Here is a 72,089-nt window from a genome sequence, read left to right on the forward strand (position 1 = left end):
CCTAATCAAACCTCCTAAAACCCAACTGTTCCAGAAACTAAAATGGAAAAAAGAAAGAAAGTCTTTTCCTGCTGTGTCTTCAAAGGAAGAAAATGCACTTTTCCCAAAAAACATTTCCCTAAATCTTGTGTGTCAACTACAGATTTACTCTATCATACCAATCCATCACCACAAAAATGTAACATTCCTATATAAAAACAAAAAAATGTATCATTAGTGGTTTTCAACAGATTTCATGTCCAGCAACATCTGCAGAGCAATAGATTTCACTTAACCAGACCAGGATCTTTTCTAACCACAAATCCAAGCAACAGATTAATTTCAAAATAGCACAGGTCAGACGTACCGCTTTTCCACACGGATAAAGCGGTAAGTGCACTTGACCAAAGACTGCCAAACTAGACCATATGCCATCCCCTAAACCAAACTACTATTTCAGATTTAAGACCAAATATTATATGAAAGATAATGTTTAAATTAGCGTTGATAACTTGCACCTGTATAATACCTTTGCTAAGAACAACTTGTGGACAAACCCATGTTAAATTCATGGTGAAATTTTATATGAAGTTTGCTAATTACCAAAGCTATTTTGTAATAACTTGTCTAAAACTGTACGATACTTATTCCTCTTTGGACCCGAAATGAGGTCAAATTGCTGAATTTGACAGCACAATCTGCTGCCCTGGAAATTATGGCAATGCTTGGACAAAGAAGTTTATTATGAGATCTAATAGGATTGCTCAAGAGAAAATGTTTTCATTCTCTTCCTGAAAGCAACACAAGACAGACAGAAAGACTGGAGGCTCCTTGAGTAAGGACTCTTCCAATATTTTAATACGGAACCAAGCGTATTCCCAATAACACTATACGTACTCTTTTTTTTGTTCTAATAATCGGCATTTCCTTCCAGCACCCCATACAGTTTTCATCAGCATGGAAGTCTCTTAAGAAAAAACAAGCCACAGAACTAAAAGTCTAGTTACACTTATATTAATTTAAGAAATTTCATTTTTTAGTTAAGCTACCCTGCTCTTCTACACATAAACTTCAGCAACTTCTCTTCAAAACTAGCTAAAACAGAAGTGCAGTTTCTAATACTACCAAAACCTTAACCTTGCCTGTATCATAACTTATCTACACTGGTAGAAAGACCAGTTTATTGGTACTCCACTATGAGTTAGTAAAGCACACCCAGATTGCTCTCTGTAGGTGAAGAACGTACAAGTATCTACTCAAACCTCTGCTGTCCTGCCGACAACAGCGGCAACCTGACAGTCTTGGAAGATTTCATTTGCAGTACTCAGAACTGAACTCAGTAACCTTCACTTGACAAATGTAGTTTCTTCTGAGCATTTGGAGATGATGAACTCATTCTACATTGAAGTTCCCCTGCAAGATGCACGCAGATCTGGAAGAATGAAATTTTTAGGTAGCCTCTTCTGCCTTCTACATAATACCACCTGGTGCAAGACTTGCAAATAGCATTCTGAGAAAAATTTTGAAATACTCAACAGAAAGAGATTATGTTCCTCCAATCTTTTGAAGTGTGGCATAGAATTATGTTTACCCAAAGTGATCTTTCCCCTGTGATACTCAGTCTTTTACTCAATCTGCGAGGATGCAGACACAAAGAAAAGTCTTTCAGCAACAAGAAGGGTGTTTCTGTGTCTGTCCTTTCTAGTCACTACAGCTTTCACTGTTTTCCAGCATTTCTGTTATATGCTGGGCCACATAAAAAGAATGCCCAGCTTCTTCAGGATGAGATTGCCAGCCTCAAGTATTTTTAAGGAACTTTTAAAAATATTACCTTGTACTTAGACTCTTAGGAATCAACACTTAAAAGATCTCCAGATTTTTCTGGAATGCATTCTGTAGACATTCAGGTGCTTTATCTTTCTCCAGGGAAGCTCTTGTGCTTGGACTCAACCTGTTCTTCTAAGGCACAATCAGCCAAGTTCTGTAATCAGTGCAGAAGAGCAGGAAGTTCAACTTTCATAAATGAAAAAAATACCTAGGGACATTGCTTTGAATATCCTGGTATCACACAGACCATGTGGGCATGCTTCAAAGGATCTAATTTTACCCCAGTAAATCCAGAGGAATTCCCAATACCATCCAGAAACTCACAAACATACCAAGTTATCACAGTGAGGTAATCTACTTGGGAAACTAAAAACACTCAGTTATGGACAGGATTAAAGATATATTTCATTGCTAGATAACTCTCATATGAATGAATCACACTAGGGATGCCTGTGGAGAACTAAGCGGAGAAAAGATCCATCACAGTCCTTTCTTCCTACTCTTCTCCTACCCTCTCCTCTACAACACATTCTATATACGGCTTTAAAACTCCCAAAATACAGCACGTTAGAATAAAGCATTAAATATTGTTATTTCTACCAAGGTAAACAAACTTTCCCTTACAGTCAGAAACTGTTCAAGTTGAGGAGTTTTGTTCCCTTCCCGGATTGCAGAGTACGCTGCACAGAGAGCCTGTGAGGAATTTTCTGTAATTGGACAGCACCATTTAAATGTCAACTTTGAGTACACAACTAAACAGGAACCACACCTAAAATACTGTTCTTAAACAACCAGTTGACATACTCCCTTTTAACTTTCTAACCAACACACGTGTAGTGTCAGGAAAGAACAAAAATAGAATATCCAAACTTGAGAAGGGGTGACTGACAAGGAGGCGGAGGGATCTGTTGAAATTTTCCAAATAATCTGTCTTTTGCGATGCCATTGTACAGAACAACTTACCAGAAAACTTTAGCATCTGACAAGTACCCCACTGAAACACAACTAGATAAAACAAAACATAAAGAGTCACATTGACCAAAAAACCCTAATCACTTGAAAGAAGCAGAAAACTGTTAGAAAAGCAAGAAACAAAAGACCACAAAGAAGGAACATGGCTATGTTGCAAGACAATGAAAATCTAGTTTTTTTTTAAACACAGCTAGCTTCTTTACAGCAAAAACTTTTTAAAGTTTTTGTTTTGTTTTTTAGCTAATACAGCGAAAATCCTACCTACTAGAGCTAGTGCTACCATGTTCTCCTACGTGGAATTTCCTTAGAAGGGAGAATATTTCCTTCATGAAAACAGTTCTTCAAAGCGAAGCCCTAGAATATCCCACTTCAAACTTGAATTGTTTTAATAAAAAGTTGTCATAGGTGTTTGCCCTGATAAGCTGCCGTATGTTATCATTAGACTGAAGCCAACGTACCACCGATGGTATGTAATATCACAGCTGGAAAAACGTCTGACTTGCTCTGAAGGCTCTTGAACATGCCCAAAAGCCTCACAGAGCCTCAGTTACTCCCACCTCAGATACACCCATACTGATCTGCACTTACAGACGTCTCCGGATTCCCCCAGCCACACCTGGAGTACTTCACATTCCCCTTCTCAACCCTTTTCTTTCGTTCCTCAAAGTTTAACCAGCATCTCTAGACCCTCTATTCTGCCTTTTCCCACCCACCCCCGCTTTCTCTTGTACTCCAAGGCTGCTCCGACCCCGGTCCCTGGAAATCAGTTGACCTTAATAGAACCACACAGATTGATCACCCCAAATTTATCTTAAGTAATCAACACACTAATCTTCATTAGCCACAGCAGAGCATGATAAGATTGACATTTCAAGACCACAGTTCTCAAAATAATTTGTCTTGTCACAGTAGAGCGCTTCAAAATGAAACACACCTCATTAACACCAACGTCATCTTTTTGAAGTTTCATAGAAAAAAAAATACGTAACTTACTTTCTTTTTTTAGCTACCATTTTGGCAAAATTCAAGGACTGGACCAAAATGGTTTATTCACAGGATACTAGAAAAGTAGGATCATATCAGACCAAATCAGCAATTAACCTGCAAAGCAGTATTTGTGAAACAAATGCCCCCTACTCCCCACACACACACCCTACTAGTATCTTTGGGGGCAGAAGGAGTCAACGTCTAAACCCCTCCTGCCATAAAATTATCTTGAGGTACGTCAACAGCAGAAGAGAAGAAACACGCGCAAAGCCAGAGGCACAACAAAACACAACTACTATTAGCTTCTCAGTGAGTTTGGAACCCATCTTTAACAAATTCTACTTAACTTCCAAAATATTTTGTCATCCTACCAGGCAGAAGTTCAGTTTTTATAGATATCAAGAAACAGCACCTTCTATGGTTTAGATCTGCAGTCCCCATATAAGCCTCCAGCATTGCTTTCAGCCACAATACATACAAAATCTAAACAGAGCCTGGAATATGATATCGCCTGGAGAGCACAAGATTGCCTGCAGCACGTTACTAATAAACTGTTGTTACCCAAAGGCCAATGAAGGTTAAGAAACAGTAATCCAGACATATCACCGAGCTCTAGGAGGACCGGTGTGGTTATACCATCGATTTTGCCAAGCCTAGCAGAGCCAGTTGCCCTCTAAGCCGGCCCCAGCACGATGTTTTGTGATGGGGTTACCCATGCTGCTGGAAATGTCATCTTTCATGTGTGATATAAAACCCCTTCTATAGCTACTAACAATATCCCGGCATTGTTTGCAACGTGTAGGGTGTTGCTCTGGCTAACATCCAATTCCAGTAATAATATTCTATCTACCTACAGTAACCACAAGAAGATATTCTTCATTTTCAGCCCCAAGTGGTTTTGCAGTGCAGCAGCAAGCTCTTAAAGAATTGCCACACTTCACTGCAAGTTCCACATTTCACTGTGCATTTATCTGTCTGCACAGATCAGGCGTTTATCTAGAACTGTAGAAACACCTTGACATTACTGGGAATAAAGGAGCTCTTTTCATATGGCACAATTAGTCATATCAGCAGTGATACCTATTTTGAGCAGCACCCATTAATCACTATCATTAACAGGATTTCTGGTGTACCAGCATCCATTGTACCAAGAACAAGTCTTTTCCTATTACAGTACTACTATATAAACAAAAGCAGCAGCATGATTTCTCCTGACACAATCCTGTTTTGAGTAACGAGACGCAAGTGGCAGGACTTAAAACTAGTCAATTCAGAGTATAAAGGGAAGCTTACTTACACCTTATAGGACAGCAAAAATACAGTTGTTTTGCTGAAAAGAAAAACTGGCCGCCATTTGTATGCTGGGGAAGAAGAGGTGTTGAAAAGTAATAAATAGTGGGAAGAAGTGGGGATAAAAAGCTCTCAGGTTGGAGATAGCAGGAAAAAAAACCCACAGGAAAAATAAGACTCAAGTCAAAAAAGATTCAAGTGATCAAATACAAGCTGATACCTAAGAAGTGGAAGAAGCCTAGACTTCTCTTTTAAACATCTGTAGCAGATATTTTCATATTACTTTGTATAAAGAATTATTTACCTGTTAATCAAATTTCAGAGTCCCCGAAGAGACTTTGACTAGAGAAATTTTCCCTGTATGCATTATTTCTAGTTTCCTAACAGCCCTGAGTAACTCCCAATCCAGAATGAAAAACACCAACAGAAGGATTTATGCCTTACACTGAGCTCAGAAGCAGCAGCACAAGGCGCATGGGAAGCAGTAGCTCCGTGCTGCTTCCAGCCCAGTTCCTCACACCCCAAAGGTTCCACAAAGCACCAGAAACGCGTATGTTGGCCTGAAACACACCTTCTTCACAACCACAGACTAAATACTTAGAAAGTCCTTCCTTCTAGAAGGGAAAGTACAGAACAGAAAATAAAGGAAGAAAATAAAACCTTGTGCAAGTCTTGAACGTAGAAAATTAGCAATTCTTTATAGAAGAAGTGTCCATCTTATTTTCTGTAGAAACATCGCCTCGTAGAAGACTCCAGCCATGTGCAAAATTGCGTCGATACCCATGATACACAAATAGCACCTGTGCACATACCAAGATCGGCCAACATGCCCGATTCCCATGAGCTGCATACCAAAAAACTTCATGTGGCTGGGAGCTACAAGACACCTACTGCATACCTCAGAGAGGTGAGGGAAGGGGAGCGTACCGCAGGAGCTTCAGCCGCCCATCGCCCACAGAAAACACCAGTTCCTCAAGAGCACCACTGTCCCTTTGCAAGATGGCACTGGGCTAAGACAACAGACACATCAAGCAACAGCCGCCTTAAAATCCACAGCGACCTTCTCCCCAACCTCTAGATCCGAGGTCATCCAACAGGCACACTGGCGGTTACAAGACGCAGTGCCATTTTGGGAACCAAACCTCAACCTTTTGCCGGCTGCGTGTGCCTCGGCAGCCACAGGCTGACCGACTCGGAAAAGCCAAGTGGTTTATTGCAGCGACACACAACTGACGTACACCACTACTCTTCAAGACACCCAGACATCTGTTCCTCTATAAAACCAATAAAGATAATAACAATAATGGCAATTTTCTACCTGCGACTGGGTTTATAACCACACATAAAGCAAACAAACTAGACCTTTTGACTTCTTTCAAATTTCTAAGCCAACGTCCCCCTGACAAATATATACCTGCACCATTTCCTCTCCATTCAAGTGGTAAAACCCCTCAAAGCAGGGAGAAGCGAAGGCGTATTCGTAAAGTTTTAAGCTACAGCCCAAAATGAGAGTTACCCTCTCCTGCTCGCCACACACGGGTAGACAACAACAAAAACAGCACTTTCACCCAGCATCAGGTAGGAAAAAAAAAAAAAAACAAAAAACAAAAAAAACAAACCAAAACACACACAACCGTAACCAGCACGGCCCGCTGCAGCGGCCCGCCAAGAAGAACACCCCCTGCCCGCAGGCCTTCGGGCCCGGAGAGGTGGGGGAGCCGCTACGAAAACCCACCGCCGGCACCGTGAGGCGATGTGCTTTGGGGACCCCCACGGTATAACCCACCCCCCACGGTGGGGGGAAGCCCACAGGGCCAAGCGGGGCCGCCTCAGCGCCCGGCCGGGTCGGGGCAGCGCCGCGCCGCCCTGAGGCGAGGCCCCCACGGGGGCCTCGCCTCAGGGCGGCGCGGCGCTGCCCCGACCCGGCCGGGGGTAGACTGGCGCCCCGGGCGGCCGCGGGTCACTATTGAGCAGGAAGGTACGCAGGAATTCCCGCAGGCGCAGTCTAAGCCCCCACCGGGCTGCCCGCACACGGGTCACAGCGGCGGGAGGAGGAGGAGGAGGAGGAGGAGGAGGAGGAGGAGGAGGTGGGGGGGAAGCCGTGCCGAGGCTGTCCCCGCCGCCACAGGGCCGGCGCGGCCTCCCTGCGGGCCGGGGTTCCTCACAGGCGCGGCCGGCGCCACCGCCACCCCCGCGGCCCGGGGGGGCTCCCCCGAGGACGCTGTGGCCGCCCTCTGCCTCAGCGCCCTCCCGGGGAAGGAGGAGCGGCGGTAAACGCCGTCCGTGGTGGCAGCCCCGGTGAGCTTCGGGCTGGTGGACGGGCCCCCCCCTCACCGCGGCCGGGGGAAGGCCGAACGGGCGGCGGAGCTCACTCACCTGCCCGCGACGAGCCCCCGCCGCGCCGCGCGGTCAGCCCCGCTCTGTGTACTCCGGAAACGGCGGCTCCTCCGCCGGGCGCCGGGGAGGGGCCGGGCCGGGCCGGGGGGCGGGCGGAGCCGCGAGTGACAGCGGGAAGGGGAAGGCGGGAGAGGGCGGGCCGGGGGGCGGCCGCCGGCGGGGGGGGGGGGACGGCGGTGGCACTGGGGGTCCCCTGAGGCGGCGGTCTGAGGGAAGAGGGGGGGGGCGGCGGCGGGGCCGTCCCGTCCCGGTGAGGGGGTGACAGGAGCGGGCCGCGGCTGCCCGGGGTGCGGGAGAAGGAGGGTGAGGGACGACCAGGCAGAGGGAGAAGGGGACAAAAATTAACCAGTGATTTTTTAATATAAATATTTATATGAAATAAGGAGTTTTCTCCTTGTGTTGTTTTGTGGTCAGGTGCGGCGTCCTTCCCCAGTAGAGCCATTGGCGATGGAGGCGGCCGGCGGCACCTGCAAAGCGCCGGATTCCTCTTCCGACCAAAATGGCCAGCTGGAGAAACCAGAATTCAGCGCTGCCGGCCCATGGATTTACTTGGGAATTAGGTAAAACGCGCAAAAATTATCTCAAAGTGGACATAATTGCCAGGGTGCCACCAGCTTTAGGAATTATCGGAAACAGGCCCGGTCTGTGAAGGCTTTGCTGTGTGAGCTCAAACTGGTTTGTTATTTCTCTGGCTTAATGCAGATTTTATACAGAAAAGTTTGCCGTGCGTCACGATGTATTTTCAAATCCTATTTCCGTAGAAACAGCCTTCTGTTAATCCTGTCTTACTTAGTCGAAACTAATTATTTTTTATTTCCAAGGCCTGTTTAGAATCTTACATTTTAAATGGAACAAGCATTTAATTACGTATAGAAAGGCCTGGTAGAAGTTAGAAAATAAGGTAACGTGTAATAGTGGGAGAGCAGTTAAAAGTTGTCGGAATATATGTAAGCAAAAATTTTGTCTACAGGGCTAAGCATCTGATCATCTGGCTCTAATTCCTCCCCAAAAAGAACCCAAACCCACACACTTGGATATGATAGTAATAAAGTGAAAATAACAGTAATTTCCACTAGTTTCAGTGCTGCTAATCAGAAAACTCTGTGGGAAGAAGTGAAATTGTCAATTTATTGGACACCTTCTGGCCACAAGCTAGAAATAGTCCTCAAGCAGTGTCTGTGGGGAGCTGCCTAGGAGCAATCTGTGGCTTTGTTTCCTTCTCCTAACAGATGGTTGCTGGCAGACTGGGCTCCTCATCAGCGCGTTCCCTCCGAACTTTCCTGATTCTTGCATGTCTACTAAGCGTGTCTCTTCCTAGTAAATTTAGCCCTCAAATTAAGAAATACCTGGGAAATACTTGGAAAGCACGCAAGGGAACAGAAGGCTGTCATATTGTTGGCTCCTTCAAGAGGGAGGGGTGTTGGAGTATTCTTTGTACTGGAAGAGTGCAATAAAGGGCTGGAGAAAGTACCTTTTTTCTTTTTTTTTTTTTTTCTGCTTTAAACTAAATGGTAGATGAAACATTCATGTAAAAAAAAAAGATAAAAAAGACTGATGGGGTTTCAACAAGTTTTTAATTGGACAGAAGTATAGGTATGAAGTGGAAAAACTGAGTCTAAAGGAAGTCAGAAGGAGCTGAAGAGGAAGGGAAAGAGAAAAGAAAATACTGGGATGTATTTCCTTCCTCCCAGGCTGCATACTGAGGCTACACCTTAAAAGTAATCAAAAAAAAGACCCACAAAATATCTTCTATTTTTTGTTTTTATGTTGTTTGGGGTTTTTTAAAGAATGAAGAGAGAGCATTTAACAGACACAAACAGACATGTACTTTTAACGATAATTACATTTCCTGTCCTTGGGAAGCAGCGTGGTCAGGCTGGAGCTTTTCAGCTCTCCAGGAGCTCAGATGTTGCTCTTGTGCTGAGGTTGTGTCACGTAGCCAGTGCAGAGCAGTGCCAGGGACCGTTGTAGAATGATGCAGACCATCAGGAGTTAGGAAGGCAAACGTTACCACTCGCACTTGAGTCTTGTTGTGTGTCCAGTCCGGGCCTTTCCAAAAAGAAATCTAGAACCCCTGCTGAGCTATGCCATTTCCCACCTGCAAACCTTTCTGCTCTCCAGGCCACGTACCTTGCAGTTCTTGGTTTTACGAAGAGCGTGATACAGTGCTTACAGGATCACAACCATCTCCTGCCCTGATGAATAGCTGGCAAATTCTATTGCAGTAGCTGATGGCCGTCCACCAGAACTTATTCAATCGTGCTATGTGTTTTACCAACGTGCAGCTTTACCAGTAGATCCCCAAACCACATAAGCCACGCTGACTAAAGCAAACTGTATTCACAGGTTTTACAGACCTAGTCTTACAGTTCGATACGATGCACGAACATGTTCTTTCACACTGTCAGGAGGTGTCCAAATCTGCTCCGTATTTTGTTATCCTAGTGATTTAAATGAATTCGGTGGATCTGTGCAGAATTTTGTTGTCAATGCTAACAGTGGAGTTACACACAATAAGTGTATTTTTTATTTCAATTTGCCGGATTTATTTACGTAGTATTATCATTTTTTTTACAGTGCTATATAACAACTTTTAACACATAAGCGTCTCTAAAGATCAGCATTTCATTTGAAATTTATTACAGCTTAAGTTTATAGATTAAGAGCATAAAGGCACAGAAGACTGGTAATAATCCTAGCCCTAAAGCTAATATGCCTTAACCAGATGGTAGGAATTCGAGACAGACTGAGAAATAAATAGGAAGTTCACACTTCTTAATACGAACAGAGTATGAAAACATTCCATTCAGCACAAATGCATAATAACCAATGCAGAATAAAGAGGAAACTCTTAAGGACTAGAAAATATGTAGTGTAGATATCTATTGTGACATTGAACATTAAAATTATTTTCCTGAATGCTTACAAGACTATTTTTATACTGAATATTCTATTTTTTTTATTCTATGAATTCTAAATATTTTGAAAGATGGTGGCATGATTAACTATTTAGTGAAGTGATATGTATATTAGCATGGAATAGATGTATTCGGTTATATTTATGGTTTTCCTATCAGCATTACCTATCTGTGAAAAGTGCTTTCCAAGACCCTCAATGAGGAGGAAGGGAAGGAAACGGGTGCACTGTTTAAACAAAAGCTGTAACAATGTTGTTTAGAGAGAGAGGAAACCAGCTTTGGAATGTATTACGAGTACAACTTGATGTGGTGGGCTGCAGGAGGAAGAAATCGTTAGCTTGGGAAAAAAAGCAGCACTGGCACAATAGCCATGTGGGAATGTTAATAAGGATATGTGTATCAGCAAGGTGTGGGATAAGATTAGGAGGATGAATGTTACTAATAAAATCCCTCAAGAGTGGGTTGTCTTGTTAAAGGAAAAAGCTAATTTACCAGAGGTTGTTGTTTCTGTTAATCAGATAGAGATATGTTTAGGAAAAGGAAATGTGGGGAAAACCAGAGTGATTTTGGAAAACAGACTTGACCACTAACGTCCTATTGTATCAGCAGTGATTTTCCCTTTGTGGTCACTAATTACTGTGAATGCTGTAGTGATAGTATGTTTAAGTACAGGAAGAACAGCAGTAGTATTGCATTAATATTTGGACTGTGTATTTGCAGTTGGAGGGTGAGAGGCAATGAAAACACAGGTTTAGATTGAGGTATGTTATACGGTTTGTACAATATGTCACAGTCCTCGTGGCTCATAGCCTAACTTGCTCTTGCTGTCTGAATGTTTGACAATGCAGGCATACACGTAGGCAAATAAGACTTCTAAAAATACATTTCACAAATCATCCATTCCAGCTGTCAGGGTGAGAACAGTCCTTTTGTCCTGCAGCCCTGGACAACTAAAATCCTATTTCAGACAAGTGAAATGTAGTTATTTGCTGCCTGACAGGAAAGCTGCTGACCTATGCTTTATACCCCTCAGTACATTGACCAACCATTGTGTCCAACCTGAGGCTTAAAATGAGAATTGGCCTCTTGCCCAGCCTCTTTGTAAACACTACCAAATGGCAAAAGAAGTGCGTGGTTAGAGCCCCCGGCCTGCTGTTTGGAAAAATTCTTGCCCATTACCTCTGCAGGGCAAGTCCCACTTTGGAAAGAGTGAACATGACTGACTATATATGGCCACCTAAAAATAAAAATAGGGACAATCACCTTTTCTTGCCAGACAAATCAAAGATCCAGGTCACCTTAAAAAATCCTAGGCTGCAAGCCAATGATACCGGCTATAGGGAAAAAAGAAAAAAAAAAAAAAAAAAAAATCTCTTAATCCTACATGGATCAGTCCAGTTTTGATCGAAGTGAATGGAGGCCATTGACTTCAATTGACATTGGATGTGTCCCATGACCTTCTAGTTCATATATTTAGACTCCCCATACTAATCTTCTCTTCTGCAGGTCTGATGTCATCACCATTATTATAAGCAGAACTTGTCACTTGATTGACAGCAAATAACCTTTCCAAAAAGTAGCCAACGAGTAAGAATGTCTTGTAAGAGTGACATATGATCATGACTGCCTGCAGTCCATTTTTGTTTATAGGCAGTGGAAGAATTTCAGATATGTCTAAGGTCAGTGTCCCTACTCCAGAAATGAAGAAGTGTTTGTTTTTAAATTGCTGTTCTGCTTAAAAAGCTGTCTTCTAGTTGTGCAGAAATGGAGGACTAGACCCTGAAATAAATTCTTTGCCTGTTGTGACCAGCTAGGTGGGCACAGGGATGGAGTACTCCCAACTGGCTGCACAAAATGGTCATTGGCATTTCATATTTTTGCTTCAGAGAGTCAACTGCTTAAACATATGTACAATATTTTTTTTTTAATGTCTGGTGATTCAGATGTCTGGGATCTCATTTTGCTTGTTTTCTTGAAAACTTTCACAAAAAGGAATCAGCTTGCAAAACCACAAAAATGTGCTTCTCAGCCAGCTGGGGTAAAATAGTCTGCACGGCCATCTAAATCCTGGAGAAGTTTTTATATTTAAAAAAATTATTCTGGTGAGTAGCAAATGATTATGAATTCATCATTAGTTAGCCGTTAGCGGTTGGCTTAGAACTGTGCAAAGTATGCAGCAAATATGGAGGTGTTGAGAGAATATTTGTGAGACACAAAGAACTGTTGACATTTTGTAATACTAGATCTTAGAAGACTGTTATAAAACAGATATGTTGTAAATGTGTGAATGAGAACTAGACTGATTTTCTTTTTTTTAAACTTAGAGATGAATATAACATTTAATTATATTCCATTCTAAGGTGGTGACTAAGAGTAAAATATAATTGTATTCAATTGACCTAACTTATTAATAGGGTATTTAGGGCTTCTAATATAATAGAGTCTAAACACTCTAAGTGTTTAGAAGTGGTGAAACAAAATTTAGAATTAATTCTAGAACATTTATAAACAGGTATCAAAAAATAGTATCGTTTCTACTAAATGTTTGAAATTAGAGGATACCTGCCAAATTATGTTTTTTTGTTTGACCTTGTACAACTGATTGCAATGAGGTGTTATGTATGTTTCAGATAACAGAATTTTACTTTTTCAGTAAGTGTTTTATATTGGACATATAATTCTTATTTTAATAGTCTATACTAAACATGGTACCATATGAATGGTGAATTTTAGATTATTTGGTTTAAGTTATGTTTATATAAATACACCAAAAATATATATGTTTATAAATATATATAAATATTTAAAGTGGTATAGAAAGAAGCCTAAATGGTAGTTTTAAAGAATTTCCATGTGGTAGGATTGTTGCAGGGGGACTGAACAGGGCACCAAATGCAATTGCATTGCCTTAGTTTCTGTTGGGTCACTGTAACAAAGGCACCTTTATTTCAACTGCCTTAGCGGTACTGTTATTACCTTTTGCCTATACAGATTATTTTATATCGTGGAAAACTGCCAAATAAGGAGTAATTTTGTAATGGAGAACATGGAATTATGAAAGGAGGTTGAACAGAAGGATAACAGAGAAACATGTAAGCCAGTTATCTCATGGTTGAAACTTTGCTAAATTACTTGATAACATACAGAAAAGTGTAGTAGATAAAGCTGTGATCTGGTGCAGGCATGACATGTGAATGAACTAGTCTTTTCTCTAGAGTTTCTTCATTAATTACAGAAATACTCAAAGGCCCCAACTGGGATTGGGATTTAAGTAATCCACTTACAGGAAGACATTTCTCACGAACAACAAAATACGAGACTGACAAAGCCTCCTTCAGAAATGACTCTTGCTAAGCTCCTCTGCAGAGCCTCTTTTGGGTGTCCTGTCCAAACCGCTCCAGGTCTACTGGTGACATCATGAAATGTGAGATGCCCATGAGCTAGTCTTTGGCCACGATGGAGCTTTGGCCACCTGTCTGTCCTATGCTTGAGAAGATATTCAGGATGTTGACAGAGGAGAGTGAGACTTATCTACTAAAACTTGGCAACCCAGTCTCGTCTGCTTTCCAAGGGACCAGTGCAGCCAGCAATGCTTGATTGGCTGAGTACCATTTTCCTCTGGCTCCAACAGGAAAGCCAACGTAGCTGACTTCAGTGGCTGGTTTCAGGTTCTTGATTTGTTTAGTCGGCTTCTAGTGCTTTCATACTTTCTCTGTAACTGCAGCCAAGAGTGTATTTGGTTTGCTCGCGTTGTGGTGCACCACCTGGGCCTGGTTCTCCTTGATAAATCTGACATCAGGTTTGAGGAGGAACTCACTCTGCTCATCACTAAGCTGAAGTTGATGATATAGTGCATGGTCATTTTTTGTTTGCTTGCTTGCTTATTAAGCTTCCTCAGCCAAAATGGTGCACAGCTGGCTGTGTTATTAGCTGCAAGTGTCCTGCACTGCTGGACACACACCAAGAATACAGGAGCAGGTCTCAGAGTGTTTATGGTTTGCTCTACTGTTGACGTTTTCACAGTCCAGAAATTCCTTGGTTGGGTATTCATTGGCTTGAAGTTTGGGGGCTACCAGAAGTTATGTCTCTGGCATCCCACAATAATTTCAGGTCCTTCACCATCTTCCAAATGCACCAGGGCATCTAAGGCAGATAAAAGTCCTTCATGCCTGAGTGGGCGAGTCAAAGGTGCTCTGCACCCCTTTGTCTCCTTGCTTCAAGAGGTACATGCAAACCTCTCCACTGTCGTTTGGCTCCAAAGGTCCTGATACATCTGGCATTAATATAAATCGTATGTAGCTTTGTTGAAATTGCTAGTTGTGCTTCACAGCTCTTTTGCATGACATTTAATTAGTTGCAGTATTGTAAAAGGAGGTATGCAAAGCTACCAAGTCTGTATCAGACTATCGGATCACACAGTTCTTGCTGGTGCAAGAGGCAGGAAACAAAACATCAGTCCCACAAGAACTGCACATATGCAGTGTGCGGCTCTTGTGTGAGTTGTCATATCTGTCAGCACGAGGGACCGTGAGACAACAGCCCTGTGGTAGCAACTGACAACTGGGGTTTGAGGGAAGAAAGAATTTCAGCTTTGCGTGTGCACTGCTAAATAATTCAAAGCAGCAGATAAACAGTACCTACAGGTGTGTTTCTTTTTTTAATTTCACACTGATGAATCAAGATACTATAACCCAAATATATATACTTTAGGTCTTCTTAGGCACACAGCATCAAGCCAACAGTTACTAAAAGAGAAGGGAGTAGTAAAACAATCTGTAGGCCGTGTAAATTCTATACATCAGTTGTTTTCTGTTGTTGGATTTTGCATATGCTAGCTTTCTTTTGAAATTCCAAGAGTTGGAGTGAGGAAACGATATGATATGGATCTTTCAAAGTTAAGCTTTGATAGTGGTATTGAGTGTCAACACACTGTACATACATCTCAAGGATCTTTGTAATTCCAAGAGAGGGAAGATGAGAAGGCAATAAATAATAGGATACGGAGTATATTTTTCCCTTTTTAATGGAAGAATATTTCAGTCATGGGGATGTAGTTGACAGATGTTCAGTTTAGCATAAAAGTGAAAGGAAAAGAAAAGAGATTGAAATGCCTAGTCATGTAGGAAATAAAAAAAACCTAATTAGTAAGGGAACTCATTAGTTAGGGAGCCTGTTGCAAATTTGTTACAATAAAGTAGCTTATGCTTAGCTTCCTCTAAGTAAGCTAAATACATGCTGCCTCAATATGAAATAAAGGTAATATAGAATGATAAGCCCATCATTTTTGGTATTTCCCTAATGCTAGCTGTAATCAGTTTTTATCCAGCTCAAAGACAACCTTAAAATATGCCAATAAATGCATACGTACACGCACAGGTACACACACACATATTTGTCTTAGCTGTAATTGTTACCACAGATATCATGAGAGATAAATGAATTACCTGATTTTATGAAAATTGATATGATAAAAATACACAGAGTTGATTTGTCATATTTAACTTTGTTTTTCACCATACCGAAGGCTACAAATAGAAGATAAACTGCAGTAGCATCGGGGCTTATAAATAGCATTCTGAGTTGGGGACACGATGCAGATGTAAATATTTTCTCTTCTGTACAGATTTGGAGATAATTCTGTCCTGTCATAGAGACTGTATCAGATAATAGTCATAAAAGTAGTGAAAACCTTATATCATCGTGCTCTTCAATTAAAATGTACAACATGTACATCTATCCCCCAATCTAGAGAACAAACAACCTGTAGAGTTGTTGAGGTAACATGATTTGCTATTTTCTGGAATAACTGTCCACAAACCTGTGGCCGTGACCCGTGAGCCAATTAACAAACTTGACTATGTACGCAGGGTGACCCCAGTGATGCTTTCAGAAAAGTAGGATTTGGGGATTAGACACATTTGTCCCTGACAGGAGTTGTGGTTTTCTCCTCATATGGATTAAATAACATACAGTCTTCAGAGTTGCTAATTTTGGCCTTCTGATTACAAGTTCCATGCAACTTCATGTTTTGCTTCATCTGACGATTCTAGGAGTGGTGGTTTCCTGAGAAAATCAAGCTCATAATACTTCAGGACATTCTCTCTCATGGTTTTTGTGCATGTAGGATTGGCAAACCAGCACAGTACATAATAAGAATGAAGTTCAATCCATAGTGGTTTTATACCCTATGTTTTTAAGAGTGTGTAATCATTTTTCTGAAAATACATAAACAGCAATCTTTGTAAAGCTCATTTCTCCAGCTGTACAATGGTATACATGTAATTTGGGGATTTCCAGCCATAACTATAGTAGCAGTAAGAGAAGATATTTAAAGCCTGCTAGCTTCACTCATGTTTTCACTTAATGATTTTTAAAATCATGGTGCTGATCTTGCAGTGAGATCCATTTACTCATAGATCTCATTGAAGGCCCAGGACCTGCAGTTAATAATCTTCCATTCTGTGTCTAATTGCACTCCCATTTTACATAAAATAAATGGGGGGATTTGTTTCAAGGTCAGCAATTTATGAATTAAGAATAATTACTTGTAAATATCTTCAAAATCCAATTCAATAGGAATTGGAAAACCTCAAAAATGCAAAGATCTGGAGAGTTTTCCCCCTGCAAAATTGCATGTGAGCATGAAGAATGAGGTACAAAGTTGGATCTGTAATTTAAGAGCCTGCAATTATTTGCGTTGTAGTCATTTGTGCCCTCTGCATGACCATACCCTTTTAAATTCAAGCAGTCTGATAATACACACAAGCAAAAAAATACAGGCAGGTATTTCAAACAGAATCTGTAGAAAGAACAACATTAACATGTAGATCTTTTTGAAAAGATTCAGTCTACAGAACTTGGATTTTAAAGAGAGATAACTGGCAAAAGAATCAGGCTCATCTGATGTGCACGGGAACAAATATCAACCTGAAGGGTAGGCATCTTCTAAAACAAAATCTACATTACCAGAGAACTTCCTTGAACTGAAGCAAGCTGCAAGATGGGCCAATTTCTTAAAATATTAATAGTAAATTTTGATGAGACATTCTCATTGTGCTTTCACTGGTGCAGATTCATTAAATTGCAATGATAATAAATCTTGAGAGGTTAAGGTTCTAAATGAGTATCAAAGGATTGTTTCTGGGTTTTTTTAAGACCCCGAGATTTGTTTGGCATGTAGCTGAACAATGATTTCTCTTTGCTGGCAGTCCGGTTTACGTTACTGGACTGTGTGCTGCTGTACACCAAATGGCATTGTCCAATTGGGGTTTATTTTTAGGCTGCTCTGGAGCAGATGCAGGCTGGCACATCACTGCTCGCTCCAGTGCTGTGTGTTGCGTTCCCAGCAGGAGCCCTGCTGAGAGGGGAGGAAGGAACATAGTCGCAGAAATCATAGCAGTGCGAAGTACAAGGCTCACAACTCTGCCTTAGCGGGTCAGCTGCCAAGAATTACTGCGATGAACAGTACTTTGAAGCTGTCTTTGCCTCCCATTGGGGACTCAATTTACAATTGAAAAATCAGACGTAGGAAATTTGCTAGAACTTTTAATTAATATGCACATGACCAAAACAGTTAAAAGTCACCTCCTATTTGGCACTGCCAGTTCCTAACCCCCAGACGTGGTATGCTGTTCGCTGCAGTGATGATGAACATTTAAAGTAGTGAGCATCAGACTCACTGATCTCACTCTGAGATCAGACCCTATGATCAGACCCTCACATAGGGTGTTTCACCTGTGTGAAACATAGGTTCAGACCCTATGTTTCAGGGTCTGATGACCCTATGACTGCAAAAAATATATTTTTCTAGAAACCAAAATAACTTATATGTCTGTATTAAACCATTTCTGTTGTGAAAAGTACTTTTAATCTGGAAACATGTAGCATTTTTCTCTAAATAGTATGTTTTAAGAGATTTCCTCTCTATTGTATAGTATATATGCAAAATAAGAACAATATGTAATATTTATATAACTCCACATAATTATAATAATTAATATTTTATTAATGCTAATATAATGTATCATAAATACAACAATTACCTGGAAAAGTAATAGTTATGGGAACTGGCATAATTCCACTAACATCAAAATGAATTTCCCATTGTTTTCAGTGGAACCACGTTTTACCTAACTGATTGGCTCAGCTTATGAAAACAAGAGACAACGATGGACCTGCAAACCAGGCTTGCGCAACGATTTTCTCCGTGAACTTGGCAAGTGCTTTTACTGTGAATATAGTCAAAAAGTATACATAATTTAACAACTTTGCTATCTTCCTACATGAAAAAAAACTCTGCTTGATTTATTTTTAGATGAGTATTTTTCCCATCTTATTAGTGTGACACCACTAACGCAGTTACAATAGAGTAAGTTTCCTGGCCATTGCATCATTAGCAGAATTATTAATTGTACTTCCTGAATTTCTATTAATTTTCACATTGAAGTCAGCAATAGTAACTTTTAATATTAAATGGACCATGCTGACAACTAGTAAATACGTAGATCTTTACTGAAACTGTAAACCAAATGTAATATAAAAATCAAAGGAGGGAGGCACCATTGCTGTTCTTCCAGTCACCTTTCAGAGTAAAAATCTCATTTCAGCTTCTCTGCTTGTAAAGGGAAAGAAACACTGAATTGCAAGAGACCGGGTGAAGTTTATATGCAATGTCTAAAAATACTACAGAAGGAATTTACCTGTCAGCATGGATTACACAAAAAAAAAAAAGCAGAAAAAGCTTTCTGCATACAGTTGGCTTCCCAGAATACACAAAAAGAATACGTGCACTCAGAGTTGCTTTTGTGCATCCACTGGAACCTGGGTGATTGCAGGCCATCACGGTGCAGTCTTTCAGATCGAGCAGAAATCTTGGCTGCATTTGAAAGGGGCAGTCCCACCATGCCCTCAGCCTGTGCTGCTACTCGCGCTGTACATGCAGGAATGTTCTTGATGCTGTGTGCTGCGCCTGGTGATAAGGCTTGAATAAGAGTCTTCTGCCTTTTTTTATCCTTTTTGCCAGAGGTCTTTTGGGAAAGAGAAAGATTTTTGCATGGACACTAAACTGGAGTCCAAGTAAGCAGTCTGATGCTCCATAGCGTCATCTGCAGCTTAAAAATGACTATTGCACGGGGCCCGATTTTATTGCCATTGAAGTCACTGGTGTCTCAACGTTTTCACTTGTGTTCCTGTATTAATGTTTATGGCACAATTGCCAACTGACCATGAAATTTTAGCCTCAAGTCACACATCAGTATCTGAAGTGATTTAGTCCTATTCAAGTAAGTATTCTTGACCACCGTTAAAAGCTCTGATTTCTGTAGCAGTGGACATTAGTGAAAATTCACTGATAGTTCTTTGCTCATTATTCAAAAGAATACCCTTGCTTTTTGTAGTAGTATTTGATATAACATAACAGTAAATGATGAGTAAATTTCCTGCCTGGTTAAAATCCATGGTGTATAGAGGAATTGTACCCAAGATGAATGTATTCCTATGCTACCAGAATAGATTTAAATCTGGTAGCCAGTAATTGTTTCATATAACAAAAAATAGCAGTCTGTTAGAACCAAGACATTTTAGAGACACTGTGACTTGGTAGCTTTAGCAAAACAATAGTTAACTGAAAAGGAGATTTTTTTCTGTGCTAATAGAAGTGATACAATGTCACGAGTTGTAAATTCAGGAAACATATCTTCTAAAACTAATTCTTAAAAGAGCTCTACACCTCTCCAAAGTGTAGGATTTTACTGTTGGGTTTGGCTTCCATGATCAGATAAACAGTAGTGCCTGTGCTCCTCTCAAAAGAAATACATAGTTTAACTACACATGCATCTTAGCGGAGACAAGAGACCCAAATGTGACAAAAAGGAAATTGCTCTCATCTTACAGAGTTTGATTAAAGCTTTAGGCATAGAGCTTTTAAAATGACAAATGCTCAATGAAATAATATTATGTCTTTATACTCCAGAGCACTATTAATCTGAGGTTTCAGGACTTTAAGAAATGTTAATTAACTAGTTCCCATTGATGTAAAGTGTTACCATTACAGTCATTTTGTGGGCTGATAACTGAAGCATGGAAATAGTAGGTTCTTTAAAAAGGATGAGATGGGGGTTCTCTTCCATGTGTATTCCCTGTCAGGTATTTACAGAGATGTTAACCGCTTATGGATCTTCCATGTAGTTAGCCCAAAAGGAGCAGGAACAATTTTCAGAGAAACTGCGAACAACTTCAGTTGTACCCAAAGAAGGATGTTAATGCAGCCTGAAGCTTTGTGTTGGATGCTTGGGAGCCCGAATATGACAGCTAAGAAGCCAGGCAGTGTTCTTAAGGATTTGAAGCAGTTGCATATTCAAGGAAAGAACAGAGACCCTGTTGGCTATTCTGCAGGAAGGTAAAGGTTTGCATCGCTTCTTTTTTTTTTTTTTTTTTTTTCCCAGAAAGTTGCCTGCTATAACTAGGGTAAATACTGTGCAAATTAGGAAGCCACTGTTAGGTCTATCGAAATGCATCTCTGCACAGGCTTGCTGAAATCTATTTGTGATTTCAGTATAATTAAAGAATGTGATCACTGCAGAATATGACTCACAACAGAAATTCTGGGTGGTGTAGGTATAGGAATTGTTCAGCTGATAGACGTTTAGCCTAATGTCTTGTTACCAACAGAAGCCATTAGCAGATGATTTGGAGGAAGGTGTAGAAGACCCATAGGTAATGAATAATCTGCTGTACATATTAGATATCAACCTAATCTTAAATCCGTTTTGAATGTTAAAACCCTGAAGCATGGCATTCTCATATACTTCCCACAATTTCTTCCTCAAAGAAATACCTATTTTCAAGTATTGCTGGTAACAATTTAACCACTGAAACTCTTTTTGAATCTTGTGAAATTGTTGGTCTTGATTTCCCTTAACAATAAGTTCTGTAATATAATTACATGCTTATACTATTTTATTATTTTAGCATCTCACAACAAATTTCCTCTTGTTTTCCTGTTACAAGACAGCAAGAGCTGAAGTTTAAAATCTTTTCTGTAATATTCTGTAATTTTCACGGGGTTTTTTAATCACAGTCACAGAATCATAGAATCATAGAATTGTTGAGGTTGGAAGGGACATTTAAGATCATCAAGTCCAACCATTAAAGGTCCAACATTTCAGGCCTGATTCATTTTAAGGGTAAAAACCAAACATCTTTCAGTTTGCCTTTTATCTGGCCCAGGTCATTCTTCTCATCCTTCTTTTAATTTCATCTAGCTTTGCAGTATCCTTTATTGAGGCCTTCGCAGCCCCTATCATTACACTTTCTTCCAGATGAAGATGTCAATACTGATTTCTCTAACATTCTTCAACTTACTCATTATCACTCTTCTTATGCATCCCAACATTTTGTTTATTTGTTTCGACCACAGCTAAACGTGACCTCAGTCAGTTTTCTAAGCTGATACACTTTTTTAGAATGCTGTGAATCATATAACTCCTGTTCTTCCATTCCATAGCACAATACTTTGTAGTTATCAAAATTGAGCTTTGCTCACCATCAGTCTGCCTATGTGATGTTGTCTAGTTGGGTCTTTTGAAATTCTTTCTAGTCCTCTCTAACCTTAATATAAATAGTCTGTCATCTACAGATTTTGCTGCTCGCTTTTCAGATCTTTGCTTTTTTTCCAGATCAGTAATAAGTATGTTAAATCACAGGAACTATTATTTTACTTAGTAAAATTGCGAATATAATTCTAATATAAAAAAGCTCTAGTTTGACAATTTTTGTGTCTCTGAGAAAAGTTAGCTTGTTTCCTACCTGTGTTTTAAACTCTTATTGCCATTACCCATTTTAGAATGCCGAGTAATTAAAATGTGGTGGCTTAATGCTCATTTATACCCTGGCTCCATTTTTCATAGATGAAAAGCTATCTGTAATAATAAGAAACTTACAGAAAATATCTCTATTGTGGACCATGCTTCTGACATAATCGGAATTTTTTTTCCCACCATAGTACAATTTATGTTCTTAGGAAGCCTGTGTTCCAGGGGTTTTAGACCACACAACTATTTCCCTAAAAGGAGAAAGATGCCTTATTAAAAAAAATATAACTTCGAACTTTTGAAACTTGAGTTTTACATGTATAGAAAAAAAGAAGTCGGTGCTTTGGGCAAATCTCTAGTATTTTAAGGGTGACATCTTTCAAAAATGTTGATGAAAAATGTTGTTTAGTGAAACTACTGAATTTCCCATAACCTTCAATTGGAGATGGGCCTCCACTGATGGCATTCAAAAGCACTGCCCCTGTCTATAATCATTAAAACAAGTGATGTTCATAATGTTTTTTTCAGAACGATTATGTTTGTGTGACATCATTACGAGAGGAGTAGTGCATTTTGCAATTCTCTGGTGAGGTCAGGGGGAAGTCCATAGGACCGCATGCAGATCCCAAATTCTCAGTGCAGTATTGCCATCTGTTGGTAACTGCTTGGCAAAGCTGCAGAAGAGCTGCTCCAAAGCCTTGGACAATGAACTGCCACGCTGACTTGCTGTAGATTATTACTGTTTTGTGCTTCCAAAAGGCTGTGCGTCCTTGGCAGGGCATTTGCCCTGTCCTGCTGCATTGCTGGGGAACTGGCTGGACAGGACAGGACAGGGGCCCTCTGGCTCCCAGCTCTGGCCCAGGTTCTTCAGACCCTCTTCCACATTTCAAGCTACTACCCAAGGCAAAGTCTGTGATGATCAGGCAGCAATATTTAAGAACCCTCCCTGCCCCTCTGAGGGGGAAAGAGAAGGGAGTGGAATCTGCAAAATTTCTCTGCATGAGTTTTAAAACCTGTAAAACCTGCGACAGATAAAAAACATTAAAACCACAGTTCTACTTTCTAACCAAGAAGTGTTTGCATATCATAAATCTAATCAACGGCAATACTTTTTACTACAAAAGATATGGCGCAAGACCTGGAATCAGGAGTGTGGAGTTCAGTTCCAGCGACTCATTAGGAAACCCTCAGAGAACCATGTAGAGGTTCACTTTTTCAGCACTGCCAAGCCAAGATGCTCTGCAGCAAGTTTCAGGAGTGCCAAGCATCTGTACAGTGGAATCAAGATCTGATACCTCTGCACAAGATCCATCAATGTCCATGTTTCCTAAACATGCACATTCCAAAACTTTATCTAATGAACCAAAAGTCCTTATGAGGACTATGTGAACCATGCAATTACTACAACCAAACAATTACTACATACAGAAATTAATTCCAATAGACAAGCGATAAAACATAGAAATAATTAGCAGTGGGAGCCTTAAACAAAGTAATTGCCACCTGTGATTGCTGTCCTGACCATCAAGAAAGACTTAAAAAGTATTCTGAAAAGACAAGCCCAGGAATAAAAATGACAGGACAGAAAAAAACATTAATACAATGGAGACATTGATTTTACAATACATTGATGTTCTCCACACACACTACCTCGTGGCCCAAAGGAAAAGGGTAACTCCTGTTCTCTGTTCTATGTGAGTTCTATTACTTCTCCCCTTGCAAGTTTTCTCCACTGTTGCAGGTTCCAGGTACTCTCCCCCCCCGCCCCCAAATTGTTTAACTGATTTACCTAGCAAAGTTAAAGTCAGAGCAATTTCTTCCTGTCTATCCTTAGCATGGTTTGCTCACTCTGTGCCAGATCTGAAGAGTTTGTATCTATCACAGTCTGAGTAAAAATACTACTTCTCCTTGCAAGCCATCCCTTTCTTAAAAATTTAGGGCACTTAAATTTATAGAAATACTTAAAAATGTAGGTATAGATGATCAGCTCAAAATCAGGTCAAATATTTCAGAATTAGTACATTGACACAGTCAGTCCTGACCTCAGATTGCTACGTGCTTTTTTTCCTGAAGCCTCCTCCAATCTCATGAAACGTACGAGTTTCTTTGCTGATCTTTGCTGATCTGAGTGACCCCTATTCCACCCAATTCACTGTAGTGAGTGTGCGATTGGATTTCTCCCACTGCTAAAACCAAAAGCTGATGGCTCTGAGACACTCTGCAAATCCGGCTCCTGTTTTGTGTTTGAAACGTGGGACGGGATTTGAAAGTCTGGTCCCATTTCTTACCATCAGTCCTCAGAAGAATGCATTCTACTACTTTCTCTGCAGCCACCCAAGTATTTTGTTCCATTAGCGGAAAATGAAAGCAGGATTCAAGACTGTGGTTTTGTTTGCTTTCATATAATAAAATAAGTTAATACAATGAATATAAATGGAAATGGAATTATATATGAAAATTTTTTATCATGCCAGAAAATTTCAATTAGGGGAAATTAGCCACTTGGTTCTTTCTGATAAATTAATCATAGAGATTATCTATTAAACGTGCCACTTAACCTTTCTGCCATAAGTGCCTGAGGCAGTAGTATTTAGGCTCTACACATTCATTTGGAAATATTAATTTCTATGCAGCTGTCTTCCAAAATGGAATTTTCACTTGTCTTTTTTATAAGTAGGTCATTGTGCAGCTGTTGTTAATAGAGGCTGGCATTTGTAAAATGGTAAATCCACCATTGTACCCTATAGGTCACAAAATTGATCTCCATCAATTACAGAATATCCTTTATTAAAATGCCCTTTCTCAGCCCCAAAGGGTAGCATCCCTCGCTATGATAGCCTTTGGCCTTTTTGGAATGGGAATGTATTTCAGCCGGTTATTTTGTAAGAGCTGAATCACCGCTATGTTCACGCTATCTGTCTTCCATTACTTTAAGATTTTGTCTTGACTCTACATTATTGCTTCCATCTACATTAGAGCAGCCTTAAAATTAATCTTGAGGGAAATTGGTATGACAGCTATCAGCTGTCAGAGAAACAGCTGTCTCAACTGCTGAACCTCCCAGGTCCAAATCCTCCTCCTGCCCTCTACAATGAAATCAATTGGTCTTTTCAATGAAGACAAGGCCGTTCTGTCCCTGTAGTGGTCAGCTGTTACACAGCTTATGGAGAGACAAGCAACTCCTGGAAGAGCTACAAACCTTATCCTGTGGTCTTTAAAGATTAGAATTAGGACCTTGGCCTGGATATCTTTCTTATATGTCATAAAATTTGCATAGTCTGCTGCAGGAGCAGTTTGAACTCTAGAACTCTCTGAGGTGTGTATATCCTGGGAAAGAAGAAAGGAAGTAGAAAGGAGGAGGTCTAAGAAAAGGAAATATGAATGGCAGATAATTTATAAACTTTAAGGTTCATTAAATGAGAGAGAACATCTCAAAATCTTAGAATAGAGTATTACAAAGGAAAGCAAATGGAATTTATATTATGTGAGCAGCAAGCATATTAGTTATGGGTAACAAAATTGGCATTCCAGAAAGCGGAATTGGTAGCAAGACAGAGATGTTACAGTTTGTCCATACTAAGAACTAGAATTAATACATTATTGATTACATTATTGATTACCTGAGCCTATGCATTCTTGCACAGGTACAATAAAGTATGAGAAGAATACCTGTAGATTTGGGATATGAAGCCAACAAAATCCTGCAGACTTTGGGTTTGGGTCGGATAAACTGGAAGATCTCCAAGGTTTAAGACCTGGAGGATTTGGAGACAATCCAAATAGTGCAAGGACTGTGATAAAAAAAAGACAGAGAAGGGGAAACAAAATTGAAGAGAACTGTGTTGAAGCTTGGACTGAGGTACAGTTGAGCAGTTGTGCTGCATAAGAACATGGGATTCAAATTTCATATGAAAAGGAAAAGAACAATTACAAGATTCACAATTGCTCCGTGATCAGAGCAGTAAGAAGCTACAGAGCTATACTGTGGTTTGGCAGTTTGGAAAGGAAGTGGAAAAGTGAGGTGAAAAAAAGAGAACTATAGTAATGAATGAGGATTTAAGAAAGACATTTTAGCAGGTCGAGTAACAAGAGGCAGTGAAATCCTGAATGTGAAGAGTGTAATACCTCAATAATGCCCAAGTTTTGCGGTGAAAGGCAGGACAGGGGAATTGTCAATTTTGAAACAATAGAAGTGGAAAAGTAGAAGCAAAATTGAGACATCACCACCATTTAAGAAAACAACAGGATAGCTGGGAGGACCTGCAAGAGAAGCGAATGTAAATTTATATACATGGCAGACCTTCGGCTTGAGGCTAGTTAGTAGAAAGAGGGGAAGGTGCTCTGAGAACAATGACTACTGCTGATAGCAGGAGAGAAACGCGAGAAAAATGTATGTAAGGGATCCCTGGATTTGGCTGCGATGTGATGAGGCTACTTCAGTGAAATCCCATTTGCCCTGATTTGAGAAAAATCAAACAGGTGAGTCAGGAGAATTTCATGGCTGACTATCAAACGCTATCAGTAAGGTTAACATTTTAAAAAGGATATTTGTTCTCTCCCTATGACTAATAGGAGATATTTATTAGGCCAAAGAACTTTACATCCTGGGTTACCGCATGGCTATGAACAGGAGTCTACAATTATTGAGGGTTTTTTCCCGAACGCGTTGGAAAGGAAGGAAAACGTGTCAAGTTTACATGGCAGTGTGCACGGTGACCTAAGTGATTCTTAAAGACTTATTGGGCACTTGTGTGCTTCTTTGTGGGATCAACTCCATAGTCCAATTGTTACTTGTTGCTTCATTTTCCTTCCTTACAGGAAGGTCCGCAGGGAACCCACGCACTGATGGGTGGTCAGGTAGATTCAGGCAGCGTGCGAGAAGCAGCTTTGCCTTGGGGAAATTGCCCAAACCTGTGATTGGCACAGATGAGAGCAGCCTCTAAAAATGTAAAAAAAAAAAAACACCTGAAAGCGTATAAAGTGATTTATTTTGCTGAAGAAAAAGATTTTGGCCTATTTAACAGTTATTTTAAGTCTGAAAAAGCAAACCTTAGAAACAAGCAAGTGTGAGGTAAGGAATGACCTTCTTTGAACAGTCTATTATCACTATACCAGAGGTACACATTTGTGATTATAATTAAGGATCAATTAAGAATGGGGTTTGCTTTGCAGAAAAAAAAAAAAAAAAAAAAAACAAACCAACCCAAACCCGCTCATTTTGCTGCTTGAGACTCAGGCTGTGATTTTAGCGATCTGAGTCCAGTTCACGCTCTGTGACTCTGATTCAGGCCCAGATCCATGAAGGGGCTTAGGTGCTTAGAATACGACTTCACTGAGATTTATTCACCTAAACCGCCGAGAGGAATCTCTGGAATTTGACATACTCCCGTATACGCCCGTGTTGAAACAACATTTCTGCTTTATGCCCACAACAGCTTTTTTTTTTTGCCCCGAAGAACGGCGCAGCTGCCCGCGGGCCTGCCCCGGCCTGCCGCCCCCGCCCGGCCCCGCCTCAGGCCCGTAAGCTCCTTACGCAATGCCCGGGCCCGGCGAGGTTCCCGGGGCAGCCGGCATGTCGTGCGGGGCCGATCTGAAGTAGCGGGTAGATAATGGTGGCAAAAACAAGTGGGCACCCTTTTGGGGAGGTCCAGCACAGGTGTCGGGGCGGCGTTGTTGCCGGGCGAGCGCTGAGAGCCACAGGGATGTGCCCAAGGCCTGCTGCCGGGCCCACAGCGTCGGCGGCGCTTCCCTCACCGCGCTCCCCGGGCCTCGCCTTGCCCCGCCGCGCCGTGGGGCCGCCACGGGTTAAAAATGACCCCAGGGAAGCGACGTTGGTTTTAACCAGGTCAACTCCCTCTACGCGCCGCGCCCTGAAGCCACCGCGGCGGCTGAGCGGGGCGGCCAGCGCGGCAGATCCCCACTGCCTCGCACCAAGGGCCACCAGCGCTGCCCGCCCCGCTCAGAGGGACCGGCGGGCGGAGCCCTGGGCCCCCTTTCGCCCGCACGGCAGCTAGGGAATCCCGGCGGGGCGGCCCGCAGAGGTGGGGGGAGGCCGGGGCGGGGCCGGCGGCAGGAGGCCGAGCTCGCCGCTATAAAAGCGGAGACGGCGGCGGCGGTAGCTCCGCTCGCCGTGCTCGCTTCCGCGCCTCAGCCCGCGTTCGCCTCAGCCCTCCCTGCCCGCTAACATGGCGCTCTCCGGCGACCCCCGTTTCAAGAAGCTGGTGGAGTGGCACAAGGCGAACTCCTCCAAGCTCGTCCTGCGGCAGCTCTTCGAGGCCGACAAGGATCGCTTCCAGAAGTTCAGGTAAGGCAGGGGTGGCCCCCGCCCCCCTTCCCCCCGCGGCCGAGCGGGGCGGCAGCCGCTCCTGCCCACCGCCGCGGCCCGCCGGGCCCTCAAGCCGCCGGGCGCTCCCGCCTGTGAGGCCCGGGGCTGTGCGGAGCCCCCTCCCGCCCTTCGCCCAGGTGGGCCTCGCCGCGGGCGGGCGGGATGCGGCCTCACGGCGGAGCCCTGGCGTTTTCCGCGGAGCTCCCGCTCCCTCCTCCCGGTGTGAAGGGGCAGCGGGGCCCAGCGGGAGACGGCACCGCGCAGGCAAGGGACGCTCCCGCCGGCCTGCGGGAGAAGGGGGACGGGACCGGGGGAAGGGCGGCCGGAGCCGCGCCGACCGGTGGGAGGGCGATGGCGGGCCCCGGGCGGGGCGGGGGGACGCCTCGGCAGCCCCCGAGCGGGGCGGCCCTGCCCGCTTGTCCTTGACTCATCCTTGCAGCAGGGTACGTGCCGGGAAGCACAGCGCCGGGCTGCCGCTCGCACAGCGGCATTGTGGGTCCCGCCTTTCTCAGTCTCTCGCACCCGCCGTGCTTAGTCACGATAAGATCGCGAGGAGCCGTGCGCCCAGACCTGTCGGCAGCACGGCCGTGCCTACCCCTACCCCTGCCCCGAAATGGGGAACGCGGGGTGGGGGGTGTTCAGCAGGTTTCGCCCTCCCTTCCCTCACGCACGTTACAGTGAATGCGTTGCAGCATGTCTCTGGCTGCAGGAGGAAGTAGGACGGGGGAGCGGTGTGATGGTGTTCAGCAGTTTCATCCTGTGAAGCGGCGCTGACGTTTTCTGTACACTGGAGATGGTGCCGAGAAGTTGTGTGTGTGGTTGCATTGTTGGGCTCTACCAGTGATTTGAGAGCTCTAACGCCATGCAGGTGCATCCCTGACTTGAGTCTTAAAGTGAGCCCGGGTAATACAGGTATTATTACCTTCGGTTCTCCAGTGTTGAGATGACTTGTTGCATGTCATCCAACCCTCTTTGATGATTGGACTCAATGATCTGAAAGGGCTGTTCCAACCTAGATGATTCTATGTATGAAACTTTCCATTTGCGTCCTAGGTAAAGTGACTTTTCTTTCCTCTTGAGCTGATTAGGTACTTCTTAAATTGTAATTAAGCATCACACATGAAGTCCTGCATACCAGTGTACAAGAGCTAAAATGACATTTGCATTGATGGAAAAGGTATGCTAATTTTTCAGAGTATTGACTTCATCTGGCTCTTCTAGCAGGACTTTTTATACTGTTAAATAACTTTATTAATATTACCTTATACAAATCTACTAGCTCTTCTCTCATAGAGCTAGTTCTGGTTGCAGCTTCTCCTTATCTCCAGTATATCCCAAGAGGCTGAATTTGGTAATATCCTTGGAACAAAAGAAAGCTGCAGCAAACTAGCTAAATAAATCAAAAAGTATAATCAAGAGGTTTCTTATAAGGTTCTTTCCTGAATGGCTTAAGCAAGTACTCTTATTGGGGACAGAACTGCATCTTAATCTCATTGGCTGTCACTTTGATATTATCCAAGCTACTTTAACCGTAAAGTAGACTCTCAATCTCAGTCTGTATTTAATTGCTCTTGTCAATGTGTAACAGACTTTGAGTGTTACACTGTCACTGTGTGCCGTAACCAAGGAGAAGATATTTGACAGCTATTGTTTCAGGCACATACTCATCTCTAACATGTCTTTTTCATGCTGAAAGTGGTCAGTGTGTCTCCTAGAATGTGTTTATCTGATTATTTTTTTTTGTGAAACATTCTTAGTGAAGGTTATCTGTTTCAGATGGCTGCCCAGCTTAATGTCCTTTTGTGCTGCCTATAAGGATAGGAAACAGTCTAAGTGTTTTAAGTTTACTTAATCTATCTTAATGCTTTATTTTCATTATTTCAGTCCTGTTTCCTGATAAATCTATGCATTCTGGACTACCAGGAGAACTTTCTCATAGCAAAATACAATTGCAGAACTGACAGCCTGGGTTAGTTTGACAGATCTGCTGGTATACTTCTTGCTGGTTGCCACTTTATGAGCCAGATCAGCAGGATGATGGTGGTTAACATGCGTTGAAAGCCTAAGCAGTCTGGAGGTTTGGCCACAAGGTCCTCTGTAGTTTGCACTTCTCTCCTCGTGCTAAATTAATCTTTATGAATACCTCTCACTTAGTTCTGCTAGCTATTATAAAATCATTGACTGTCTGCCTTCCTCTAGGAGGAAAAGAGAAACCTATACCCATACAAAAGTGCTTCCTGATACTGGTTCTGGAGAAACTTCAGACTGGTGTGAATAACTTTTAATCTATCTCATCTTTGACCACAAGTGTCTATTATAAGAACCTTACACTCACTGTGTCCTACAGAATATAGGTAGAAGATCCTTTCTCCATTTTGTCCTTTTTTCTTCCTCACAATTTATATATCCTGATTTCCTGATTGGGCGTGTAGTCAAACCTGTAGGGTACGCTTTGGCTTTCTTTGCCACCCAAATGTAAGGTCTTGTAGGAACAGTGGGTCTTAACAACATGGCTTGTTCAGCAGAAAAACTTGACTAGTCTTGAAGGGTTATAACTGATATGATGCAGATAATAGACACCTGGATGCTGATTATAGATACCTTGATGCAAATAGCTGGCGCAAGATAAAAAGCACTAGTATTACACTCCTGCTAGTTAGCTTGTCCATTATGAAGGATCAGAAAGAGCCTCCAATCTAAATGGAAAACATACCACCAGGGAATCCATGTGTAATGATACATGTAGGGGTTGCATGCAGCTTCTTTAGTTTGTGCTTAGATGGGAGATAAAATCAATCTGAGATGCTGCAGGTGACCTTCCGAAGGGCTGCATCACTTAAATGTGAATGTGGCTTACGTGACAAGTCTCTTGTTCCACCTGGGTAGCGCTACCATTAGCTGCTGCACTGCAGAATGGGTGGCGTAGCAGAATGCAACTGAGCTGCAGGGTTTGGGGCTTCTGTTTAAATAAAGGGTGGATCTTGGTGTAAGGGTTTAGGATGAGATTACATTGCATGCTGCATGTTCACCTTGTGTGTGGGGAAGTTAGATTTGGTAGTCATTGCTTGCTTTTTTGCATGAAATGTCTTGGGATGCCATCTTTCTGCAGTTTCTTCAAATCAGTAGTGATTTGAATCCAGCCAGAATTTCATGGGATGCTTTGTCTTCTAGGTCTAGTGAGATTGGGTTTTATTCATGTAAGTAAAATAACAGTGAATTGTAGGAGTCAGGTAAACATAAAGAAAAGATTAAGGATTTCATGTTCATGGAGTAGAACGCTGGGAAAGACTTAAAATCCTCATACTACAGCTTAATATAGAAAGATAAGATTCTACTGCTCTAAACTGTAGATGTATTAGTATACTAATGGCCTTGCTGTATCATTAGTAAAATGTGTTCAAATCTGAGACCTGTCTCTAAATTGCATCAAATCTCAAATAGAAAGACTTGCAGGATTTGTTCTTATTTTTCTTCCGTACTGTATCATTAAATAGCAAATTTGGCAGGTGAGAGGTAGCAGTTCTTCCCTTAGCCAGCTGTATTTCAGATATCCTTGCACTGGATGGTCAGGGTTTCAGGATTACGGTTTGCAGCCCACTGAAGAGATGGGTGGTTAACAGTATTGATGCTGGTTTTCCTTACTTGCCTTGTGTTCTCACCTATAAAAGAAACACTTTTCTAAGATTGTGCTTGAAGACACCTTCCTTTCCTTATTTAGTGTCTCTTGTGTTTTAAGACCAGAAAAAGGATGCGTTACTGTGTTTTTCTCAAGTTAATGAAACCATCCAAATGTCTAGCCCTTAGTGGTTATTACTGTTATTGCAAGTTCAGCTCCATTCTTTCTTTGCAGAACTTGCCTGCTCTGCCATATTATGTCTGTTTGGAACAGCAATTATGCCACGGTTTGTCCCTGCAAAGTCTCTGGCATATGTGGTCACTAAAATAACTGCATATTTCTGTGCTCAAGTATTGGGAAAGAAAAAGCAGGGGAGATAAGAACAACACGGAAACTCTGAGAATTTAGATGCATGCAATTTCCTGTGGCTTGCGCGTGTGGAGCAAAAGTGAGAGTAACATATAAAAGGCTGTCTGTGCTTTTATAGGAGGCCCGCTGAATTACTTGCAGGACTTCAGTTCTTCAGGTTAGAGTAAGCACATATATTTGGCTGTAAATTAGTGCAAAGAAGAAATAGGTAGAAAGCGGTGCTGTAAAGGACTAGATGGACTGTAGAACTTCTCATGTAGATACAAGGCTGGTAAATACAAAGGGGCTCACTTGATATCTGTTGGACTACCGTTTCTGTTCATGTCTCCATATAAAAGAATGACTATATTTGTTGAAAAGACCTGTAGGAAGACAGGTTAATTTTTTAGCAGCAAAACAATGTGGTAAGCTTTTTACCTATGATATATTAGGAAAAAGCTAATTATTGCTAGAGAATGGCAGTGGCTCAGTGAAAACAGAATGTGATTGTCCAATTGCGTGTTAAATATACTTCATTGTATTTGGACTTTCACAAGCAGAAAGTGGAAGCTATAACTTAGCTTGTTGAAAGCCATGCTCTTCAACTACAACTACACACTAGCAAGTCATTTTATGGAACTTGTGGGGCAAATCAGTCCCTCAGGTTATCTTTACTAACTTTGTATAATTATTTATAATATAATAATTCCAATTATTTTGTAACCTGTAGAGGAGTTATCATTGTCTTGCTTAAAAACAGTCACTTCAGGAACGTGCAATTAAACAACCTGTTTATTTTAATAGCTTGACCCTGAATACTAATCATGGGGATATCTTACTGGATTATTCGAAGAACCTTGTTACAGAAGAAGTGATGAAAATGCTGATGGAACTGGTAACTTGGTTTATTAATTCCACATTTTAACAAATAGATATTTTTTTTTAAGCTTAACTTTTACCTGTAACTGATTATTCTATACATTTAGCTCTGAATTTGAGAGACTGACAAAGTTAAAAGGCATCTGTTTACAAATCTTGGCAATGTTCAATGTCTTCCATTGTCCTTTAGCCCCAAGGTACAAGGCCAGTTTTCAATGTGCAGATCTGTTTCTTGTGCTCACTGAAAATATTTTTGTCTGTGTAACAGACCAGCTGGCATATGGCACTGTTACTGAGGTCTAAATAAGACAGATTCATGTAAAGGTGTAAGAGAAGGTGATGTCTTCTATACCTGCAATTGAAACAATACTTCATCTGTCTTGCAGTCTTAGTTTTGAGATTCATTTGCAATTAGATGTATTTTAAGAAATAAGTTTGTGTCATTAACTTCTATTTAGCATGGTGTCCATATTTACAACCCTTCCTTAACTTCTGGTTCAGCCAAAGGCTTAGACTAGATAGGACACAGATTTTTTAGAAAGGGAAGAACTAGCAAAAATAGCCATAGCAAAACTACTTCTGCTAGTCTTCAATTTAAAAAAAAAAAACAATAAAAATTCTAAGCTGGTACAAAGAATCATTGATGAATCCCTGTAGCAGTATGACAAGATGAAACTGAGGAAGATGAATTCATTGCATTGTGGTCATTCAGCACAGAATACTGGGTAACCTCTTAAGGAAATAAACAGCATGCATAAAAATGCTTGCTTTAAAATAAGAAAATCCATTTTTAAGCTAGAATCTAGTGGGTCTTTTAATCTAATACCATATTTCTTGTTTCACTGTCTTATGTGGTAAATGTTCACTCTTTATGTAGCTGGACCTTTGTAGTGCATGTTGCCTTCTTACTATTTTTAAGAGGAATCTATTTTTACATTTCTCAGGCAAAGTCAAGGGGTGTGGAAAGTGCCAGAGAGCGCATGTTCAGTGGGGAGAAGATCAACTTCACTGAGGTAGGGCTATTTCTGTCCATGGTTCTTTTCCTTCCGTTATGCCTGTATATTATGGACATTTGTGCATCTGTGTAAGAAAAGTCTTGAGAAAACCTACTCTAATTGCTACTCTGAAACACTGAGTGGTTGTACATGTTTGCTTCACTACTTACATGAGAAATTTTTACAGCTCTGACAAAAAGACAGAAGAAAATGTGTGTGAATAAAACTATTCAATCCTCCCTTCAACACACATCTTAATATTTTTTTTTTGAGATTTTGGTGGTACATTTTTTTTTTCTTGTCTTTTCTTCCCTCTTTTGTAGAGAGGAAGATGAGTTAGATCTTGCAAAGGGAATGGAACAGAGTATTGCATTCCAGGTATCCCTTATATGCTTTTGCCTAATGTCAGTGTTCATAAAGCATAGTAAACTACTTACAAAGTTTTAGTGAGGATTGTGTAACACTTTCTGCTTTGGGTTGTTGATGGTACTTATCTTTGGGTACGTTAAACAATAGAGACTATAAACCATCTTGGGAAATTAGCCACCCATTTCAGTAAGAGGATGAATATCTTCCTCATTTTGTAGATCTGAAGGTTGTAATTATGGTTAAATCTTCACTAAAACATACAGGAAACCAAACTGTACCTTTTTCTGAAATTAGAAATAGGATGAAAGCTCGACACTCAACAGTATAGTGTGTTTTATTAGTTTGCCTTAAATATTAATGTCTATTTAGTATGTTTGAGGTAAATTCACAGAAATCAGTATTTCCTTTGACTTGGTTATTGACTGATTTAGCTGTTGCACAAGCTGTTTGCTTAAAATAACTCAGCAGTTGGACATTGTACTGTTTGTGAATACTACATCTTTGCAAAAATGCAAAGACGGAAATGGATAAAGCTTCACTGGAGAAATGGTTCCTCTTCCTTCTCTATTAATGCCTTCAATTCACAGATGTAATTCTAGCTAGGGGAAAAAGGGCGATAAGTCATAGATCTGCCTGGAGGATTGGTTTCTCAGACATTGCCTCCCACTAGCCTTGTGCGACACAAATTATTACAGGGTTAGCCTGTTTCTGACTCTAATAGTAACTCTGTTATGGAGTTACTCTTCATCGTCTACATGAGAGCAAATGTAACAGCTGAAGCCTTCTCAGAAGGATGCAATTTAATGCAGTTTAATAATATTGTGTTTGGCTTCTGCTGCTAGCTCCCTATTTTGCTACTGTCTTGATACAGCAACTTTATGTAGCAATTAACTGCACAATGAGTCTAGAAACATCTTTTTTTTATTATCAGTCAGAAGTTGACTTGGAATTAGATTTGGGTTGTTTCATTTTTTTGGTTTGTATAGAATATCAAATCAAGTTGATTTGGCTCTGGAATATGAGCATGTGGACAATGTGAAATTATGAGACCTTAAAAACACGGTGCTGTCGAACAGCATGACTGAATAAACCTAAAGTAATAAGACAGAAGGGAGCTGCTTAATGGCAAGAACAGACTTGTGTGCTGCTCTTGTTCTGATTTAGAACATTTTTTAGCTATTTGTCTTAAGTATTTAAGACTTGTCTGTATTTGGTGCTGCAGGCATTGGCTGTATGGTGTGTGCTTATGTGGAAATTCTTTATAGTGCACCCAAGCATGTAATTGCCAGGTGTTTGTCCCAGGTAAGTTAAAACTTGCAGCTTGACACGACACAAAGACAGTGTCTTACAAGGTAACTCATATCTCACCACTTGTTATGGGGACAGTCTTCGCAGCCCGCCCAATATTTAGAAAATAATTCTATTTAACAGTAGACATCAGGTCAAATATGACTGCTTCTCTTGATCAAGACAAAGCTTCTTTCAAGCCTGATAGTGAGCAGTATTTAGCAAATAATACCATTCTGTGGCTGAGTGTTGCAAAAAAAAAAAAAAAATGCCCCTGATCACCCCAAATTTAAGTGGGTACGCTTTGATAATTAGCAACTGAAAGAGCTTTTTCGTATTCCAAGTCAGTAACTGCAAACTCAATGATTTTTGAATTAGCGTTTGGTATTTAAATCGTAACTTGGCAGTTCATATTGTCTGTGTTGTCTTTGTCTCACAATGCCTCTCATTGTAGCAAGGAACAATGAGGTAGAGCAGACTAATTTTTTTAATTTGTTCATTAGTATTGACTAACTCCTTCATTCTAAATTAAAGCTGTTAAGCTCCTGAACAGGCGAAATCACAGGCCAGATTTCAGTGCTTTGACTTGTGTATGACTGGAGAATTAATATAATATGGTGCATGCTAACAGATTTTATCTTTTTTTCCCCTCATAACACAACTACCATCCACATATCTGGTGTGCAAGTGTTCAGGCAATGTTTAATTGTGGGCAGTGGATAGAATAATGTGGCTATTGTATTCCTTGTTGTCAAATGTTTAAATACATATTTGTCTCTTCCTATATGAAATGGACTACTCGGGATAATTGAGGAAATGCCAGAGAAAACTTTGGCCGCTTATTATAATTGATTTTCAATATTGTCATTAATAGGAAACAACTTCAACCTGAAGCATGCCAAAATAATTAAGATCGTGGAGTACTGAATATTGCTGAATTCCAAATCTCAAATATTAAATGCTTTTCAAGGGATTTTGAGCTTTCTTTTCAAAGTAGACAAATAAGCTGTTTGTTTACTTTGTGTATTATATGCTTTTGTAAGCCCTCTGCATTGATTCCATGAAGTGAGAGGGTGATTTAGATAGCTGGTGGTGAGTGTGTGTATATACATGTGCACGCACGCACACACACACACTACTGCTCTACTAATTCCAGTTAGTCTAAAAGATTTTTAAGTTTTGAAGATTGTACTACCTTCTGGATCAGGCACCTGAGGCCCCTGGAAATAGTTTGGAAATAGCTTCATTTTTTTTTCCCCCTTCTTGTTTCAGAATCGAGCTGTGCTTCATATTGCTCTGAGAAATCGTTCCAATGTGCCAATACTTGTAGATGGGAAGGATGTTGTTCCAGAAGTAAACAAAGTGTTGGACAAAATGAAACACTTCTGCCAGGTATAAAGTACCGCCATAGCTTATTTCTCATATATTTGTTCTATACCCAGCCAGGTTCTTACCCGTGTATTGTGAAGCACTGATTTAGGCTGGTTCACATGGGTTATTGTGCCCTTGTTTGAGGTTTATAATAGTTCTGGCTCAAGTATGGAGTTGGTTTTACTACGATTCACTGTTCTCTCTCTGTTCCCAGTTGGGTTTTTCTTTAATGGGCTCTCTAGATCTTGCTCTTTTAGTGGTAATCTTGCATTTACTTCAGAAGCCTTGTAAATCATTAAGTACTGTTCAAATACTGCCTTGTTTCTTCTTGCTAATTTTCCAACTACTTGACTCTATCAAGTAGAAACTGCCTCTTAAAATTAGTGTAAAATCAGGAGAGAGGTAGAAGCCTGCAGCTCACTCTCAATTTGATTACGCTCTACTTAAATAGTTTCTTAAAATTCTTCCAGTTTTAGGTTGGATTCCTTTATGATTCTGTTCTGTTTGTAGCTTTAGCAATGTAAAAGAGGGTTTATTTTTTTTTTTTGTTCCCTAGTTAAATACAGCAGTTAACCATTATCTTCAAACGTCATTAACTGTTCTTTTATTCTGTGCATCTTTAAAATGAAGGCATCTGTCAGATCAATTGAGGAAATGCTCTGAAGAACGTCATAGAGCACTCTAACAGAGTCAAATTTGTGTGATAAAACTAATCAGTAAAAGCTCACTGAATAGTTTTAGTGCATTTTAAATGTGGCTGTGAAGAACTGGACCTGCTTGGTTGCTATTGTCTTGCAAAGGTGGTAGTGGCCAGTATCTCTGCCAACTCATAATTGTTACCCTATACAGAATGAGCCTGGATTATGTCCAGTTCCTAATGGATAAAGGCCAAAACCACAATAACTGACACTAATTGGTCTGAATTTGGTAGTTTCTTCAGATAGTGTAAGAATTGGGTGGCCACAGAAATTCAATGGTCTGTTTTCCACTGTAGAGTTTTTAGCTGATTAAGATTTTAGTGCAAAACATGAGTTTTCATGGGTGTCGCCCTCTTTATTGCTGGATGGTTTCAATCATTAGAGCTCGTGAATATCACTTTCCATGCAGATGTATCTTCTCTGAAAAATAAAAATCATCATAAGCAGTTCCTCTGGAAAGATTAACAAAAGATGCTTGTTTCAGTTGGCTGACTTAGGCAGGTGGAATTTTTAAAGTATGGCCAACATCATCTACAGGCCACAGGAATGGTGTATGCTAAAAATGAATTTTCTGTTTGGAAAAACAAAAGGCATAACTTAGCTGCTCTTCTTCCCTACAGATGTCTATCAAGTGACTTGTAGAAAAATTGCTTTAGAGTTGGGGAATGTACGTAGAAGGGTGCATGATACTAGAAATATTCCTTTTGTGATTGGAACAAATGTAATGCATAGGTGGTACATGATGGACAAAATTCAATGCTATGTTTTGCTGTTACTTGATGATTGTAACTTTGTCAGAACTCTCAGTAACTCTTAAAACAGCAAGAAGAGAGCAGAAGCCTGTACTGTGTGCGATTAAGGTGAAGCCCAGAAATAAATCTTAATGCAAAACGTACATGCAATAGAAAAGCTTTTCTACGTTTGGCTTGCTAATAAATCTCTATCTCCATGGCTTTATTCATATTTTAATGTCTTGCAGTTTAGTTAGCAAATTGCCTCTAATTAAAGAAGCTTAAAGAACCCTTTCACGTGCAAATATTTGTTGCAAATAGTTTAATGCCCAAGACTCTTTCATTTTTCGCTTTATTTCTCTTGCCTTTGCCAACACTCTGTAGTAAGTACTATAGTAGTCCACACAGAAGGAGAGTTTGATCTTGCAGTGTGCTTTTAAATATGTGCATTAGCCTTCTAACACTTAATGGAGTGTCATCTTAGACATAACCAAATGTCTAACTAAGAAAGTAGCTTGGAGTGTAGGCTTTAAATTCTAGAAGCCTGAAAGTTGTCTTCAGAGACTTCCTACAGCAATACCTGAAAACACAGCCTACTCTCAGTGTTAGAATCACTTGCTTTAGTGTAAGTATAAAATAGTCATTACAACCTTTTTTTTTTTTTTTTTTACTTTTTTTCCACAGAGAGTCCGTAGTGGCGAATGGAAAGGGTACACTGGAAAGGCAATCACTGATGTGGTCAATATTGGGATTGGTGGCTCTGACTTGGTAAGCTCCTGACTTGTATACGTCTTCCACACCTTTTTGTGTGTGTGTGCATGCTTGCAATGAAGATAAAATCTAATTGTTACTTCTGTCTAGGGCCCTCTGATGGTAACTGAAGCCCTGAAACCATATTCCAAGGGAGGCCCTCGTGTTTGGTTTGTATCCAACATTGATGGTACTCATATAGCCAAAACCCTGGCTGAGCTTAAACCGGACACTACGCTCTTCATCATTGCATCAAAGGTATGTCTAATACAAGCACTGGGCTGTAACTTTGTCTGATTGTAAAAGATTCAGTCAGAATAGAAGTCTGTCCACAGGAAGATCTAAATCGGGGACTTCTGGTGTGGGCTATTTGTAAACAGGTCTATTGTGATTCATCCTAAACTTGCAGTACAGGTCTGTGTTGCTACTGAAATACTTGGTGATCCAGAAGTGAAGTGCTGAAAATTACTTAACCTCAACAAATAAGAAACATGAGCAATTTCATGTTGTCTAGGGTGTATTTCTCAGTCAACGCAAGTTTAAGCCTTATTCACAAAAGTTTATTTTACTGTGCTTCTCTGGATGTGTTATAGTTTGAGAGACCCATAACAATTTGTTGTTGTTTAGACAATCATTCTATCACCCGATGACCCCTCCCCACCTGGGAAAGGGAAATTGGGAAAAACAAGGAAACCAGGGAGCTGAAATATAAACAGATTTAATAGAATAAAATTAGATAATTAACACTAACAGCACTAAAGAACTGATATTGATCCCAACACCAATACAGAATATGCAAAGATTATACTCAGCCAATTATATCAGTAGGAAGCTGTGCACTCCCAACAGTGGACAGCAAATGTGGGACACCGTGAGCGCTACAGCTTCAGGAGGAAGGGAAGGGCTCAGGGCTCCGGCACCGGGACCTGAAGTTCTCAGGATGGCAGCCATCAAGGGAGAGAGAGAACTTCGCAGCAAACTTTCTAATTTATAATGAATGTGATGTTGATGGTATGAAATAATCCTGTTGGCCGGCTTGGGTCAAGTGCCCCAGTCTCTCTCCTCCTCATCCCTGTACCTGGCGAGCTTGAAAACACTGAGACCTTGAGACCCACGCACCATAGCTGGCTGTAAAGTAAATATTTTCACAAGTTCAGACACTGGAGTCTTCTAAAAGTGCAGTTTTCCCAAGTATTAGAAGAGAAATTAGTCCTGTGTCACTCAAACCAGGACAGGGTGGAATATAGGATCCTATGTGGTTATTTCTTTGAAATTCAAGACCTCACTGTCTCATTCCTTACTTTTATTAAAGGTTGCTTTTGGTCCTTTGTCTTAAGTACAGTATTACATGTTAACAGTTTTCTGGTTTTTGCATTTTTGTTTTGCATTAATGAATTGCACGTAGCTTGGGAATCTTCATTCTGTTTTAGGGTAATATCAAAATATCTTTACCTAAATAACTTATACTGTTTTCCTAAGCTTCTTTAATTACAAAGAGGTAAAGATAGCCTTCTGGTAGTTTAGAAGGTGACATTTATTTCTGAATACAGACTTAATACCTGCCTTTTTTTTAAGTCTTGCCTCGCTAATAGCTTATTCTGTAAACATAATTGCTAGCTGCTACCTTCCTTTGAGGAACACTTCTGTCTTAGCAGAGGAAACTGATAAGGGCAAACTCCATAATTACGTAACTTGGGTCGCCTTCATTTGTAAAGCACAGTAGAACCTTTTTGCTGTTGAAGACAGAATCTGCAACAAATGAACATGTGTGTAATGCTGGCTATGTGCTACGGTGGTGCTCATTATCTTATCTTGGCAACACTGCAGCCGAGCAACAACTTATGGAATAATAAGGAAACTTCACAAAGTAATACTAATGGTCACTTTGAATAATTGAGTTCAAGGATCACGGTTCAAAGGCTTAGAAGACTGCCAGATTGAAAGAGTAACACTTCCATTTCTGTTTGCCAGACTGTAGTTAAATAATTGGATATATTTGGAGGGGGATGAATGGCATTTTTTTGTTTTCCATAACAGGCTTGTGTTTCATAATGAAATATTTTGGGAGATGGGTGAGAGTAGGTTGAGTCTAGTGTTCATCCTTAAAGCTAAATTTTGATGGTTGAGTAAATCAGAATGGTGGTAGAGATTTGCAAAACTGCATGACTGAACTTCTGTGCACACTTCATGAAGCAGGAAAATGTTTTTGTCTAATCAGCATAACAAAATTATGGCAGGAGTCTTAGCAGAAATGCGTGTTCCTACATGAAAAGTAGGAATTGAAGAACAAGAGGACAATCCAGCTAGGTTATCCTGTTTTGAGGCTCAATTAGTTCCTTTTCAGTTGAACGGTAAAACTTCGTATTTAGTGAAAGACTAAAGTAGAAAAATTCAGTCTCAAGGTTTTGCATAACAGTTTGAGGGAGGGAAGGTAGGAAATGGGGAATAATTATTCCAATTCCAGATATATGCTAGTTTAGATAGGTAAATCTAGCAATGCTAGTAATCACTGGATTGATAAGCTTTTTTTGCTGAAATCTGGCAGCAGCTGTCTGTTATGAACATCTAGAATCACTCTGTTCTGATTATTTGGAACATATGTTTTAGCAGCCTGAACTTGTTTCAATTTTAAGGACACTGTTTTACATACTTCCTTGTTCTCTGATGTGCAGACTTTCACCACCCAAGAAACTATCACCAATGCAGAAACGGCCAAAGAGTGGTTCTTGCATGCTGCTAATGATGTAAGTCTAATATGTTATGTAACAGAATGCAACAGCTTTCCGTTGTGCAGTTTCTCCCTGGTCATTCTGTGTGCTTTGGAGTGGAGCCAATAGCTGCCCAAATGTAAGCTGTATCACTCAGCAAATGCTGTACTTAGAACGTTTCAGTGCTTCGTGGTTAGTGACAGGTTAAGTTCGATCAAATTGATAAAACCACCAGTTTTCATCATAAATAGTTGTCATGCATTGTTCCCCCAAATCCTGCCTGCCAAGTAAGAGTGTAGTATTTGCGTTAGAGCTGGCTAATAAGTTGGTGGAACCACTGATATGGAAATCCAGGAATATGGTGTCTATGTGGTGTTTCCTTCCAATTCTTGGGAAATCTTTAAAAAAAAAAAAAACTAGAAATGAAGCCATGGTTGGAATGAAATACTGCAATTTCTATGGCAGATGGTTGTGCTATGAATAGAAACCATGCGTTTGGCTCATTCTCTCCTATTTCTAACCTTTAAAAGAAAAAGGTGGAAACTGCCTACTCAGGTAATTAAGGTGGTCTTTAACCTGTTCTAGTCATGGTAGCTGTACTTAGTTTGAAAGCTGGGCTTTGAAATTCCTCGTTACACTCCTGTTGCAGACAACTCGTCTTTGTTCACTAGAACAGTTACTGAAAGACCAAAGTCTAAATCTGGAGCTTGAGATTTATCAGTACTTCAATTGTCTTGATGTTTTGACCCCAGCCGGCAGGGTAGCACATATACAACAAACTCTGTCTGCTCCAAAGTGGTGGTAGTGATGTTCCAAACTGATAACATACTCTTAAGGAAATAGTGTGCCGCTCTAAGTAGCGACTGCTTTCCGAGGGTTTCATGAGAATGTTATCAGAATGTTACCTTCGGAGAGGCATGCTGCCAGATCCCATACTGAATGTGCACAAGATGATTTCAAGTTGACAACGCAAAAATCACTGATGATAGTCAACAGTATTTGTTTAAATATAAATGGTAGCAGATCGGTTTTATGACCAGAAACCAAAATAATTACATTCTGGATCTAACAATCTGTTTTTATTAAGCCTTCAGCTGTGGCCAAGCATTTTGTTGCCTTGTCTACCAATGGTGTAAGTACAACAAATCTATTTTATTTTTTCCTATGTACCTTTAAGATGGCCTCATTTTAAAATCCAGTAAGGAAGCTTATCTTTTAAAACACCATTATGTGAATACCAATAGTTAGCTTTCATCTTGAAAGGAAACACTTTTTTCCTACTGAAAATAAATTAATCACTTCTAGAGTAATGAGCTGTAGCAAGATTGGACATTCATTAGAGATTTGTGGTTTTTCTGGTAGAGCTTTAAATCTGAAATCAAGATCTCTTAGGCTTGAAATGACTGTCCTGTTATTAGTGAGTGTTACCTGTAATTGCTTAAGTGTGTGTGAATGCAGTTATGTAAACAAATATTACTCTTCTAGACTCAAGTACGTGCTGAAGTGATGCAGGTAGCTTGCGTAAATAATCTGTAGCGTATGATGAGCATAATGTACCCTGATATGGTGTTTCATGCAAAAGTATGAAGTAGAAAGACCAAGCAATTAGAAAAAGACTGCAATAATTGAGAGGCTGTGGGGGTACGGTGGTGTGAAGTTCCTTTCTTCCAGTCTGGTTCTGTTAAATGTAAACTGAATGTGATGTCCATCTAACTATATTGCCACTTAGACCGATCAGAAAACGAGTGTGTGTCAGTGATTTTATTTGAGACTACTGAGTAGTGATAGTGATCTCTGGAAATGAAGGTATACTTTTTTCTGATGGATGCTATGTATTTTTAAAACTGAGCATGTAATTGGGGAATTGTGTATTTAATAAGTATCCAACTTGTGTTTTCTATTTGTTAGACAAAGCTTTTTGAGAATGTCAGTTTTACTTATGGTGTTCTTACATGTTTTTTTATTCTAGCCTAAAGTTAAAGACTTTGGAATTGACCCAGAGAACATGTTTGAGTTTTGGGATGTAAGTAAATGTGTAACATTGTGATAGATGTTAACTGTTAGAATAATCTAACTTGCTGCAGAAAATGTGAACTAAATGTCAGGGAACTGCCAAAACACTTATACAACTATAGTAGTTGTAGTCTCTGTACTGAAACATCTGAGAACTCATAACTACAGGCAAATAGAGAACATGTCAGGCAAGCAAAACAGTCTTGTCTCTTGGTCATTCCATTAAAATCCTGCAGTCAAAGGTCTGAGCAGGAGCCTTCTATGTTCTTGGCTGTCTAATCAGCTGTTGGGTAACAGGAGATACAAGCCTTAGCTTATTCCTCTGTGTAAGTAGTTATTATAAGCTGTGACATTTGACTGTTGGGGTCTACTGTATATAATCTAGGCCTGTAAAGGTCAAACATCAGAAATGAGAGCCTAACTTGATATTTTGTAGCAGATGCATATTTTAAGTATACTGCCCTTAGTCTTGGCCCTTACACTTAATCAGAAACAGGTTGGCTTATGTCTCATTGGCTATGGGCCTGACAAACTAAATTTTAAAGCTGCCATTTAGAAACTACCTAGAGCATTGCCATTCCCTAGGTAGTGTCATAATCTTGCCGAAGCAGGCTTTACCTATAGAGGAGTGATATTAGGAAAGCAGTGAATACAAGGTGCAAATTTAGTATTTGGAAGCGAACTGGAATCGTCAAGGGATCTGCTTCAACAGATGTTATTTAGTCAGACAAGTGGGATAACTTTAAAGTATCAAAAAACGCATACTTAAGGATTCATTAGGGGAGTACTGTAAGGTGCAGCTTCCCTTGACCATGCCATATAATGTGTAGTGAATTAGCACCAGAAAAAATACTGATTTTGCTGAAAATAGTGTAAACACATGCTGCTATTTCCTAATAGTTTGAATAAGTATGAATTTAAAAGCCTTGCACTTCTTCTGTCTAAACCAATCTCTTGCTTTCAGTGGGTTGGTGGCCGCTACTCTCTGTGGTCTGCCATTGGTCTCTCCATTGCCCTGCATATCGGTAGGTATTCCTTAATGCCAAGAATTAATCTGTTTGCTTTGGGAATATAACGATGGAAGCCATTAATAATAGTGGATCAGATTTGGGGCAAATATTATTTTACCCAACCTACTCTGAGTAATTGGATGTTTGTGCTAAAAAACAATCTTTAATGCAGTGGAAATGTTGAGATTTTAGTACTGTAAATGCAATTTTGGAAGTTAACCATACTTAGGTACAAATAGTGAAATTGCATCTCTTTAGTCACTTGCATAGCCAAAAGTGCCTGACTTATGTAAAGCTGTGTTGGTGTTGAAAATTAGACCTTATAGCTGACATTCCTAAACTAATGAAGAGTAGGGTCAGTTCTGCATGCGAGCTCTGCTTACCATTGTTAACTATCTCCTTCTCCCATTACTTCCTTTTGCCCCCAGTACTTGTTCTTCTAGGCTAGAGGGCCTGATGATACAGGAATGCTGTTTCTATCTGCAGTTGATTGTGGAGCAAACATAGATCTTCTAAATTGATCCCCACCTACTTGTTGTATTGTTACGGGGTAGCATTGGTGTTTCTGATGCAGGTGGAGAGTACACAGTGAAGTGAAAGAGCTCTAAGAACTGGTGTTTCCTGGTGAGCAGGCTCTTCAGCAGCCTTGCATTTGTTCCCTCATCGCTTCTTTCAGATGTTTAAAGTCTGAAACCATAATGTCATTTGTTTCTCTAAATAAAAGCTAGAATTCCCTTAGACTGAGGTTAGAAGAAAAATAGTGGTTTTGGTGGTTTTGGAATGATATGAATAGGAATTGTCATGTGTAGAAAAGACTATGTGAACAGCAAAATAAACTTCAGCCAGACACTTACTGTTTTGTCTGCAATAAACTGTTCATCTCTGCTGTCAGACAGATTTGATGCTGGGTGCTGACATGCCAGTCTATCTGCACTACTTGCTCTGGCGTCCTTCATCTCCCAAAGCTGGCTTCAGACCATAGGTAGAGCTGCTGCTTTGATTGCCAAACACTTCCCCTCCATTTTTCCATATAGGAATCGGGATTTCTGGCTTTGCAGGAAAGGATGGTATTAGTGAAACTACTAATCGGTGAAAATGAATGGTGACTTAAATACCCTTATTATAGAGCAAAGAAAAATCGGGTGAATTGGTAAGAGAACAGGGAAGGGGCAGAATGAACCTTTTCCTTTGGAAAGGCCTTGTTACAGTCGTTTCTCCTGTGACCAACTAGCCTTGCCCTGGTTTTGGGGCAATATCGCTCCCACTGTGGCTGTGAAGTGATTAAGTGTTCAAACTTGCTGAAGACTGTGTAGCCTTTAATACAGAGCCTGGTTTCCTTCCAGTTGCTCATTCTGCCTGAACGGAATTTTTGGCAAAGGTTTTTGAAGTATGTTTCATGGAGTTGGACTTGCTCTGAAGTCCAGGCTTTAATCATAACAAAACACATCTGTCTTCTGTGATGCAAATTTCAGTTGTTAGAAGAGGCCCAGCTAAGAAGCGAAGTTACTGAACAAAATTGGTTCTGTTTTACCTCAAACCAGGACACAGGAGAAGTCAAACTTTAAACTCAATTAGCAGTTGGGAGCCTTGCTGCATACATGGCATCTCAACTGTTTTATGACTGTCTCTACAAGAAAAATCAAGTTTGAGTTGTAATAGTAAATACAAACTGACTTTTTCCATTATTAGGTTTTGACAACTTTGAGAGCCTGCTTGCCGGAGCCCACTGGATGGTGAGTGTGGGATGCCTATTTTGGATCTGCTCCTCTTAACAGAGTTGTTAGTAAGATAACTGAAGGCAGGTTAGTTTCTGAAGTTCAGCTCCCTGTGTCCTCTCAATGCTTCTAATAAAACAACTGTGCTTGGGAAGCTCACTCTGCATCAAAACAAGAATAAAAACGACTGAAGAGCTGGGAGGGATGATGATTGCTTTATCAGAAGTGTAATTCTCTTCCTCTGTCTCACATAGGATAATCACTTCCACACTGCCCCACTGGAGAAGAACATGCCTGTTCTGTTGGCCATGCTGGGGGTCTGGTATATAAACTGCTATGGATGTGAAACCCATGCCCTTCTGCCCTATGACCAATACATGCACCGCTTTGCTGCCTACTTCCAGCAGGTAAGGCTCAGACGGAGTAAAGGTTTCAAGAGGCAAATGTGTATGTATGCATCTATGATCTGTCGTGGTTCTAGAACCTGAATACATGTTTGTAGGTTAAAATTGCAATCTCTTAAATTCATGTAGTCAAGGGCCTAATGAGACTGGTGCCAAGATTGATATCAACTTATTTGCTCAGTTAGAGATTTTTTTTTTTTTTTTTTTTCCTCAGACCTCCATTATCTTGGTGTCCATAAATTAAGTGGCTATATCCCTGATACTTACAAAGTTTCCATAAACAAACAGCACTCATTTTAGTTGAAGTATGTGTGGAAACTGGTTCTATGAGAAAGGTGATGCTCCCCTTCTCTTTTTTTTTTTAGGGTGATATGGAATCTAATGGCAAATACATTACCAAGAAAGGCTCTCGCGTGGACTACAGTACTGGCCCGATTGTGTGGGGAGAGCCTGGCACCAATGGGCAGCATGCTTTTTACCAGCTCATTCATCAAGGTAAACTGGAACTATTCAATACCTTGTTTTGGAACTAAATTCTGAATGTCTACAAAGCTGCGAGAGTCTGTAGAATTGACACTGGTGTAGAGGTTGGGCTCTTACCTGGTTAGACAAGATAGAGCACTGCAGCAATGTATGCTTTATTAGTGGCTTTAGAAGGCTACAAGAGGCAGGTTTTAAGTCTACAGTGAGGAGGGTTGGAGGGTCAACTGAAGCTGAAACTACTGTGCTGTTTCGTCACTCCCCCCGCTGTTAATAAAAAAAACTTTTTTAAAAAGCTTTTTAAAGTGGCTGAGTCTTCCAGTAACTCTGAAGATGGAGTGAGAATTGAAGATTTTTCTAAGACTTTCCTGTTGTAGGGTTATTAATATGGCTTTTCTCATAGGAACTCGCATGATTCCCTGTGACTTTCTGATCCCAGTCCAGACCCAGCATCCAGTCCGAAATGGCTTGCATCACAAGGTAATAAGTTCTTTGTCTGGGTCACCTATATTTTTCTTGTGGCTGAAGGCATCGAAGCTTGTTCAGTATTGCAGTGTGTGAGACTTCTAAATGTGCCTTTGAACCTATACGCATAGGCTCTGTGAACATTCACAATAGGTTTGAAAATATCTAAATTATAATTACATGTAACATGTAATACAGTGGTATTTTTCTTCCTGAAATTGCGGCCACAGTTCTTGAGGCAGATCAATGGTGTCGCCTCTTGGCTTACTGAGGCTGGAAAGAGTTGAGCAATTAAGTGTTTGGAGACAAAAGTCCTTGTAGGAATTGTAAAGAGTGTAATTCTTGCAGAGTAGGAAGAAGCAAACTCTCAGAGCTGATGAAAACTGCCTCAGATGCTGTTGCAAGTCTTAAACTCTAGGACAAAATTTAGTGAGTATATTGGCACAGCTAGGGTGATAGCTTTCTACGCATAGATATTTCTTAACCAGCCCATTTTTTTTTAATGTATCATCCAACTAAGGTTTTTCAGTGAACCGCATCTAACAATTTTAAGTTCCATAGAGAGAAACATGTCCAGTCTACTCCTTACTGCATGCTTTAGAAATAACATGTTTCCTCACTAAATTTCAATCTCATAATAATTTCAGATTGCAAGTGCTATTTAAATTGTGTGACAGTGTTGTGTGGGTTGTTTTTTTTTGTCAAGTAACTCCCAAGTATAGGTGAAAGTTTTAGAACATGACTTTGCAAAAGAAAGGGAGAAAAGGTTTCATTTGACTGTAGATACAGTAGGAGTTTATCTTCAGTGTAACAGGTAGGACAAAATCACACATGAGCTTGCAAGCTAACATTAGGCAGAGAATAGGAAACGAAGAACTACTGTAAAGGTAGGGATGGGTATGTGGTATGCTGATTTGAGCACTAGGTATTGCTATTCCAGCTAAAGAAACAGTAGCTTGAGTTGATGTTTTTACTGTTACCTGCTAGATCCTTTTGGCCAACTTCCTTGCTCAGACTGAGGCCTTGATGAAAGGAAAGACTGCTGATGAAGCTCGCAAGGAACTTCAAGCGGCAGGACTGAGTGGAGATGCTCTGGAGAAGCTCCTTCCCCATAAGGTAAGCGGGCTTCGGCACTCCCTGGTTAGATAGTGTCTGTGGTGGGGGCGTTGTGTTGGTCGCTGCTCGGAGGAGTTTGCTAATGGGGCAGTGCCCTCCGGTGGCTGTCAAGTGCTACTGTCTTGGCGGCTGTGAAGGTTGTGTTGCAGGTTCTACCTTGTCAGCTCTTGTGGAGCAGCCTGTGAATGGCACTCTTGCTAAGTGTACTGAGCCTTTTGGGGCATTTCAGAAAGGATGAGCCCTGTGGATATTGACTTGTATCATATTTCTTCCTGTAGCTCACAGTAGCCAGTAATGGTGCTTGGGAGATAACATTTTGCCATTGCGTTTGTAATAAAACATAACAATGATACAATTTTATGGTTGAAATTGTTAGCTGTTAAAGCTTTCAGGATTTTGTAGTTGCAAATAATCCAATGTGGGCTCTAAGGAAAATCTAAACCACAAGTTCCTGATGTGAGTTTTGCAACATACTGGATAACAATGCAACTCTTGTTTTGAAAGGTCTTTGAGGGAAATCGACCAACCAATTCCATCATGTTTACAAAACTCAACCCCTTCACTCTGGGAGCCATCATTGGTAAGTAAATAGATCTCTCATCTGTGAGTGCTTATTAAGACTTTCTCGTAAAGTTTATTGATAAATCTCTTTTTCTGCTTATAGCCATGTATGAGCACAAGATATTTGTTCAAGGAATTGTCTGGGATATTAACAGTTATGACCAGTGGGGGTAAGTCTCCTTGATCTGTTTCTTGTATCCTTAGTGACTGTGGTATTCTTTAATCTGAAAAAAAGACTATTTTAGAGAAAAGACAATGAAAAAGAAATTTTTACACATAAAGCAAACGATTACAGGATAGTTTTAAATAAAAGCAGATTTTCTGGGTAGAAGTCACTATGTATCTGTGTTCAGCCATGCATGATGACTTTGTAGATACAACTTTTAGCTAAGGACCTCTGTGTAGTTTGACTTAAAAAAAAAAAAAAAAAAAAAAAAAAAAAACAACAACAAAAAAAAGCCAAATGAAACAAAAACAAACAAAAAAACCCCACCAAATACTATGAATGCAGAAAAGAGCCAGTAATAACGAGTAAAATAGTCAAGCAGGCTGAATACATGTTTTGAGAATTAGAAAGGGAGAATAATTTCCCTTATAGAAGGGAAAGAAGAATTATTTTCTCTAGAAACATTTATTAAGCAGTTTGAATGGCATCTGTTAAATGACTGACCGCCTTTTAATTTTCCTATACTGGAGATACAAGAACATTCTTGGCAGATGCCTTCATATATAGGAGCCCGAGGTGTAATGCAAGGCTGTGCCTGTGACCATGCTCGGGGCAGAGCTCCATGTGGAGAACAGCAGCTTTATGAGGAGTTTGTCACTTTCAAAACCAGACGACTTAATCAGGAGCTAATCATGTTCTTTTTAATCTGTAGTAATATTAACTGTACAACATACTGTATGAAGACTTATGCAGGAGAAAGAGGGATTGGGAAATAAGCAAGATTTTTTCAGGTGAAACCTGCCTATGCTGTGAGGGGTTATTTGGAAGAGGAAAGTTTGCGCTACAGGCCTTGACTAGCAGTTTATACCAAGCTCTGTTCTTAAAGGCTGAAAGCTAGGTCTGTCTTTGTGTATGTTTTCTTAGAACTATGCTACCACAGCAAGTTCTTTAGCTAAAATATTGTAGTAGAAGTTGAAAATGGAAGACTGTCTAACAAAGGCTGATGTCTGCTATAAACTTTGAAATCAGGAGTGAGATATGAGTAAGCACAGCTTTGACTGCAACACATCAAAATGTAAAATGGCATCCAAAAGTAACTATGCAATATGGGGATGCTGTAGAGCCGGCCTAGTTTCTCGCAGCTGTTGGAATATCCTAGGTTCTTAGCCTGTCGGTGGCTGTAACTCCTGGATAGCACGCTGTAGTGTTGGGGAAGGCTTCCAGGCCTGCAGCTCAGCTGTTGTTTGTCTTGGTGCTCCAGATGGGTATGCGGAGTGATGTCATGTTCAACAGCGAACGGTAGCAAGCTGAATGCACTCTGCGTTGGGGCAGGCTGTGTAACACAAACGAGTACTGAAGGGGAAAAGGCTCTACTTGACTCTTAAAACAAAACTTTCTCTCTTTAGACATCCTGTAATTTGAGAGCTGTCTGTTCAGCTAAGCAGCTGTGAGAACTCCAGTTGTTCATGGATGGCACCGAGTTGAATAATAACTTCATCAGTGATTTGTGACGGGCAAAACATTTGTTATAGTGTTCACTGTCAAGTTGCTTTTTACTGACGCCTATTTTTAACATCAGTGGCTTATAACAAATACTGTAAGTTGTTAGCACTAATGCTGTTGTTCTTTCTTCTTCTGTTCTTATAAATGCAGAGTTGAGCTTGGAAAACAACTTGCCAAGAAAATTGAGCCTGAACTGGAGTCAGATGCTCCAGTGACCTCTCATGATAGCTCAACAAATGGGCTCATCAACTTCATCAAAAAACACAGAGCCTGAAATGAAAGATTTGGAGGACATCGACAATCTAACCACCAGATACCCAAATCTGTTGTAGTTGTGCTTTTTTAGCCACTTCTAACAAAAGTAGCACTTTACAGAAGTAGCTTCCTCACTTGTTGCAGTTAATCTTGTTGCGTCAAGTGTTACAAATGAAAACTAGTTTTGTGAAACCCAGAGATTGTATAGTTGCTTTCTATTTTTGTGGCTGTTAATCTGTAAAGTGCAGCTGGTATGTTCCTCAGTTCTTATCCCTCAACTTCCCTAAAGATGATCACGTACTGATACTAGAAAATAAAAGGTATGATGGATGAGTAAAACTTCTTCACTGTATCTTCAAAGTGCAGACCTAGTAACATTTGCCTCGCTGACTGTAAGGTCCTCTGAAGCCAAGTAAACAAACTTCTGTCTTTTTGGACTGGTTCTGCTGTAAGCTGGAAACTAGAATGTGTTCAGAGAATCAAACCTACAGCTGTAGATTGTTCAGCTTGCGGGGTCTGATGCATTTGAGCAAGATACGGCTTTTTTCAATGCTACTGTGAAAAGGAAAGTTTACTAATGTTTGGTAAAAGATTTCTGTTGATTTCTCCATAAGCTGTGGAAGCCCTATGTCGACAGCTATGCAAAAAGGAAGAAAGTTCCTGGAGTGACAGTGATATCTTAACTTTCCACTTTCCAAACAGTTTTCAGGAGTCTGTGAAGCATAAGCTTGGGATCACTTGCAGAAAAAATGTAATTTTGGTCTCCTCCAGGGGCAGTTTCTCTCACTCCTTTTAAATGAGCATCACTGTTCCAACAGGAAAAAATGAATAGAGAACAACTTAACTATTTGTAAACAAATTGCTTATCTGCTTCCATTCTCTACCACTGTTAACCCTCTCTGCTAGCAGACTAGCATGCTGTGGCTATTGTTCTGTAACACCTTTAATAAAGGTAAGACACAAGCATTGAAAGGAAAACCAAGACGTTACCTGTGGTTCTCGTACCCCGAACTCTCCATGACAAATGCTGCTGTGGCTGAGGAGTCTGAGCTTGTGCCTCTTGGGGCACGTTTGCAGCACGGGGTCACTGGCAGGATCGGGAGCTGCTTCTCACTGGTGGGGCACAGGAACAGCTCCATGGTGTGTGACAATCTGGCTGTGGGCGTTGGAGTTGTGTTAAACTCGGACTAAGTATATGTAGTTCTTGATGCTTTGCTTCTCATCAGCCTTATAAAGCCATTTCTCCATGGACACGGCCACAAAAAGAGAACCCGCTAGAGGGAGGCGTCGCATCTTCCCATGAGGTTTTAAGCCTTTCACCCACCTGTGTAGAAGCGGGCGCTGAAGCACGGCCCCGGCCTCTTCCTCTGGAGAGCGGTGTGGAGGGGGTGGCGGCAGCTGATTAGAGGGGTGACACCGGTGGGTTTGCCCCAGTGCTGCTGTTTCACCTTCACTGTGTTCCTCCCCTGGACCTGGGGCCCCGGCACATCTGCCCACCCCTGTGTGTGCCGCAGCCCTGAGGCTTCTTCTCTCACCTTGGAATTGCTTCCCAAACCTGCTGGTTGTTTTTTTTTTTGCAGAGGGTTTACTGGTGTGAAGTACAACGCGCCCGCTCGGAGCCCAGCGGGTGCCCTTCCCGCCCCCCGGGAACCCAGAGCGCCCCGCGCGGGGGGGGGGGGAGGGCGCCCCCTGGCGGCGCGAGGGCTCCTGTCAGGTGAGGGGGAGGAAGTGTTACTGACCCCCCCCCGCTCCAGTCAGAGATCTCAGGACGTTATTTGCTAATTGGTGGTGAAATTACACAGATGAGCGCAGCGCCGCTTAGCAGCAGCTTCCCCGTTCATCAACCCGGGTGCCGGAGTTACTGCATTAAAGCTTAGGGAGTGTGAAAATGGCCGCTCCGCGGCAGAACGGCTCACGGCTGCAGTCAAACACGGGATAAAAGCGGTAAAGAAGCTTTGAAAGGAGAGGGGTGTTTTTTCCCTGCAGCAGCCGAAAAGGGCGTGGTGGGAGAGGCCACAAATAAAAGTGGAGGGGGGGGGGGGGCTGTGGTGACGTTTTGAAGATGAGATGGCGTAAAACCCACAGGTGGTTCAGGAAGAGGCTTTTGGTGACAAGAGGCAGAGGTGAAGAGCCAAGGAGATGATGGCGGGCCCGTCCCCGGGCACCTCCGTGCAGCCGTGCTGGAGGCAGATGGTGCCCTGGCCCAGTACTGCTGCAGTTGCCTTCGGGCCGTGACTTAACGCCTGTGGAATAAAAACCACAAACGAAATTTTGACTCCATTTCTGGTACTTGAGCTCTAGTGCATCAGTTGAAATCCTTCTGTATCAGATCAAGCCGGCCAACTCCCGCAAGAACAAAATGGATTTCTTCCTAAACAGCGTGCTAGTAAGGAGAAAGTCCAACCTAGTCAGTTCTAACTGGGCAAGTGGGATGGGCACAGCTGAGCTCCCTGATGGAACTAAAGAGAGGATGAAAGGGAGTACCATGCCTAAAATAAGAGGAGGCTTGTCAGACCCATGAGCTGGAGCAACATCCTGATCCTCAGCCCAGGGCGTTGGCCGCAGGACCTTCCTCTTGGAGGCCTCTGAGGATGTGCCATGTGGGGATGCTTCGCTCAGTGTAAGTCATTAAGGTGATGATATAGAACACTGGCTTTACACTTGCAATGCTAATTCGACTAATCATAATAACTCTTCAAAGTAAAAATTAATCTACAACTATATTTTAAGAGTTTTGCAAAGGTAATTACTGTATTCAAGCGAAAATTCTAGTATTTTTAAAGAAAATTGTGTTAAATTCATATTGTATTCCCACTGGACACACACTTAACATACACTGTGTGGGTATGAGTTTAAATGAGGAATACGTTTGCATTGTAGTTAATCTAAAAAGACTGAGAGCTATGATTGCAGTGAAGACATCTGGCTCTTTTGTTTAAAGAGAATTTGGCAGGAATAATCAATAAGCGATCCCCTTTGGCCCCAACCACAGTGATCTGATCTGCTGGGGTTGTTCCAGTTTCCAAACTATCCAGCACTACGTACAGAGTTCCTGCGCGCTCCATCACCGTAATGGTTTGAGCTTAGCCTGCTTGAAGGAGGGTAAGAGGAGTAAAACCTTCCAAGCCACTCCACGAGCTTCAGTTGAGCCCGTTGCTCTTCTGGAGGAGCAAATGCACACACAGATGTGCAGCACCAGAGCTGAAGCAGCCAGGCCGTGAGCCTGTGTAGATCAGTCAAGTAAAAAGAAAATAGTTTTACCCCATTCATTCATTTTAATCTTTACATTCTTTCAGGCAAAGTGCTTATATTTAGATGTTCTTAATGTTCTGCTTTACTAATACCTGCTGTCATTTTTTTGTTAAAAGGAAATGGATTTGTAGAGTTAGGTTGACAAGTTCAGTGTATAATAGAGTAGCAAAGATTAGAGCATTAAAGTTTTGCATAAATCAGGTTTCGTGAAGTTTCAGTAGGATATTGACAGGGTGTGCATCTTATCAACTCTTACGGAGATGAAAGTGAACTGGCCTGCAGGCTATGTTAATAACTATTTTGGGGACTACAGAGTGTGACAAATAGAAAGCAGTTTGGCTTCCAGAGTTAAGCATTAAGCAACTGGGATTATTAATGAAAAATCAGCAGAGAAGAGCATGCTTTTTAGTTGCTGTCTCAGTCGAACTTGAATGCTAGCAACTGTATTGCTCTGCCGCCTTTGAGAGAGGCTTTTCAAGTTTTTGTTCGTTTTGTGGAACGTGGGGATTGTCAAAATAGATCAGATAAAAAATAGTCCCAAAGCTAAACATTTCCAGAGGGCTGGTAACTTCCAGATAACTGTATTGTGCCATCATTTTTCCTTTCTGTGTTCTTTCTCATTTTGAGTTTTCTTACAGAAGAAAAGCAGAGAAGTCTGAGGTTCTCCTAAAACAAAACAACAGTTCCCGAACCTGCTGAATGTATTTGGAATTTCAAAAAGCATACTCTCAAAAGTATTGGTACTTAGGTTGTCAGAGTAACAGTATCTGGATTTTACTTGATGATTTCACAAGTAGACGCATTTCTCAGTGTTTCTCTAAACTGCCTTTTTTGAGATTTTATGTAACGTTTCCTCTAAGGAAACGTTTTGAGCCCAGACTTGTGGACTAATATGTCCCACGTGGAGAAGACACCCAGTGTGGGTGTCCTTTGTCACAGCCTGGGACAGCCCTGTTCAGCAGGAAAGGAGCTGGGAACGGATAATCCTTGCCGAGCCTGGAAGCAGGCTGCACGGTGGATTCAGCTGAGGTAAGAGCTAGCTGTCAAGAAGCCTGCGAAGAAGTTGGCCTGGGACCATGCATCTGGAGCACTCTCAAGTGTGCGGTAATTCCTAGAAAGGCTGAGCTCTGCCTTTCATCATTAACAACAGCCACAAGGGACAGTATCTGGTAGAAAGATCCCTCTCGCTCACACAGGATGAAAGCATAACATGTTGTTTGTTGTTAGATTTTGAGTGCTAGTGAACTATAAAAAAAAAAAATCTTGAGTAATAATTCCAATAGTGTTTTTTGTTGTTGTTGAATATTCCTGTGTTGTTTTGGACTAATTAAAAACACCACTTTTGTCTTTGTAGGTCAGTAAAGCGGGTAACCAATGTCTAGGCAGCTCATGAGTTTGGCATGTTCAAACCTTGAATATGACTTTTCGTAAAGATTTTGATTTACAGTTAGTCTAATTTATTCTTAAATTTTATGCAGGGACTCCTAGATTAACCAAAATGCTTTGCTGTGCTAGCAGAGCTGCTCACTTTAGGACTGTCTCTCAGGCTTTGCAAGAAATGCCTCTAAAGCCATACCATTTTTTTAATTGTACAGACAAATCTCTGTGCAGTTTTGCTTTTTTTTCCTCTTGATACATTATCTAATAGGTCTTTTTAATGTCTGCTGTATTCTCCCAAATCCTTTACAGACGTTAACATAGACAACAAGAGGGCTGTTGGCATAGCTTTGTGGCTGGATAGTCTGTGTTCTAGCAGCAGTGTTTTCTGAACTGCTGAAGAAAACCAGTATTACAAGAGGCAGTGCAGGGCATCATCTGGAGCCTCACAGGAGCTCTCCATAAATAATTATATCAGTGTTGTTCTTCAATAGCCTTTTAACATAAATTACATCTTTTTGAGTTGGAAGAGTTATAATGATCTATTGCCTAAGTCACGTTTAATTCTCAGGATATATACCTGCTACCTGTAATCATAGTAGGTTTTAGGATGATAAAGAAGCGAAAACAGAATGGATATGGGGACTTCATCCCTTCTAATCCCAGAAGTGTGGAGCATGGTAAAGGACTACTGGCCAAGGTACAGCTTGGGTCAGATCCCACTTAGTTATATTTCCACAGAATTGAGATTTTACTGAGACGACTTGTCTCATAATTCATAACTTTTCATGGACCAGTGAAAATGTCTCATTGACTTCAGCAGACATTGGTTTGGGCCTGGGATTGTTAACTACAGTCATGAGGGGGTTCAGGTGACCTGGATTATTTGGCAAAGATATTTTGGACTATTTCAGCATGGCTACAGATCTACTTCTCCATGAAGTGAGAGTTAAAAACAAGTCTCCGCACTAAGAGGCAGACACCCATGCAAGGAACTTACAGTGTAGCCTATAGAGTCGTTCTAACCTGGCTTCATAACTCTTTGGAGGTGAGCAGTGTTTGACAAAAAGCACCAATTTTCTTCAGAACATGTGTACCTTTGGGGCTAAATTAAAGCTATAGGAGAGGAATGATGCTCGCTATTTGATGTGGTAGAAGAGGTCCTAGAGCAGCGCTCTTCCTTGTTAAAAACATTTTGCTGTTGAATAAGGCTAAGCTGGAACAAAGTTAACATGGTGATGTCCTAAAATTTTATGGTAACTTTAATAAGAAAAAAAAATGCATATATAGATACATATTTAAAATAGACATAGGGGTTTTACATATATAAAATACATTAAACTTTGTTTTCCTCTTTAAGGCCTCAGAGATCTTCCTCCTGGGAGATACTGACATTCCCTTCATATTGGGTGGATTTACCGCAAGGAAAGCTAGAGGAAACTTAAAAGTGTCCGGTTTTATTTAAAACCTTGGTGGTCTTTAACGGCTGCCCCACAGTTCCAGCCTGGTACAAACTTAAACAGAGCTCTTTGTTGCTCTTGAATGTGACATAATCCTTTCATCTGGCATGCTGAATGAAGTATGCACATGGCTTTTTTGCTACCCCTGCTGGGCTGCCTTGTTACACCTTCAGAGCAAACCACCCCCCAGTACAAACGCTTGGGCTCTGTCATCCACCCTAATGCCAATAAACAACAGATAACTACGGCATCTTTTGGCTTTAAAATGCTGCCCCGCGTTAAACTTGTGTGTTGAGGAAGGAAACGGCTCCCCACATCATTGTTCCTTGCAGATACAGATACAGAGGACATTTTTTTTTGTTGTTTGCATGTTTGCTAATTTGAAGCTCTTTGAAGAATCCTACAGGGAGATCAAAGACAAAAGATTAGAACGTTTTTAATAAAGTGAAGAAGGATCAGGTTAGATCAAAGGGACAAGCTGACAGGAAATAAGTAGGTGCCGTTGTTGGCTGACACTTGCATGCTGTAGGGTGATTTCTGTGTTAATGTGAGGTCAGAAGGAGGATTGCTTTACATCTTATTGTCTCCAGACTTTGCTGACTGGGTGTGTCTTTGTACTTTGCTTTAATCTCAAAAATTAAAACCCATAAAGTCTCAGTTTGGCTCAGCCACATGATTTTTTGAGTTATTTAGCTTTGGTTTTGAAATAAAAATAAAATTTGGAACGCGCCAGCAGGGTATGGAGGTAATTAATTGACCTGCAAGGGGATTCAGCTACAGGAATATTCATTATCACTGGGCCTCAGTCACCCCCAGTGTCATTTTGTGACTTTAAGGGAATTAAATCTTACCCTACTGCCTCAAGAGGAAACGTGCTTTCTTTGTATATTCTGAAGCCTTGTGTGCTCACAGGTTGTACCACTGTAATTAAACGGGTACAATGAAATTAATATATCCCCTTCAGTTTGGATGCAGTTTTATTGGTAGAGAGCTGCTAATTGGATAGAGTTTATTTCCCTGAGAGACGAGAGTGACCGCACTGACTGGAACAGCCTGGCTGGCCTCCTTGCGATCTTCGGCACGTAGGTTGTGGTGGATGCGTGGTAGTCTTTGGCATCCTGGCATTTGTATATCAGAAGTAAGGAGCTTTACGAAATACCCCTGTCTTCTAATAAGATATCGCCCTCCTGCGTGATGCAGCTAGAAGCTAATTTGAGGGCAGTCACAGGAAAACAAGCCAATTTCTGTACTATACGATGGGTGATTTTGTAGCTGCGCAGAGCTTGATCTCCCCATGATCTTCACAAGTGAAGGAACCAAACAAAGGCTCGAGAGGTTTATGTGAGACTTTGTCTCCATTAGCCAGAAACCTCCTCTGCCTGAAAGGATGATTTCAGGCAAAGGTGCAGGATTGGGCCCAAAGAAACAATACTTGCTTTGTTCCACAAACAAAAGGGTTAGTAGCATTAGCTTTCTGCTCTACACAAGTACACACACCGTTCCTCCTCCAGCACTGCGGGTTCCCACTGCCCTAATGCAGAATGGCACTCTGATGGTTAGATACGTTATTGGACGTGGTGCAAGCAATGACTGTCTTTTTTTTTTATCCAGTCATGTTAAATCAAAATAGTGGGATTTGGCATGGCCTTAACAGAAAGACCTGTGCTCAGCCCCTTGCTCATTACTACAATAGAGGTAGTAATCATACTTCATTACAGAAATGTATTTTTATCGTATTTTGTTATTTTTGTCTTGCAGTTTATGTGAGCGATGACTCTACAAAACCAAAAATACAAGTATTTAGTAAAATAAAGTTACCTAAATGTACTGGGGCAAAGTAAAACAAATGGGAAGAGAAAGTTAGTTTGAATTTAGGAGACTGAGGAAAGTTTGTGAGCCTCAACGGGATGTTAGAAACAGTTCTGGGTTTGACTAACGTGCACAGAGGGGAAAAAGCGTTCCTTCGCACTGCCTGTGCTGTGGCTGAGCAGAGCCGCTCTCTCCTGGTGCACGTGGCTCTAAGCCAAAACGGCACGTACTGCACTGTCGTTTGCTGCTTGTACATCTGCCTTATCTGGGGTTCCTGATTAAAAGCTGCATGGCAGAGTGTGGACAGGCTGCTGTTCTGGATGCAGTTGGGATTCGGTTTCAGGAGAGATGACCCTGGGGTGCACTGTTATTAAGCCAACAGCTGAGAACGGCATATGGGAAGAAGACAACCTGGTTTGATTTTTCAACATAGTCTCATTTTCTGCATTTGGTCACGTTCCAAAGAGCCTCCTGGGCCGTCAGTCTGTTACTTTTCGTGATCAGAAGGCTCTAATTAAAATTACTTCTAAGTTGGAAAGATGCAGCATTCAGACAGAAAATAGACCGAAGGCTCCTCAAATACTCAGAATGCTTCTGTGTGGCCACTCTAACAGCACATCTCCGAGAGACACGTACCTCTAACCACTCAGTCTCTCTCCCTTGCTAGACTTGGCTTTACTTGGGAAATATACCCTGATATGTTTCTCTAAGCTTTCAGATTTAGAAGTGGCAGAGCCTTCTTTTTGAGGTTTATCTATCCAGCTAAAACACTGGATTTTTACCTAAATTTCAGACATTGCGTGGAGCTGTTCTTCTGCAATAAAAGACAGTCATTGGAGAAAGGCAGATGCTGATTGGAAAAATGAGTAGTGAGAGGGTAGCAGAAAAATAGGGATCTTGGGGACCTCAATAGCAGACAGAAAGGTCTAAGTTTGCCGAAGTTGTGAGGGATACTAATGAGCCCAGCTGGACAGAGGTTCCTGGATTATGGAAGTGCAGGAAAAAATAGGCCACATCCAAAATAGGAAAATCTGGAGTTGTAAATTGATTTAGTTAAATTTGTGTAATCTTTTAATAAATACACCACCATAAACCTACCGGCATTGCAGGAGTATTGATAGGACTGGAATGTAGCAGAAATTGAAGGTACTCAAAGCAATTGAAGAGTATGAAATGAAATGGAAGAAAAAGAGAGTCCTTTAATGGGCTTTGCAGAATGAAGATTAACAATTCAGGGAGAGGTGCAAAGGGGGGAATGAGGATGTTGACAAAGTGTTACGGTAACAGAAAATTCAGTGATGAAACGCAGAATTCCCTGAGGGAACCATAAATCAGCTTTAGTCTACAAGGTATGTTGGTTCCTAAATCAGCAGGAGTCTGGTACCTAAATAGCTTTGCAGTCTAGTCCCAGATGCTTTACTTTGGACTTTTTGCTTCCTTTTAGGTTTCATGTGGTTTTAAATTTAACAGGGTGCTCATTTCCTTTTGAACCAAAGCATGTTAATAGTGTCCTTAATATATTTATAAAATGAAGACTCTTGAAGGATAGCTTGGGATGTTTCAGAGTTCTGAAATGTAAGTGTTTTAATATAAAGTAGAAAGCATTAGGAAAAGGTTGAAAAATGACAAGGAGTGTCACGCTGAGACTGGATAACTTTGGGAGGTTTGATTTATCCCATGCTTGAAGCTTTAATGGGTCTTTTTGTGCTTCATCAGATGTGGGGCTTCAGTGGTAGCATACTAAGAACAAATAATTATGATCCAAAGACAGATACAGCAGTTTCCCTGTTGATTAATACATCAGCAAAGGGAAAGGTTTCCCCGTGTGGATGGAGGTGAGGGCTGGAGCAGAGCTGGAGCAGCAGCCTGTGCCCACTAGGTGGTAATGCCGGTTGCTAAATCCTTGCTTCCTTCTGCTGGAAGCGAATTTCGAACGGTAATTAATGAGAAACTTCGGATCTGAGAATCTACATCGTTTTCAAGGAAAGCAGGACTTAGTAAAGCTTAAGGTTAAACATGTAGCTTGTGGCAGTGCACCGAAGCCTTGTATAGATACGCCTTATCCCGTGGTACGTGTGTATAATGTCTCTGTGTAAATTTTGGGATGGTTTCTGAAACTGCACATTCACTCAACAATAACCACATTCAGCCCCCGCTATCTCCGGTTATTTTAAAAATCTCCATCATAGTAAATTACAATATTTGGCCCAAATGACACATGAAACCAAAGGAATCACTGGATGATAAACTGTTGTTATTGGCTTCAGTTTGAAGGTGAATTTGTCACCCAACGTGGTTTGTGGGGAAAAAAGCTGAGGGGCATTTAAAATGAACTAAGTATGGCAAGGTGTATGATGAAGCCTTTGTTCGACAGTATATCATGGTGTCTAGGACTGAAAAAGAAATTAACCCAAACTGAAAAGGGAATTTAGGGAAGAAAGAACATGATTATTTCATCTAGAATTCGGAGAGAATGATTTAAGAAAAATTTTGTTTAGTCTTCTGACTCTAGAAATCAGCCACATTTCTATATCTTTAAGAAGATAGTGTTTCCAGAATCAAAATGTTTCATAGCACCAAGATCAAACATTGACTCTTTCAGGATTTGAAGATTAACTGAGTACCATTACTCTTTCCTGCAAAATCTAGTGGTGCCCACTAGAAAACTGCTCAAATACAGAGCATTTTTATCCTACTCTTCATTGTCGAGCCTATCAAACAGGCCAGTATGTAGTAGGATAGAGAAGGGCAGAACTACGAAGGTGTGTGTCCAAAGAGGTGCAACCCTAACTCACATTGGGGTAGAAAGTAAAAATTCTGGAATTGTTTTTACAGAATTTAAAAAAATTCTGAAAAAAAGTGTTTGGGAATATCAACCTGGAAAAGAATTCTAATTTTGAAGTTGGTATGAATATTTAAAAATGCAAAAGAAAATTTAGCTTTCAACTCACAAATATAAAATACGTGTTGCGTTCTGGGTCATCTGGTCCATATTTTGCTCAGGGAGTTCAGGATTGTTCTCCACGTTAATCTGTAGTAGTCATTTGAGATGGACAGAGGATGAGAGAGAGACATGCATATCTTATTTCTGAACATCGGCAACCTTTACTGGGGTAGCGGGGAGGAGACCTCCATCCCCAACACTGGGGAAGCGTGGATGGGCATGGCAGGCAGTGGGCAGCCCTGCCTTGCAGCAGGGGCCCTGGTGTTTGTGAGCTTTGGGAGCACGCAGGGCTGCTGGAGAAGGGAGGGCAACTGTGGCCGGTCCTGTCTGCAGGTGCCCTGTGGCCACCGCGGAAGAGGCAGTGGGGAGGCCGTGCTCTTGTACTGCAGCCGTGATGATGGTTCAGCCGTAAAGCCTTACGTCATATCAAACTTAAGGTTATGGTGTGTCTATAGAGGCTGACACAATTCCAGGTAATGAGCAAAACTGCAAGCCAGAAGTGGGGGAGACCCACTATATCAATACTTTTCAGGGGGTTTGGCTGTGTTTTATTTTCTTCCCCGCAGTTTGAACTCAGTCTAGAGCCATGCTGTGTGACTGCTGCTTTCATCGTCTTGCCTCTTCTCTTTCAATCAGGTGTTTATCTCCCTTCAAATGTCGATATAGTTCAAAGTACATTTAAGCCCCTGTATTAATTCTAGGTTCAAAACAGTGTAGTAATGTCACTGGTATAAATGAGGGCTTTACAGGATAATAGATATTACTGTTTTGATGCTGGCAATGGAGATGACTCATATTCCCTGTTTTGAAGCAGATTTTGTTTTTCTACAGAAGCAAACTGTTAAATGCCTGCAGTTTCTGTCCTTCCCAATTATATTTCTTGTCAAGCTGAGCTATGTAACTTAATCTAATTTTACTAAGCCTGTCATTGTATCAAGAACACCAACATTAACAGCAGTAAAACTTGGTTTTCATGTTCTTGATCCTGCAATCTCACCCATAAAGATGAGATTTTGAGTTGGCATAGAGTCCACAAGTTTAAATGCATTTCTTTGTGAGTATAATGGTTTGATTGGGCAAATCAGTGCCATGGTCAAAGACTGTATTGGCTAGGATTCACTTGGAGTAGGAAATATGTCTGTCAGAATCTGTCAGAGCTATACCATACCTTGCCTTGCCCACTAGCCAACCAACTGCATTTTGACTCTAAGAAAAATACAGTTCACCTCTCCGTGGGAATTTTTTTTTTTTCCTTTATTTTTAAGACTTTGAATCTATTGTCTGTTGCTTGTACCAGAAAAGACATAGAAGAATATTCCAAACACAGTAAAAACCCGAAGTTGTAGTGCAGGTATTTGCTCAGGGAGACTTAGATATTGAACTAAATAGTGCATACCCTACAAATGAGTAGGACATTTCTCTTCATTGTACAGCTGGTATTAGCATTAAATGCATTTGGATCGACAAGACTGCCACAAACCCTCTGAGGAGATGTGAGGGGGACAAAGCTGAGCAGCTCTGAATTTGGCCTCTGCCATTTGGGGAACCCTCGCCTCCTTGACCCGGCGGGGCATGCCGAGGACACAGCAGTGTCTGCAAGGTCCTGCCGACTTGGTGTCATACAGCCGCTATCCCAGGCTGGCCATGGTCCTATGTAGGAGTTATTTTCTGTGGGATAGTTGGAATGGAGAATCACAAGTTTGGAGAAATACTTGGATTTTAGCAGGAGTTTCTTCAGTACACCCCATTTTTTGCTTTTCCTAAGTTTTGGCTCTCACTGATCAGAGAGGCTGCAGTTGATGAGGAGCAGGAACTCCAAAACCACCAGCAGCCTGTGACAGGTCTCACCTTGAGGAAAGGGAGCAATTCCAAAGGACGGTGTCTTAACTAGTAGTTGCTTACAAGCTCCATTTTGCCTTTTGGGGGGACGAGAAGGAACTTGTTGACAGCCTAGCTAGAGGCTTAACTTTGTCTTCCCAAAGCTGATGGAGAACTCACAAATACTCTCAGTTCAGAGCTTTCCCTTGATTGCACGTTGAAGGAAAGGAAGCAATATTGGGAAGGCAATGAACAATTTGGGGTAACGAAATCAAACAAGGCAACACAAGCCCAGAGCTCTCCAGCTTCTGCCAGCACACTGATGCTTGCGTCTGCCTTTGCTCACAGCCTGCTAATTCAGAGGAGATCTGATTTTTGCAGGGATAGCTGCTAATCATAGAATCGTTATGGCTGGAAAAGACCTTTAAGATCATCAAGTCCAAGTCTAACTCTACCAAGACCACTTCTAAACCATGTCCCTGAGCACCATATCTACACAGCTTTTAAATACATCCAAGGGTGGCGATTCCAAGGGTGGCCTGCGCCAGTCTTTGATAACCCTTTCAGTGTAGAAGTTTTTCCTAATGTCTAACCTAAACATCCCCTGGCACAACTTGACTTGCTAGCATCTTCTCAGGCCTAACAATATCATACAGAAGATGCTCACATACATTCCTGTAATGTTGCTCCTTTCTCTTCTGCTTCGCTTTCAGGAATTAAGGCGTTTGTGGTAAACACATGGTTTAAGGAGTACTTAGCAAAGTCAAATCACTCCTTTCAAAGCTGGAAACCCAAATTTACATTCCCAAATCCATGTTTAGGCTGCTGCTTATGTTGGCTGGTTTTCAAGAGTATGGAGATACCTTTGGCTTCCGTGGTGGCTACTGAATGCAAAGCCCATTACCTATAAGAAGTCAGGTGTCTCCTTTCAGAAATGTGAGCGCTTGCTTCAGACAATTTTGGCAGAATGAATGTGACAATGACGCTTGTGTATGGACTTAAAACAGAATCAAAGCTTTCCTAAAATCAGAATGGGGGAAAAAAATCAGAAAATTATATACAAATGTAAGATAGAAAATAACATCTTGAAGCGAAGCCTAAGCTGTAAGTTTTGCATAACTGGAATCTGGAGTACATGCTGAAATATAGGAAACATCCTGTATTTGTCCACTCAACATGCTTATCTTCTTACATGGAATTTAGTGGATTTTTCTGTGTCTGAAGACTTCAGATGTGATTACCTCTGGTTTCCAAGAGAAAACCTATGCTTCTGACTGGAGAGTCCTGTAACTTCTGTAACTTGTTTGTGCATTTTGAAAGGATAAAATAATACTCACCAACATGTACATTTTTTATAAGGAAAGGTATACCTGTCTCTGTGTACTGTGGAACAAAGGAGTCGTAGCTTTATCCCCCCCCCCAATAAGTTGATAGACAAATCATGTATTCTCTTGTACTCTGCATTTCCTGTCTTTTTGTAAAACATTGCTTTTGTAGGTACATGTAATGTTTGTTTAGTGTGCAGAAGGGCAGATAAGAGAGGAGAAAACTGACCACGAGACATTGAATGTTTTACACAGTTGCTCTGTATAGCTGCCTTACTACAAAAGGAGAGATTATCTTGACATGTGCTGGTTTGATTTTAAATAGTAGTAGGTGTTTCTTTAAAGGCAACGGGCATATGATGTTAAATTGGAACTGGACTAAAGCAAACACAGGCTTTCTCTTTTGACAAGCTTGCAGTCTCATTAGGGTAAATTACCCGGTACTGAGCTCCCTGTTTCTATGATTAGATGGTTATTGGGATCCAACCTAATTAGTATAAAGCTGGCTTGGGTATCTCTACACAACGCCGTCGTTATTTCTGTGCTGCTGCGGAGACATAGTCTAAAGTCTTCATTTGAAATCCATTAAAGTCAAAGCAGCTCTTTCTGTTGGTTGAAAGAGCTTTGCATCAGGCTGAAAACACGTCAAGGGTACAGTACTGAAAACAGAGAGAGCCTGGCGACGGGGTCCAGGCCTGGCACGTCTGTTGGGATACAGTGCTGTGGGGAGGGTGCTGGGAATGCAGGCACGGGGTGGCACGTCAGGGGGACAGCAGGCTGAGGGGCCAGGCCAGGGAGCCGGTGAAGGGCGCTGGTGTAGGATGGAAAAGCACAGCGAGGACAGGGGGAGAAACCAGACGGATGAGGGAAGATGTCTGAGGAGTTTTGCCAGTGGTGGGAGAGACTTGGATTTTGTACGGAGGAGGGCAGAAAGGCAGTCTGGCACAGCTGAAGCAGCACCCCGTGGAAAAGCTCTCAGCCAGCGTTTCTGGGAGAGGCAGGCGAGCAAAGGCAGGGCTGACAGCATGCGATAAATGGCACTACAGAGGACAGTTAAGGGAGGAAGGGAGGTAGAAGCTTAGTGGGGGAGAAGACAGCACAACCAATCTGGTGGGAAATATAAAAGTCTGCCATTTCCCAGTGCATGAAACGATTTGCTGCAGCCGACGTGCTCTTTAAAGAAATCCAACCTGACAGGAGTGGGGGAGCAGCAGGTGAGCCCCAGGGGCTGGAACAGACAGTTGCTCTTCAGACCGGTGGAGACATGAACATGCTAAGGGGAGATACACTTCCAAAAAAAAAAAAAAATCTGAAAAAGCATAGCAAGCATATTTCAGGGCAGGATGGAATGTTTGCTCAATTAACTAGTCAAAACAGGATTTCTTTGTGTTTCTCACAGTGCTGCAAAGGGAACTCCCTTTATGAGAATCAAATTCTTTGCCTGTATCTTCATTACCCAACATATACCACCTTCAGGAGCTTTACTCGCATTAGCTGATCCCACTCTCTGTTGTGGAGTAAAGGAGCTCTGTTTTCTCCTAACCTGACTAGATACAGAAACAGTAGGGTTGAAATTAGGCAGCTTGCTCAAAACCTCCAGAGGACTTGCTGTCACAGAGAACATCACAATTCTGTTTTGCTCATGTAGGTAGGACCAGAAGATTAGAAGGAATCACTTTTTCATCAAGCTGCCTGCTGCCACCGTGTTGTAGTTATGTCTGGAAAGTCCAGAATGTTCTTTACAACACCCACTCCACATGCTTCTACATACCGCAGGTTGCAAAACACACCCTATAACAAACTTAAAACTATTAATCTTATGTAAAAGATCAAAAGCTGCAAACTGCCATGTCCCAGTGGAAGAGATCTGGAATAAGAGCTTCATTCTGCTCTTATATGCTGACATTAACATAGAACTTGTTAAGTGACATTCTTGGATTATCTGGAAAGCAAACTATGCACTACAGTACATAAGAAGACAAAACAATTATTGTCATGTTCCTTAACAATCTGATCTAAATTAAAAGCTTTCCTGATTTTGCCTAATCCTGTGCATCAAAGATGTTTAATACTATAAAAAGGATTAATACCCTGGCTATGCCTAATGTCTGCTACTTCAGGCATCAATTTTCCCTCTTTCCCTGCAAGTCCTAAAACATCAACTTATAGGTAAAAGGAGAAGTATATACAGTTTCCTAGCCTATTTTGGACAAAAGGAATACAACATGAATATGGTATAACAAGCACAGTTTCCTTAAATTAAAACAGCACATTCAAATCAGACAAGAACAAAATAAGCAGACCATCCTCCTTCAGCCTCTCTCTTGGTCTCATATTGGTACTTGACATTGCCTCATAACTCGTTTCTGAATCTTCTCTCTTTTTTTTAATTTCCTTCTTGAATTAAATATATCTGCTCTGCTGCAGCCTCTGATAAGCCGTTTAGTTCCTTTATACCTCATTTTGCCCCTGTCTTTCTGTATGCTATACAGCTGAAATTAGACAGAAAAAAACGATGGGATGGTGCAATATTGCCGTATATTTTAAGAGCTGAAAGTAGATAGAAAAAAGGATGAGATGATGCAATACTGCTGCAATGAGGGCAATATCTAAAAATGGACGTATTACCTTCTCTGTTAACCATCTATTGAAGTCTGTACTCGTCGAAACTGAGGTTTTAGCCTCATTCCTGCAGTACCACGATGAACAGGCTGCCTAGGAGGCAGGACAGTGAGCTTGAGTGGATCCAGAGACTGAAGGCTGACCCGTACAGTTACATACTCATTATAGTCCTCAGATCTGAAGCCTGTAACCATTTTTATACATGGTTATATTTCATACGCAGTCCTGCCACATCTCTAAAACAGCTACTGCTGACTAGAGCCAAGTACAGATTGTTGCTGATGCCATGTGAAACTGTGAGGCTGAGTGGTGGCTGCTGACTGACAAGGTGATAGCATTGTTGCTGTAGTGACTACACATTAGTAAAGAAACAGAAACATTTTTAGTGTCATTTTTGTCTGCAAAGCCCAGACAGCACAGCATAATTTGATGACTAGCCTGGGATGTCCAGAACCCCTTGCTTGTCTTGTTTTTTGTGTTCCCTCCCCCCCAACAATGTGGCTTTTGACTTTACATTAATGAAAATGTGGGTGCTTTTGCCAACAACAAGTGAACAACATGTAGTATGGAGTATGATAACAAAGAGCCTGGAGCAGGCTGGCAGGGAGGTGTTTTCCTTCCCTAGTACAGCAGCAAACAAAAACACATGTACAGCCAGAGTCTGATTTTGAGTGCTTGCAGGGGGCCTGTAGGGAACGGTGATGGGGCAGTCAGCCTACACACACCTGTCGAATCCCATTTATTTCCCTTTAGTTTAATTCTGTCCTTGTATCCTTAGGACTATAGCAACCACAGCTGTTTGATATGTGGGCAATCATAGGCCTTGTTAACTTTCTGATCTCATGGATAAGCATGGTTGGTCCTTCTTCTCTCTACTCCACCTAAACACACCTCATGCACGCAGATATGTAACCTGGCTTAGGCTTCATTCGTTCAAAAATGCGAGAAGTTCCCAAAGTCCATTAGCTTTAACATGAGAAATATGTAAGCCTTTCTAATACACTTGTTCTTTAATTTATAAAAACACCATTCTAATAATGCTGTCTGAAGACATAAAAAACACTTATTTATGGTCTTTGTTTTGGCTTCACTTGAGCATTCAAATTTTTAGATATAATTTCACTAAGGGAAACAGTAGCTTCTAGCTGTGGCTACTTGACGGTTCCTCTGTGTGTTGCCCAAGAAATATTATATTGTTTCTTTGACTTGGTAGAACCCTTTGGACTAACCTGAGTTTGAAGATTTTTTGACTTGTTTTTAATATATTTTAGTTTCTTTCTGGTTCGCATTCCTTCTGATGCTGCCCTGGCTACCTTTATAAACATCTGAACAGTTACTCTGTTTTCAGATACAAAGAACAATAGCACCTCAAGCGCAGTGAAAATACCAAATATTGATCCGTCCCTTGAATGCCAGAAAAGCTCAGCAGGAGGTATACAAAATATTTCTGAAAAACGATAGCTTATCACCTGCAGACCTGGAGATTGCTGTCTATTATTACAAAGACCTGCTGGGGGGCTCTGGTGACCTCCAGCCTTCAGCTATTTGTGTCCCTTCCAAGGCAAAGAGAAAAAATCTCAACCCTCTCCACAATGTTTGCATTCACCTCATTTCCCGAGTCTTTCATCTGAGTCTACGGAGGTGCGCTGGACTACATCAGCCGCAGTGATGCAGCAGCAGCCAACTTTCACAGCAGCGGTGGAACCTGATGCATGAGCTGCTTTCAGAGCAAAGATCTGGCGGGCTTGTTTACACCCTTGCAAATATCCTTATACCTTAATCAAGCGGGGTGGGGTTTGGAGATGTGACTCTTGCTATATAATGGTATTGGATTCCTGTTTAAAACCAACCTGCACCTGAATGTTATTTTGCACTGTGCTCTCTGATGTGCTAATTATTTCCCGGTTAAAAACATGCTTGCATTACCCTGGGGATACCAGAAATGTTAATGCTGCTTTTCCAGTCAAATTTGGCCCCATGGGGACAATGAGGGTTTCTGTTTGCTCTCGCTGGCTTGTAAGGCGGCGGTGGCGATGCACCACTGCTGAGAGGGGCCCTCGCAGCCTCTCAGGCCGCCTCAGGGAGCTGGCAGAGTCGCTGTGATCTCCAGAGTCGCCCTTTTTGGAGAAATAGAGACTACTTCCATTTTCGCCTTTGCTTTTGAACAGTTCAGGTGTGGTCACAGCAGCCGATTTCCCCAGTTCTTGGGGCTCTACCCCCAGTGTTTCCCAGAGCGATAGTGGGTCTGGGCTGATCACAGAATCACAGAATTATCAGAGTTGGAAGGGACCTCTAGAGATCATCTAGTCCCACTCCCCTGCCAAAGCAGGATTGCCCAGAGCACATTACTCAGGACTGCATCCAGGCGGGTCTTGAAAATCTCCAGGGAAGGGGACTCCACAACCTCCCTGGGCAGCCTGTGCCAGTGCTCTGTCACCCTCACCGTAAAGAAGTGTTTCCATGTATTTGAACGGAACTTCCTGTGTTCTAACTTGTGCCCATTGCCCCTCGTCCTGTCACTTGGAACCAATGAAAAGAGCCTGGCTCCATCCTTCTTCAACCCACCCTTTAGATACTTGTACGCCATAATAAGGTCTCCCCTCAGCCTTCTCTTCTCCAGGCTAAAGAGTCCCAGCTCTCTCAGCCTTTCCTCATAAGGGAGGTGCTCCAAGCCCTTAATCATCTTAGTTGCCCTTCGCTGGACTCGCTCCAGCAGTTCCCTGTCCCTCTTGAACTGGGGAGCCCAAAACTGGACACAGTATTCCAGTTGTGGCCTCACCAGTGCCGAGTAGAGGGGGAGAATGACCTCCCTCGACCTACTGGCCACACTCTTCCCTATGCAGCCCAGGATTCCATTGGCCTTTTTGGCAACAAGGGCACATTGCTGGGCCATGGATAATTTACTGTCTACCACAACCCCCAGATCCTTCTCCTCCAAGCTATCTCCCAGCAGGTCAGCCCCTAACCTGTACTGGTGCCTAGCATTCTTCCTCCCCAAGGAAGATGATAAGATGATCTCTTATCAGAGAATGAAAAATACGATGTTTGAGTGAGTAACTAAGGAGCATTTGAGCGCTGAGCTTGTGGTGGATGGTGAAAGAAAGAGTGATCTGTGAATGGTGAATGCGCCCTGTAATGAAGCGTGCGTGAGACCGCCCATACCAGACAGCCCTTCAGGGCCGTGCTTGTGGGACTCAGACCTTACGTGCAGTGTCCCTCTGTGTTGTGGAAAGAGATGATACAGCACTGAGGTGGCAGTGCTGCTCCGTGGCATCACACAGGTTTTCTGTCATGCCTTCTCATTTTTTCTTTTGTTGTGGCCATGAGGTAGTAGTGAGTGATAGTACCTCCGAGCTCCCCCTTTTACCTTCACAAATCTGGGTGATAACTGTTATACCAGCTCACTAGACATTAAGTTCAGCTGGAATAGCTAATGCAGTTTCGTATGGGTACGTGGTGGTGTTCAGTCTGCGTGTGTGCCTGCTTGGGGAATGCGGTAGGAGCTGTTGCTGGACCTTGGCTGTCCTAGAAGGCTTT

At 41.4% G+C, this 72,089-nt stretch overlaps 1 protein-coding gene and 1 long non-coding RNA gene across 3 annotated transcripts; both read left to right on the forward strand.

Annotated features, from left to right (window-relative positions):
* Positions 1 to 7,636: 7,636 nt before the first annotated feature.
* On the forward strand, positions 7,637 to 18,579 carry LOC309676914. The gene is made up of 3 exons (XR_014269639.1): positions 7,637 to 7,702; positions 7,867 to 8,012; positions 18,484 to 18,579. It is a non-coding gene; the product is annotated as an uncharacterized lncRNA (long non-coding RNA).
* A 1,944-nt stretch (positions 18,580 to 20,523) lies between these two features.
* GPI (glucose-6-phosphate isomerase) lies at positions 20,524 to 52,923 on the forward strand. 2 transcript variants are annotated; one of them, XM_082489315.1, is made up of 18 exons: positions 20,524 to 20,766; positions 33,274 to 33,364; positions 34,293 to 34,361; positions 37,272 to 37,391; positions 39,484 to 39,567; positions 39,661 to 39,807; positions 42,222 to 42,293; positions 43,345 to 43,389; positions 44,227 to 44,280; positions 45,235 to 45,295; positions 46,970 to 47,013; positions 47,250 to 47,402; positions 47,765 to 47,894; positions 48,283 to 48,359; positions 49,332 to 49,460; positions 49,965 to 50,040; positions 50,125 to 50,191; positions 51,841 to 52,923. In XM_082489315.1, the coding sequence occupies exons 1-18, from the start codon at positions 20,624 to 20,626 to the stop codon at positions 51,962 to 51,964; spliced, it is 1,686 nt and encodes a 561-aa protein (XP_082345441.1). In that variant the 5' UTR covers positions 20,524 to 20,623; the 3' UTR covers positions 51,965 to 52,923. The 2 variants fall into 2 exon arrangements, with proteins under 2 accessions (XP_082345441.1, XP_082345442.1); XM_082489316.1 differs by lacking the exon at positions 20,524 to 20,766 and adding an exon at positions 28,303 to 28,484.
* Positions 52,924 to 72,089: the final 19,166 nt, after the last annotated feature.

Source organism: Vanellus vanellus (genome assembly GCF_965231255.1).
Source record: "Vanellus vanellus genome assembly, chromosome: 12".
NCBI classification, from domain to species: Eukaryota; Metazoa; Chordata; class Aves; order Charadriiformes; family Charadriidae; genus Vanellus; species Vanellus vanellus.

Excerpts from the sequence above, each read along its gene's own strand:
- GPI (XM_082489315.1), top strand. The coding sequence starts at position 20,624 with ATGTTAATGCAGCCTGAAGCTTTGTGTTGGATGCTTGGGAGCCCGAAT. Across the intron at positions 42,294-43,344 it reads TCTTGCATGCTGCTAATGAT|CCTTCAGCTGTGGCCAAGCA; the intron begins GTAAGTCTAATA and ends GTTTTTATTAAG. Across the intron at positions 45,296-46,969 it reads CTCCATTGCCCTGCATATCG|GTTTTGACAACTTTGAGAGC; the intron begins GTAGGTATTCCT and ends TTCCATTATTAG.